Source organism: Sinocyclocheilus anshuiensis, unplaced genomic scaffold (genome assembly GCF_001515605.1).
Source record: "Sinocyclocheilus anshuiensis isolate Anshui unplaced genomic scaffold, SAMN03320099.WGS_v1.1 scaffold1154, whole genome shotgun sequence".
Taxonomy (NCBI): domain Eukaryota; kingdom Metazoa; phylum Chordata; class Actinopteri; order Cypriniformes; family Cyprinidae; genus Sinocyclocheilus; species Sinocyclocheilus anshuiensis.
This window is the reverse complement of record NW_015542345.1, coordinates 2,533,762-2,595,134: the sequence shown is the minus strand read 5'-3', so window position 1 is coordinate 2,595,134 and position 61,373 is coordinate 2,533,762. Positions and strand designations below refer to the sequence as shown.

Here is a 61,373-nt window from a genome sequence, read left to right as displayed (position 1 = left end):
TATATACACATACATACATACATACATATATATATATTTCAAATAGGCCTTATGGCAAATAGAATACAATAAAGGTAAATGTCCATTAACAAAACTATGATCCTAGCCTAAGATATTTAATTTTGAAACGATTTACATTTCCCTCATAATGAGACATTTGATATTTCCAGTGTCATAGCATTTCCATAAACAATGCAATACAGTTAAACAATGTGGGTATTTACATAAGACACAATGATTTAGTGATTACAGTGGGCTACAAAATAGTATATTTTGAAAGTGACTCGTCTATATAACAGCATAGCAAATGGTCCCTGACATCATAATTGTCGGGTGTAATGGCCTCTGCAGATGTCTGTCAACTCACTCTCTGGTGTAAAATGGTAAGGAATTCGAGTGGAGTGGCTGTTTTGTTCTCTGCTGATGTTCCTAAGAGCCATGACCATGTGAAAAGCAGAAAGTCCACTCCGAATCTGCCTGTCACGGCCGACTGCTTCTGTGTCCTATCTGCTACCACTTACTCAAACATGCAACAAATTTGCTTTTAATTGCAGGGATTCTGCTCTGCTTGTAAATAGTTTTGCTTTGACAGTTCATTTATTTCTGTGTGATTGTTACCATCTATTTATAGTTTTAATTCAGAGGGAATGCATTGCATATGAATTCCTTGTGTCATCTATGCCCTGCTCAAAGACAAAAACGCATGAATTATTATTGCCTGGTGGGGAAGTGTTTATTTATTCATAGACCCCAAAATTGTGCTTCATCCACGCTTGGCAAAACAGATGGCATTTCCTAAGGACGGATTTAACAAATTAAATGGTGGAGTGTAATTACTGTGAATTACTGCATACCCAGACTAAATTTCAGAACTCCTAATTCTGCATTCTGTTTGGGTTTTATTAAATAAAGCATTTTCCCAAAGATATATTTTTTTTTTTTTTTTTTGACTATTGTGAATTATAGACATAAATGTATAATTTCAGCAACACAGAAACAATTAAAAAAAAAAACATTTGAACACATTCAGGATATATAGTTGATTAAATACTATATTTAATCAACTACATCAACAATATATTTAATGCAGATTTGAACAAAAAGTTTAAAATATTTTTCAGAATTTCATAAACGTCTTTATAAGTTAGGTATGATTTTATATAAGTTACTACTTCTGTTGACCAAAATTGGTCTTTTTTCGTGTTGCCTTTTACATTTTAGCTGCTTCATAAATTGTTTGATAAAGTTTTGCTGAAAAGTTCAGGATTTTAATAGTAACCTCATTTCTACTGTGACAACTTACCCCCAATAGTGCAAGTGTCCCGCTAAAGCAGAAATCATCTTTTTTTACACGGTGGAAAAGCTCAATAGCTTTCTGCAGTCAAGACTCTAAAGAATGTATCTATACATAAACTATTAAAAAAAATAAACCTACCTTGGGAAATATTTACTGGAGTAAAAAGTGACAACTAGCCCCCGGGTTCCCATAATGTTCAGAGCGCAGTGTTTGTGAGAGCGCATTGGCCGCCACAGAATTGCCGTAACAGCAGCTTATTTACTGGGCACTAGAGGGCAGGTGTTCCGCGGTATTCCTACAGGTGTTGTCATCCAGTTTGACCACCGCAGACGGTAATTAGCGGCTCAGCCCTTCACGCTGAGCGCGATAGCATCAATTGGTGACGATGCGCCCTTATCCAGTTTCCCGCCATCAGCAGTCACGGTCCATTTCCGCTGCACAAACGCCCGCGGATGTTTTCCCGATTAAAGCGGCAGATAGAGAGCGTGTGGGCGGGATGAGCCGAGTCAAGTGCAGCCTGTCACTGAGGATGCGGGGTAAGCGCTGAAATGATATTTACACTGCAAAACAGAATGGATTTGTATCCAGTTTACCAGAGCCGAATACTTTACTGAAATAAATACATAAATAAATAATGCAGACGACATCATATTTAAGTATTAAAAAGGAATTTCCCCTCAAGCCAGGTGACGTACTAAATTAAGACAAATTGTTGTTTACGTGTTTTCTTACGTTTTATGTTTCAGATTTTCAAAACTTTTAATAATTCTATATTTGTCTTATTAAAAATAGTCGTTTAGAAATGTATTACTTAGCCTACCTAAACTATGTAGGCTAAATGATTTTAAACGAATGCTGTTGTTACAATCTACCTCATTACAAGATTCGGTTACACTAATAGAAACAGTTGTGCATGTGGTAATCTAATTTCTTTGTTCATTTATTCCATCCTCCATCACCTCAACTAGTTTTATTTTTAATATTTAAATTCAGAATAGTATATATGGGGCACACATTATTTAAAAAAAATCAAATGCAGCTGGAAACAAATGCAAAAGTACATAAAACATAGCTACTCTAATAAATTGTTGTTATTAGATGAGATATCATTTTAAACAAGATAACCTTCTTATTCAGCCATTTAACATCCATAAACATGATCACAAATCAAATTATAATTCATATACAATTTTATTTTGATTTTATTCAAATTAGGATGTCATATCCCAATATCAGCTTAATTTACCAAGTGTTTATTTAAACATATAATTATGGCTGAATTACAATGTACTGGACTGGTGACATGTTATTCTCACCACAGAATCAGCCCTTTAAAAGCACCTTCAGTGTCTGTTAATTTTTTTTATTATTAATTTATTTTGCACAAACATTTAAATATGATGATAAGTAAATTGTTCTCTTAAATCTGTCTAATCAAGCAGTTCAAATACATTTTAAGTCTCTCTGGATATTGCCTCTATTGAATGTAAAATCCGTAAAGAATAAGATGTGTAATTTTGGCTTTGTGTGACGTTGTGAAAGTACCCGAGCCAGACACAAGAGGCTAAACCAGCTGCTGTTTCCGCTAACTCTCCAATTTTGTTTAAAGAAAAAACTCAACAATTATTTACACTTCAAAAAGCCAAAGGTCAGGCAAGAGAGTTTGGAAAATGAGCACCTTGCATGTGCTGCATGCTCAAAGGTGGAGAATGTGACATGAGTGATTTTTGCCATACACCCTTTTGGTGTTAATTGAGATCTGACCTGGGCAAGGGTTCACTATTAGCTGCAAAATCAGATATGCAACACACACAGACCTTGGTTGTTCGGATTAGCAACATTTCTATTTTATATTAATAACTTTTGAGGCTTTTTTTTGTTGTTGTTGTTGTCATCCAGCATTGGTGTAATTGCAGTAAAATTCCACTGATAAATAAAAATCAGATCTCTCAGACAGAATCAAATTCCTCTAAAACAGATGCCTGTCTTCTTGTAAGAACTTCAAAACTCATCTGAAACAGAACGCCTGTCAGAGCTCTGATAATTATTTAGATATGCTGCATATTTGTGGTAAGCAGGCTGAAATGCTCCCTTTTAAACACTCCACTTTAAACTGACCAAAATTGAGCAAAGAATAATCCCTGTCAGTTGTAGTGGTCTGCCTCACATCAGCTTGGAAAAGCTTTAATACGACCGTGCCACATTCATTTCTGTAACATAAACGAACTCGATTCATTCTCCCATAGCCTGAAAGTGCAACTTCACCGAATTTAACTGAGGCATTACAGCCGGCGGGCATGTGACCACATAATTTCTCCCTAAAATGCCCCACACTTCCTCTCTGTGTTATCATTATGCCTCTCAATGAGACACGTGAAAGCCTTGGCCGTTCTGAGGCCAGAGCGCTGAACTCTGGAGCTGTTTGCACTGATTGGGCTTTTTTCAAATGAGGCCATGGTCTATATCAGGCCCGTTTGACGACTTAACAAGCCTGTTAATATTCGAAGGAAATGCTGGGGGTCACAGAGCTCGCAGCCGTTTGACCTTCAGGGTTCAGAGGGCAGAGAACCAAGGGGTGGCACATGGCAGAAAGAGCACCCTAATGATTTAGATATCTGTTACACACTCAGCAGAAAGCCAATCTCCTCTTATTAACTGTCTGGCCTGAGAGAGTGGAGCGTCTGTCCGCTTAATAATAAACCAACTTTGTGGAGAGCGGGGCCAATTTTAAAAAGTGCATCTGAATCGGCATCACCAAAATGACGGATAATGAAAGACAGTTGACCACCATCGGTGTGTGGTACTGTGACTATTCATATTCATTCTCTTTTAAGGCCTATAGTTGGTATACAGTAGGTGGTGGAGGGAATGTCAAATATTATGGAAGATTATAGGACACGTTTGTTTATTTGCCTTGCGCTCAAAGCACTCTTGCACTTCAGAGTTAAGGAGGGTGCTCAGCCTTTGTGGCTTCTGACAATGAGGGCTGTCATAGAAGCCTCTCTGTTCAGCTGGATTAAGTGAGCATTTGCTAAAGTTTGTCTTAAAACGGCCCATCTTACTTGCTGATGCATGGAGTGGTGCTCAGTTTCATCTAAATAATTTTGTGCACATGAGTACAAAACCGTGTCCTTGGAAAACACTTTCAAAAGCAATTTCCATCTTTATACTACTGCATGTAAACAGAGTAATTGTATTTGGGGAAACTCCCAGCGCCATCTGAACACAATCCTTGCACAACGTTTTTTTTCTCTCCAATTTTTGCGGGGGCAGAATGGGATTACAGTTTTAATTTCATGTATGATTATGATATGTGTTTTATTAGATCTTGGGACAGACGGTGAAGTAACATCATTGCGTTGAAAATATAAATATGATGCTATGGACTTTTTTGATAAGTGGAAATGTACGATCCACTAAATACTAGCTTTTTAAATTAACTCGAGGGTCAAACCGTTGTTATTTGGGGACGCTGACGCTACTCTTAAGTTACAGCCCAAGTGTTTCCTTATGGTCATTGGGGTTGCTTACATAGAAAATGTCTGGTTTCATATGTATGGTAAAAGACCAGATGTTTGCATTTGCGAGCCTCAACCCTAAATTTGTTGCATCTGGCGCTGGGTTTCTCTGTTTATGCCGAACTGAAAGGTTGCGATTATAGATGTTTATTCACGTCACAAGGATTTGATCACACTACAGTGTGAAACACTTCACAACCGCTCATGTGAATGGGGGTCACAGAGAGTTTAAAGACCTGATGGGAAAAGCTTTTTGGCTAATGGAGGCATAGATATGCCCATTCATAAAGTTCTGGCACAAAGTCTGCAACATTTTCAACCTTTTTTTCAAGTATCTTTTGCAGGTGGAATATTCCACTCTGTGTGACCCACTTATTTAATCAGTTCTGGTACCCACACTTATGACCTCATAGCTAGTCCAACAGCTTTAAAACATCTCGGTATGTCAGCTCATTTAGTTTTGTGTCATCAGTGGTTATTGTACAGCAAGGGTCTTCAACCTTTTTCAAGCCAAAGTTTCTTAGTCACTTGTTGGATACAGAGACAGAGCAGGGAATACCTATACGTATTTCATAAAACCGAGTGTTGCAGTTTAATCCTGACCTATAAAAACACGCATATAATCACACACACACACACACAGGTTTGTTTTTGTGAAAAGTGGGGACATCCCATAGGCGTAATGGTTTTTATACTGTACAGACCGTATATTCTATTGCCCTACACCAACCCTACCCCTAAACGTACCCCTTACAGGAAACTTTGTGCTATTTCAGATTTTCAATACACTCCATTCTGTGTGATTTATAAGCGTTTTGAAAAGTGGGGACATGGGGTAATGTCCTGAAAAGTCACCTTCTCCTTGTAATACCTATGTCATACCTTTGTCATTATACAAATTTATGTCCTCATTTGTCACAAAAACGCGCACACACACACACACACACACACACATAGTTCAAAAGTTTGGGGTTAGTATGTTTTTTTTTTTTTAATGCTAACGTACTCATGAAGGTTGCACTATTAAACGGCAATATTGTGAAACATATTGCAATTTAAAATAAATATTTTAAAATATTAAAAAATTTAACTTATTCCTGAGATGGCACAGCTGAATTTTCCAATCTTTAGTATCACATAATCCTTAGAAATCATTCTAATATGCTTATTTGTTCCTCGAAGGGATATAACGATTCACTCAATACACGATGCAATATGATTCATGATACTGATTTTACGATACAATTTTCTCACAATTTTTTTTTTTACAAAATGACATTTAAGACAAATTCTAAATAAAAAGGTGTCCTTTTATTATTGCTCGGCCAAAATGCTGCACATTTCTGTGTGAAATTGAAATATGTCAAATAAATAAACTTAATTGAAATTTTAAAACAAACCCCAAATTAAATAAATAAAAAAAATCTCTTCATATAAACAAACTAAGGCCATACCTGTGCTGTTTCCATTTAAAATTAGAGACAACCACTGCATTTTAATCACATTCCACATGCAGCATGAGCAGTTTTGAATCTAAATTAGATTGTATAATTTTGAAATTGAAAGCAAAAACAGAATGGACTGACTTTAGTTTTGTGAAACTATACTACATAAAACATCTCTGCACAAAACAAAAACAGCAGACGAGCTGAATGAGAATGCAAAATCACTTTCTGACAGCAGGTGGCGCTTATGGAACAGCATCAATATACTGTTTCCTTGGTTGCCGCTGTAAACAAAGCAGCTCTTCCCTTTTGAACACTACATTAATATGCATTATACAAAGGCAAGATGAAAAGAAAATACCATTTAAGCTTTTCTGAAGACACTCAGATTCGCTAAACCGCCTAGTGTGCGTCTAAACATCACGCCCCTCACCTCAGGGGCATGTGCTCCGGTTGTATTGTAAACAATGGCGTCGTCAATATTGCTTATCAATTTGAGCCCGAATGAGATGCAGAGGATATTAGTAAAGAAGATTGTGCAGAACCTGTGAAAGTTCGGCTCTTAATGGTATGTTTTTTGTTTGTTGTTGTCTCATACTTTTAGATACGCTGTTATTTGTAAATGCTAACTTACTGCTTATGTTAACTTTTAATATACGGTTTTATCCTAATTAAAGCTTTAATAGAGCACGGCAACCGCATGCGCGTCCATCTTTAACGCTTCTCATAGCTATGTGAAAAATATCTGTCTGTCTATACTAGGGGTCGAGCAGACGTTGCTTAAGTTGCAATAAATCACAATCCACTAACGTTACACTGAAGTTGCAAAACACCTCAATATTATCTATGATTTCCGCGATGCGGAAAACGCGGACGAAATTGCGGAATCCAGTCATATAAATGGATTTTACTGTATGACGCGGAATGTCACGGAATTTGTCAAAGTTTGGATTTGTGGAATGGGGTTTGGCCGAGGAAAAATTTTCAGTCAAAATATTTTTTTTTTGCTTTAACCCCTGACTACTACAACAATTATTACAACTTTTGTTTAAAAGAATAATCACACAATACGCTATTTCTTCCATGTTTTAATTTTAATGGTAAACCCTTTGTTTGCCAAAAAATAAAGAGTTTAACTCTTTAAAATAAAGAGTTTACTGTGGGAGTACTACACTCAACCAACACCAGGGAAGGCAGTTTTTGTCAGAGCCCTTGTTATTCTTAATTTTGACATAAATTTTCATTTTTACACCAGACATATATATCGGTTCAAAATATCGGTTATCGGTCTACTTGATCTGTAATAATCGGTATCGGCATCGGAAAACACATATCGGTCGACCCCTAGTCTATACACATAAACTGTATAATTGTAACAGTTTATTGGAGCTGCTGATGAGCTGATGATCGGGGGCTTTATTTATAAAGCGTGAGTATGCTCAGATTTGATCTTTCAGTGTGCGTACGCTTAAATCCACGGCAACATTCATTTGCGCGCAAGTTCAAGATAATTTGCGATTCATAGATTTCATATCTGAAAGAGACGCGTACGTGCGTTTTCTGTGCGTATGTTCATTTTATGAATCACATGTACGCATATTTGAGAGATGATCGTAAGATCAATTTTAGGATGGTTTCTGCGCAACATTTTATAAATGAGGCCCCGGGTGAGAGAGAGATGCAGAGCAGAGCGTGTGCAGAGCAGGGGATGGGAGGAACAGGATTAAGAACCTCTGCTTTAGAACATTGTTTTTTGAAACTTGTGAATCCATGAATATGAATAGATTTTTCATGCACCCCTAGTTTTGACGGCATGGCAACAACTCTTCCTCTTCTCTAAGCTAAGCAACCTTGCCCCTTTGTTGCAAGTTCCTGGGGGCGGGGTTTATCAGGGTTTATGACGTCACAAACCCGGGAAGCAGGGGTGTGGACTCGAGTCACATGACTCGAGACTTGACTCGGACTCGAGTCGACATAATTAAAGAAGACTTGAGACTCGACTTAGACTTTGACAGCCCGTTTGATCGCCGCCCGGCAGGGACGCGGAGTGGGCATGAGAATTTGAAACGAAAGGCGCGGCCGCGATCACTTCACTGGTGCTGGCCTCATCATCACCGTGACCGCTGCTGTTAAATATTCCTCACTTCTTCTGTTTGTCCGACACCGAGGTGCACCATGAGTGACGGATCCGCATCCCGCCACGACCCTCGCACTCTGCCAACTCGATGTGCTTTAATTTTCATTTTTATTTGTAATAAACACCTCTGAGACCTGTTTTTGTCAGATCTCCACTGTTTTTGTTAGATCAGTTACATATTTTAATTGCATGTGCATTTTATCTTATTTAAACCTCCATTAAGTTTAAAGTTAATCCATAATCGAGATTTAAATCTGAGTTTAAAGTTATGGTGCAACAGGATTAATGTTAATCTTAAATATAACTTAAATCCAGGATCAAAATGATGGGTTAAAATGTAAACCTGCTTATTTTAGGTTTAAAGTTTGGTGCAACAGAATTATTAGATAAACCTTGATTTAATCTAGATTTAAAATGAATCACTGCAAACCATTTAGCTATAATTTGAAGAAGAAAAATGCACATTAGGCCTAATGTCTGAAGTGGGCAAGCGGCAATAGGCCTAATGATCATTTAAAATATAATTTGAAGAAGTGTTTCTTTCACAAAATGAGTATTGTATATATAACTATAAAGGCTACTCATCTTTTCTCCCTCTTCACCAGGCACTCATGTCACTTCCATTTCTTTCTGGATAAATTAATGAATTCACGTGTTGTAAATCAATCTGTAGGCCTATAGCGCACATAGCCCCTAAACTTAGCGATCAACTATGCATATTATAAACTTAGCATTTAACGTACAACATTTTTTTTTTATATATTCTTATGCACACATGCAAAGTATGTTGCAGTTGTTATTTCTCTGAAATTAAGTATCTTTGCTATTCTGTTACTAATAAAATAGTTTATTATACTGCTTGTCCTATTTTGGCACAATCCCTAAATTGAACTTGAGTAGTTTTACTAAGGGCACCCATCTCACATGAAATGTAACTATGTCAAACATATTCTACCTGCCTTCCTGAAATAAATTACTATGAATTTGATTTGGTAATTAATACCGAGACACTAATTTGGGCAAAGAGCACTAATGACTTGTTTAAGACTTGAGTCTTAAAGTTGAGGTCTTGCAACTCGACTTGGACTTGCCTGTCTTGACTCGGGACTTGACTCGAGACTTGAATGCAAAGACTCGAGACTTACTTGTGACTTGCAAAACAATGACTTGGTCCCACCTCTGCCGGGAAGTAGCTCGTTGTAGTCCCTACGAGCCGTTTTTGCAGGCATTAAACTGCCATCATTTTAAAAGACATATCTCCGTTGCATTCAACTTTCAGCATCGTAAATTTGCAGATATTGTTTATGCTCAAACAGCAACATTACACACTAACGTTAAAAAAGTGAAATCGCAATCAACCACCCCTTTAACAATGTTGAAAACAGCTTAATTTTTTATTTTTTGTAGAAACCACAATACATTTTTTGAGGATTCTTTGGTGAAAGGTAAAAGGTTCAAAAGGACAATATTTATTTTAAATTAAAATCTTTTGTAACATTATAAATGTCTTTCCTGTCACTTTTAATCAATATAATGCGTCCTTGCTGAATGTAAGAATTAATCTCTTTTTAAACAATTCTTACTGAATGGTATATTCTGTATTATCATCATAGACACATGCACATAGAACAGAAAGTCCCTAAAGGATTTCTTCAGGGGCATCAATGGGATCTTGCTCCCCTCTGTACAATCTTCTTGAACCATGAGGAATGTAACTGAGGCTGAAGACCACCAATAATCTAAATCCACAGCAGTGCCTGCATCACTGTTAGGCCACACAAAGACATGAATTACTCAAACATTCCAATGCAATTAAAGCATCTTCTGCATGGCACGTTTCACTGAACCACTGGGGGCTTGTTAATAAGACCGCAGGGCTTTTACTGAAATCATAGTGAGAGGCGGGCGGCTGTTCACATCTGTGACCGCTACGCCGCATATGATCACCATGAGATAAGCTCAAATATGACACTCAGCAGATTCCACCTGGACTCCCCTGACACTGCAATTATGAAACCACTTGCCCTCCTTAAAGGCACCTATAATTAATTCCTAACGGACTCAGAAATGATTAAGTCCAGTGACAGTGCTGTAAAACAGGTACAGAAAGGGAAAATGCTATATAAAATAAAAGGACAAAAAGACGGTCTCCTAAGTGTTATGAGGTTTGTACCTAAATAAGCACAAAAAAATCATATAAATAGCATCAAATAATAATATATCAAATGATAGCATCAAATAATTATTTGATTACCTGTACTGTTTCATCAGAATCATTACAATATTAACTGACAAAGCAATGAATTTAGATTTGTTTCTTTTTCTCAATGCAGCCAACATGCCTGTTCGAGTGTTTTTTCTCTGGGGTTTTTTGGCGAGGGGAATGTCCTGCATTGCTTAAGCCATCTGCTGTCCACAAGCTGAACAATAACACACATTCTGAGGACATCGGACAGATGTCTCTGTGGATGAAGAATACATTTTAAATGTAAGTATTGCCTTCTTCATATTTGCAAATCTAACAAGGCTGCATTTCCCAAAAGCTTCGTAAGCCTAAGAAGTTCGTAAAAACGATCATACGACTGATCTTAATATTACGGTCTGTTTCCCAAAAGCATCGTAACTTAAGTAGCACTTGAAAAACGTCGTAGAACTACGAGTGCTCTGGAGTAATCGTAAAGCCCTAAGTGCATCGTAAGAAGACAGATTTATGCGGTCACCTGCAGGACAATTGGCAGATTACACCTTTAACTTTATTCAAGTGCAATGTGATTATAATATAAAGTTTTGATTGTACTTTATTCTACACTTTATTACTATATTGGGCTACTTTTTTTTTTTTGTTATGAATTTATAAATTAAACAATTAAAAAGGGCAGAAAAAAATTGAAATACACATCTAAACTGAATGACTGAACCAACAAAAAAAAAGAATAAAAGAAGTAATGTAGGAAATATGCTTCAAAGACTGGTGGGGAAAATCTCTCAATGACTTACTGACGTGCATGTGCCAACCAATGTATTGGACCCGGAAATAACGTCTCTGTATAGATATTATATACTATAATATATATTTTTGTATAAAGTATATTGTAGCCTATATTTTTATGTAAAGTATAATATTATACGTATAAATATAATATAATATAATATAATATAATATATAATTGTTATTATATCCGTTGCATTAGGTTAACATTTCAATAAACGAGCATTTAGTACAATTACGAGCCATTCTATAAGGTGACATTTCAGCACTTGACAAACGGATAGCGAATCCTAAATAGAATTTAAAGCACGGCTACGTGCGATTGCGTTAAGTGCATTTTTGGGAAACGCACGTGAAACAATAATGAACGATCGTAAAATGAAAACGCTCTTAAGTCCTAAGATCAATCGTTATCGAGAAACGCAGCCCAGGACATTTGGAAATACTACAAGCCAAATGTTTGAACACAATTCATTCATGTTTTCTATGATTACAAGTTAGTTTTGTAAAAATAATAATGGTAATTAAATATGTGAATTTATTTACAAGTAAAATTTTATTTAGTTGCAATTTTATCAAGTTGGACCAGATATTGAAGAAAAAATTCTGTAATCTATGCAAAGTTTCATAACTGGATGAATTTACTACTATTCTAAAATGTTAATAGTAGTAGTAATAAAAACAAAAACATAAAAAACAAATAAAAAATTAACAAGTATGCTTGTCCAAACTTTTGACTGTCAATGTAAGATTTATTGAAATAATATATTTCTAATATTTATTGGTAAATAAATCACTGCTTATTTATTAATCGGTTTAAACAGTATTGATATAAACAGTATAAAGATATTTGGCCACAGAACCCATGAATGAAAATGTAAGGGTTCGCTGTTAATGTTCTATTTTATATAATGTATATTCAGTTATTTTTTGAATATTATATTAAAGAGCTTAACCACCCGTGTTCTTCCAAATCAGTCATACTAAATCTTTCTGAAAGGGCACTGCTTTTTCTGATGTTAACTAGCTGCTAAAACAATGTTTGCTAAACACTGCTGTGCACAGACAAACAAACTGGTGGCAGGAACAAGTTAGGCCTGATATACGGGCTTCTTCTGCAATTCCTCTCAGAGATAAACATCATTAATACGCTACAAAGTACTTAGGGGGGCCATGGGTGCTACTTTGCTGGGGGGTTTGGTTTACCGTGAAGCAATGAGCTGTGGCGTTTTCTGCGCTCCGTGTGATACGTGGCAGATGTCGATGACAAAATCGGCATTTTCATGTTGAGAGTGGAACCCTGGCACGTACTCCAACAATAACAAATACCTACTCAAATATGGTTTTATCCTAAATTATTTGAAATGTATGTCATGCCGTTAAGATTTATGTGGGTTCGTGTGTAACGTTGAAGACCAAAGGAAAGAAATAAAGGAAAAAGTAAACATAAAAAATTTGAAATTGGTTGAGGCCACATTTTTACAGTAATCGTTTGCTTATGGACAATTGTTTTTGAACTAGGCTAATATTTTTCTGTATTTCCTCTCCAAATGAGCTCAAAAAAGACCCATCAATGACAAACCTGTCGTTTGTTTATACAGCAATTATCTATCATAAACTCACAGCAATTACATTTATTTTGATCTGTAAAAATCCTAACTGATGTCAGAAGTCGAGCAGATGTACCTGCCAACCCTTTCCGCAACAGACTTATTTTCTGGGACATCTATCTCCACCTGGTGGCTCTCTGCATGTTCACCTCCAATCCTTGTAAATCAGGGCAAGACGAGAGCTATGTTGAAAACGAGAACTATTGGAAGCCACTAAGAAATAAAGAAAAAAACACAGATAGACAATTTACACACAGAGCTAAAGGTATCATGAGTGCAATATTATTCTACACACGTAGGCCTGTCGCAATAATCAATATATCGACTTATCGCGCAATATATGTATATGACCTCAATAATTTTTTGTGACGCAATATATCGCCCATTTACTTAAAAATGAATGTCACCATGTTTTGTACATTCCGCTTGCGCCTGTGTCTTTTGCAGCTTCTCGTACATAATGTGGTGTAGTCACGAGGTGCTAGTTCAAATTTAAAAAATGCTTCTACAAAAAAAGTTTCATCTGCAGATATGGCCTTGTTTAGGGATCTGTGCCTTTGTGCATACGGACTGCTAAGTAGTGTTTGTGTGTGTTTCAGCAATAGTGTGCACCCTTAATTTACAGAGAAAAGAAGGTCAGGGAAAATCTGTAGATTGAAAAATCTCCATACAAGCTCTTTGTGCATTTTTCTTTTTTTTCTACTTGTTACTTTGCACTTTTTGTTAGAAATTGTTTATTTACTATTTATTCAGGTTTTTTAAGGTATCTAATATTTTGATACTTAATTTCCATGATCTAAATATTCTTAAAAATTAAAAGTTTGTTGTCATTTGGGTCTTTAAAATGACAATAATATCGCTTATCGCAATTATTTCTGGGGCAATATATCGCACAACAAAAAGTTACCGTGACAGGCCTATACACACGTCCTCTTACACATATGCACTGTTTTAAATAAATATATTAGAACTACACGACAGAGTCCGGCAACACGAATAGAGTATTAACAGTGTTGAACTCGGCTTGGTTCATGGTAATGATTTGGCCGGAGCCGCCGGCTGGACACGCCGACTGGTGTTTTGGCTTTAGCTGTGTATTAATGAACAAATGAATGCAAAAAGTGCAGCTTGGCTCCCAGTGGACAATGTGGTTCTAAATGGGGGGATTGTGTGCGAGTCGAGAGTTTCTCCAGGGCATCAGACCTGAATGGTACAGTAGCATGAGCCCATTTAAAAGTAATTACCACAGCATGTTCCAGAGAACGTGTGGAGCCCTGCCATTCCATATGAATGGTGGAAGAACATGTTACCAAAACTGACTTTTGTGTGCCGTTATGGAATGGGAACAGACTTAAATACATAACGAGTGACTCGTCGCATTTAGAAAAACAAATTATGCATGGGACAATGAAGCCTTATACAAAAGGTTAAAAATAAACAGCAAGAAAGGAAGACATTTGTGAAAACACATGACATAGATAGACGATAATTTAAAACGCATCTTTGTGAGTCAGAAAAACAAAGTGCACTACTACAAATGTATCATTCACTGCCATGAAACAGTGGATGCATTTAATCGTTTGAACATATAAAAATAAACCACAACAAAGCAACACACATTTTGTACAAATAAAAACCTGAAATAGTTCCATTGACAAAGATTCTGAGTGTTTCGAATCGGAAAGGTGGATACAAGATTTACATCAGTAACTAAAACTGCAATTTATGAACACTCTATTACCAAAATAAAACATGAAAATAGCTGCTTAATAATAATAACAATAGTAATGTAACATTTTGTATTGATGAGCAGTTGCACTTGATTTGATGAAAACAATAAAGACGTTGTTTTGCTAAGACGAAAAAAAAGGAACTACTGCCTAATGTTAATGATAAAAGTGTCCTAAGGGGCTCACAAACTGATAAAATATTTAAAACAAAACCTCTTAAGAATTATACAAGTATAAAAGGCTACAAACATGAATAAATTACATCACTGACACAGAAAACACTTCACAAGGTGCTAGTAAAATAACTTTAAAATCCATCAGGGGTATTTTAGCTCAAATGTCAGGCTGGTCGTAGACACTTTGTTGATTTTTTTTTTCCTTCTCCCCCATAATAAATGAATCATAATACACATGGTTTTCTGCATGTAAGGCCATATGAGAATAAATGTTACACTGTTTTTGTTCTCCAGGCAACACCTTTTGTCTGATATAACAGAATGAAATGAAAACAAAACAATGGTTAAAAAAAGTTCAGCTATTGTGTATCTAACAAAAAAAAATTAAAAGGTAATAACTATTTCTATATCTTTATATATATATTTGTCTGTAATTAGCAAAAACTAGTAAAAATGTATAATGAAGTATTAAGGAAAAAAGGATACAAAAAAGTCATTTAAAAAGCTATATACAGGCTACATTCTACATACTGTACTGTGAACAATATAAATGCATATTTCATTCTAGGGTAATTGGTGCTGCCTGTGAAACAAAGGGAAGAGAGAAAGTATCCCCATGTAGTGAAATGTCATGGATGAGGCTTATCATCAGTGCTAGAGATCCCATTCATGTAGTGTTTCGTTGTTTTTGCCGAGTGTTCTGTAACCGTATTAAGAGCTACGTTGTCAAACAATAAAAAAACAGTATGACATAAAACTGATTGTAGTATCAATGTCTAAAAACAACAGAAATATATAAATAACATTTGAAAAGACGTGCTAACAATTCATTTTATTTCATGTGATACGATGATTTGCTAAACCAACGGGGAAAATAAGATATTTCAACCATGTTATTTAGTGAAAATATGGTTTGTTATCGATATGCATGTTTAACAATTTGACAGTTTTTCCCCACAAAAACACATTTTTTCCCTATATTTGTAAAAAAAAAAAAAAAAAAAAAAATTTTTTTTTTTTTTTTTTAAAGCTGTCATTATAATAGCTGTGAAGATATACAATGTTACTAAAAATAAGAGTTCATATTTGTGCTTCACTGAAGTTTTGTAAGTGCCTTAGGGCTTCAAACTACCTAGGACATTTACAATTATATTCGGTCAATAAATATTATCTGCGATAGTGCTTAGCAAACAGAAAAGTACTTTTTCAGTTGTCCCGTGTAGGTAATGCGTATAAAAATGCTTTTTTTGCTTAAGGATTAAGGAAAGTAAATTCCAAATGGGGGATATTAAAATCACCCACCAGTTACTGTGAAAATCGTCATGTCTTCAGTAATACTTGTTAAAAAATAAAAAAGACAATGATAAGCCACATCCAATAAGCAAAAATTAAATTCTTGTTTGCAACCTTCCACCAACCCTTTCCCCTCATCAAAACAATGCATGCAACTGGAATACATGCAAGGGATACTTTCTTTATCTTGGAATGACTGCTATGTACTGTATCTTATAATATATTAGCAACCCCTGATAAACTGATAGCTGTAGTAAAACAAGACAAATTCTTCTTACAAAATATTAATAGCAGGTATTCTGTACATTTTTAATATCTGAAAGTTATAAAGTAAAAGAAGAGGCAAAAACCTATCTGAGCTATGTTCTTCTTAGAAATTGAAAACTTGTGGGATCCTGTTCACGTTCCTGTCCGTTTCAGTCCTTATGCTCTCATCCCGGCTTGTCGAGGGAGGGAGGGATCAGTCCACGGGTCCATAAACGTCAGGAGAAAGTCACCCATTGTCCATGTTACAGCAGAAGCTTGCCGTTACGATGAATCTTTAAGATTTTTCCAAGTCTCTGTTTGGCCGTTGCCATTCCTTTCTTTAGCCGCTTGGCTGTGGGTGAGACAAAGCAAAATGGTTAGCATATGCAACAACAACTTTGCAACTCTGTGATCACGGCAATACATTATTAAGCCACAGCTGTGTCAATAAATTATTAAAGATCGCGAAATTGCAACTCTCATATTGGCCAGTGCAGCATAAACAAACCTTTAAACATGAATCGATATTCATCACAGAAGATCTTATTTATGTTTTGGCCAAAATCACCTTTGGCGTCTGTCGAGTTCCCACGTTCGACTTTTGCTGGCGGGACAGATGAAGTGTTCTGAGATGACGATGATGATGAAGGCCGTCTCTGGCTGAGGAAGACTCCGGGGGCCATGGGTTGCGAGCTGCCGGCGGTCTTGCTCGTTCCAGTGCTGTACTCATGGTCGCCCAGGTTGGTCTCAGAGTCCGGGGTGGGTTCTGGAGAGCTGCTGTCCTGAGAGAGTTTGTGAGGCTCCTCTACAGCTACGGGCTTCTTTTTGGTACTCTTTTTCTTCTTCTTGATCTTCTGCTCCTCCTGTAGCAAGAATTAGTTAGTAGGGCCATTTAGCTAAATCAGTCTTAAGATGTTTCTATTAAAAAAATGGAAGCTATTAGAAAGGATTCAGAATTTCTTGGTATTCATCTCTTTTACTTTAATGACACTCGAGCTGCATGAACTCCACAAGTGTGTGTAAAACCTGAAGATCATGTTCTTCACAAGCTTGTCTTGTGCTTTAAGACACAAAGGAGTTCACATGGTCAATGCCACAAATTTGTGACCATAGACAGTGCAAGATGTTAAATATCTCTTCATTGTACATCAAAATCCAAAATCTAATCTTTCAAAATTATACAAACTATATGTCCAGGATAAAATGTTCATGTGGTCTCAGGCATTTGGACTGTAAATGAATGGCATGGTGCAATGCAATGATTCCAAATGCAACATCCACAAAATTGTAAATAAATTAATTGTTTTACACAGTATTTACTAGGCCTATACGATTGGGGGAAAAATGCTAATGCTATTTCTCTGGCAGTTTTAATTAGACTAGGTTTGCTGTGCTTGTTTGTAGGCCAAACTTTTGTGGTTACCAATATTATTACAAAATAATATTAATAATAATACAAATTATTATTATTATTATTTTAGTCTGATTATTATATTACTGTTATTACTAACTAACATTCTTAAAATCCAAATTAATACTATTGTAATATTTCACTGTAAATGTAAAAAAATGAGTATTTCAGAAAAATATAATAATTTTATTTTACAGTACAACTGTAAAATTACAATACTAATACTAGCTGTCTTTCTTCATTTTCAAATTTTAATCCAATTCAGCTTTTATTTTGGTGGAAAACCACAGCTTCTCATTTGCTGGTAACAGTAAGTGTATATAAATGCGTTTTATTACAACCTTGAGAAGGTGGTTGATATATATTCCCAAATACATGTTATAAGCGAACCAAGCTCAGAGCAGATGCAGAAATGGAGTTTGTGTAGTGCAGTATGAACTTTGAACGGAGCTGCTCCAAGACACTGAAAACAGTGGATTATGAGCTGTATGCATGGAAATGAACACTTTGAAACACGCACCACATGTATTTATGTAATGAATTAAATCACACTAAGCCATATTGCGATTTTAGCTTTATATACAGTATATTCATTGTGTGCATCCCTAGAATTTACTTAATTTAAAAATAGAAACATAATAAAATGTCAAATGTAATAAAGCATTAACCTGATGAGACAATTTAGCCGCCGCAGCTGCCAATCCTGTCTCTATGGACGCCACACGTGCTCCCTCCCGAGCTGGTCTCTCCTGTCGTGGTACAGTGGGCCCAACTCGTGCTGCAACAGTATGAATATAATCCCATGTGATTCAATTTACATTATAGTCAGATTCCCACCTGAAACTGTAAACTTTGCACTACCTGTTGGACTATATGGAGTGTCATCTGTATTTTTCCTTTTTTTCGATCTCGATTTGAAAATGGGACTGTCCTCCTCAGATTCCAGAGATGGATAAACTGGAAAAAACAAAAACAGACAAACAAAAACACATCATTTTCATTTAATGCCATATCAGCATCTAAGGCTATACATTCATGGCAATTAATATAGAGTAATAAGAGTAATACATTTAAAATAATCATAATAACAACAATACTTCACTAGTTTAACAATATTATCTTTATAAGCAAACAAAACAAACAAAAATAAATAAATGAAAATGCATGGTTACAAAAAGCAAAAGTTAGCTAATTCTACAGATGCCACCATTTTCATTCCTTTTGGAACGTCTTCTCTTTTTGAAACGCCATATGCATGGTTTAAAGTCGCTAGAGAAAGTGTAAATGTGCATTGTCGAAGCACATTAGTTTTAAACATATAGCTTTACATGAGAAAGCACGCTGTTTTTGCACTCCATAAACTACAGTGCTAAGTATTTTCTCATTGGACAGGATGTTTAGCGTGACACAGATGCACGGCAGCTGTTCCTTGCCCTGCCTCAGCCTGCATGCACCTAGCTTCTTTGAACTCAACTACTCAGGAACACGCAATTTTCAACAATTAAATTATCAAGACAAAGAAAAAAAAATGTTTACAGAAAGGAGGAATGCCTGTGTGTTTGATAAAACTCTCTCTTAGTGTGAGTCCGAACAGGAATGTGCGTGCTAGTAATGACTAATTAGGGTATCAGATCAAAAAGCATTTAAAACAACAGTTTAAAACTCATGCTAATGGATTATTAACAGGCTACTAATGGTCTTGCTGTTCTTGGAATGGGTTCACAAAAGCTATAAAAGAGACCACTCAGAAGGGGGGTTGAAAAGTTCTAGCTGAGAGTAAACACGCCTGTCACTTTGCCGTGAATGAGAACCCTTAAGTCAAAATCAAACTCTAATCAGAACATTGATAGAGCAGATTTACACTGTTTGGCTTTGCTCTAAGGGCACCTGGGCAATTCCAAGCCATCATGAAACATCCTTGACAAATTGTCTCAGAGGAACTAATTGGTCTTGATAATAGTGCAAACAAGCTATCCAAGATGAAGGTATGAGAGAATTGCAATCTGTTCTCCAAATGGGTTCTTAAAGGGATAGTTCAGCCATTCCAAACCCTTTTTTCTTCTGAATCTTGGGGTCCAAGCAACATTACACAACTTAATTGTATGGACAACAAAACTATGGACTTTTTTCGAACTATCTTTTGGGTTCCTCAGAAGAAAGAAAGTCAACTTTGTGTGAACTGTCGCTGTAAGCACAGTAAAAGTATAAGTTTGAAGAACTTACCGTAATCAGAATCCCTAAAGCAAGCTTCCAGGTGGTCCTGGTCATCATCGAACATGTCCAAACTGTCCACGCTGCTGCTCTTTTGCGTCTTCTTGGGCAAGCGTTTGGCCGGTCGCTTGCTGTTACTCCCTGCTCCGGCCACGCTGCTCTGCTTCTTGCTGGCTGTGCTGCTGTGCGAGTTGTTCTTTGCTTGGCTATTGCTCCAGGACGTTTGCAGGCAAGAGTCTGATGACTGCAGGTTAGCCATGGACAACATGCCCTGGATGGCCTCCTGTGTGCTGGGGGATGCAGGTGGCTGACTGTAAGTCCATCAATGAGAAATACACAACACACACGTACATTACTCCGAGTGTCAGTGGCAATGAGAAGCGATTCGAATTTTAGGTAGTGAGTTGGGTGATGGAAAGCAATGAGGTTGGAGATGCACACTTAAAGGTGAAGTGTGTAATTTCTGCACCACTAGTGAGTCAGACAGATTTCCCAGACAAATGGTCCCAAACAGACAGCATTGGCTGGGTTGGTGGTCAAGATGCTTTTATTTACAACTAAAAATCGAAATCACAAAAAGCTATTTGTGAATAAAGCAGTATATCCAGGCCAAATTATAAAAACCACATGAATAATGAATTCATCATGAAGAAAATGTGTTTCCACTGTAGTTACGGTTCACGTCTTCAATCACTCAATAAACGCAAAAATGTGCATTATTAAATTTCTGTTTGCATCTTGATATAAATTAAATTAAATTAAATACAAAGCACATAAAATTACTAAAACTTAAACTTAAATTAAAAGTGAAAATATAAAAGCTTATTCAAAAAATTCATACATACTATAATAATATATAACTAATACTAAAATAACACTGGTGATATCCCAAAAATGTGGAAAAAAAACAAAACTAATTTTGCACTTTCAGGGAAAAACAAATAGTTTACATATAGTCAAAACAGTAAAAAACAACAAATAATTGTATCAAATATTGAAATATTATACATATTATAGTATAATATTTTAATATTGAAAACATTACACACATCACCTTTAAACCACCATAAAAATGTTTGATGTCATTTCCACTGCAGCGGAGGTACGGCATTGTTGTCTGGACTTGAATCTAAAGCAACCGTTTCGTTGGTAATTACATTTAATGGGTGGGCCTGGCAAACTAACATGAAAATCCAAGTTAAGATTCAACACAAGGTATGCCTGCATTATCTATAATGTATCTAGTCCCATTTATACTGAACCGTCATTCAACCAAAACTGAAAGCACAAGCCAGAACTGACTTGTTCTCTTACAATCACATCCGCTAAACTAATAAACCACCAATCTGCACATCTCACTTGCTTTTCTAACTTACCTGTCACTAAATGTTCATTTCCTGTTAATCATCATATAAATCTCTTCATATACCGTAAATCTTTTCGTGTCAGAAGAAGATTCTGCCGTGTGATCTGAGAAGACTATTGTGTCCACATCTGCTTTTGAGCTTGAGGTAACCAGCAGAAAATACAGATTTAGCCTGTGCAGATTACCACCTATTAAGTGATTAACCAGTGAAGTGGAACAATGAGTCAAAAGCTTGTTTAATGTGGTCGCAACTGACTGGAGGCATTTCCTCCCCACAATCCTGCACTCATATCTCAGGTTTAAAAGCACAAAAAATTATTTGAGAAATTAACATATTTTAGCCATGTTTTTGTTCTCTTTTTTTGTGTTGAGCTGATTTGCAGCTTTCAGCTCAGTGGAAATAGACCATCAAAAATGTGCCCAAAACAGCAAACAGTAAAACGAAGAGGAATGGCCTGAAGCTTTTGCAGTATTTGACAAATGAATAGTGCAGAGGGATTAAACAAATAATGCCAGCACATGTAAACCGCTTATAAAGAACCGTGCAAACTATTACTTTCGTCATCGTTCGACAGATGAAGAAATGCCTGTGCTCGATGTGTTTACAACCAGTGTGAAGTGTAAGAACTAACAGTTAAGCTAGAAATATGACGTGTTTCAGTTCAGACATGCTTCATCATAAATTGTATGTTCCCTATGGCCCTCTGCCAAAGACAAAACATATCCATACTCTGTCACATTAACTAAGGATGTGCAAAACTGACCAATCGATGGATTGTCTAAACAACTAATCGCTTAAGGAAGCCTTGCATAATCACACTAGTTTAGGGTCAGATACTAGTCATGATTTTTCACACAAGACACATTCTTGTGTTCAAAAACAGTTGGATGGAGCAAAACAGCATGGAACAGAATGCCATTTATTTTTAAACTGTTTTAACTTGAAACAAACACAGTTGGGTGCAGCGCAAGGGCTAAAGATGTCCATCTGCATGTGTATATGCATTTAAAACAATTTAAAAAATATAAGCTTAAATGCGAAATTGACAGAAGTTCAAATCAATAAATATATGGGCTAAATTTTTAGAACACTTTATTGCACAAAATCTACACAATCACTGAAGGCTATGGATTATGAAATGTCATATTGAAGGCAATGCTGTACTAGAGGGAAGGAATTTCTCAGAAACCGTTTGCCATTCTGATAGTGTCAGCATGCCAAAGTATACCAAGCTAAAATTCACAGAAGTGACACTCTTTACTCTTTAAAGTTCTGCTGCTAAAAATACCAAAGCAAATCTAAAATAACATTAAATAAGTAAATAACCTATTAAGATCTATTAATAAAGCCTTTCACGCACATATGGAAAACAGTCATGTGTTTACCTGTTGTTGCTGTAGTCAATGCCACCCACTTGTTTGCTGGCCTGCAGGAGATCCAGAATCCCAGCTGAACTGCCTCCTTTATTCTTAGAGACCTTGGAGTTACGACCTTTGACCTCTGTCTTGGCCTCTGTGTCTATGTGGAGAGATTCCTCATCTGATGAATCTGGACTCTGAAATAACAAAAGTATAAACACACTCCATTTCACATAAGCTGGTAAATGTTTTGCCTTAGCAAAATACTAATATACCCTGACCTGAGCACACATATGTGCATAGACATTATCAAAAGTAGACATGATTTTTCTTAGGTTTGTGGTTTTTTATTGGTATATCCTGTAACCTTCTGTAACCCCTAAAATAGTTTGCCTGTGGGCCTGTCGTGATTAACTTTCTCACTCTCATTTGATTCAGTCCACAGCTATTTCCTTCATCACTTTTGAGGTGATATTTGGCTCCGTCTTGCAGCTTGCTCTCTTTGATTTGTGCCGTATGTTGGTTTAAGTCAGAACATAATGGGTGAATTATTACAAGCCGAGAACATCAGCGCTATGATGTTTTAAATGCATCCAGAAGGATTTAATCAGCTACTTCATGAAATAAAGATTGGAGATTTAGATTTTGTCTTAATTTCTTCCTGTTTACTGTCAATCGGCCTTTTAATGTTATTACCACTGTCTGATTAAAGAGAAATATTATTGATGTTCTGTTAAATAACACTGGACCGGCTATCTAAATAGAGTTTATGCTCACCTTCATGTCCGACTGTTGTAGCTTTGGCTTTTTCGCTGGCTGAATGGGCTCTTTGATGTTTGATAAAACTGTAAATAACATTAGATGTTCAGCATTATTCTCACATAGCATGAGATGAAAGTTAAAAGACAAGTGTATCTCTTATAGGCAGGCCAACATGGAATCGGTGGTAGAGGATTTCCACGTAATATGAATGGCTGTCACTCACAAATTTCTACATATGCATCAGCCAGGGAGCAAAAGTAACACTGCCAAATACAAGCAAAAACTGTCATTAAATTAAATGCACAGGACAGTAACTGCAACTTTATCTTGAAATTTACCATCTAAGGTTTAACTAGGATTTTCTTTTTACTACATGTTGTAACACATGTGAAATAATCATAATCTACTAATGCAAGAAAAAGAAATCAAAAAGCAAAATAATTCAGTTATTAGGACAACATATTACTTCTTAAAAACCTATTACATTTGTAATATTTAATATATTATTAAAATAATGAAAAACAGATCATTGCCCATAAGAATTATTCATGACCAGTCAAATTTGACTTAATTCACTCGTCATTGGCAGATTTAATTTTGGGCCCTTGCTCCGCCCCTTTTGTGTTTGTTTATTAAATATTTTTTATTATACTTTCAGATACCAATAAGACTATAGTACTGTTTAACACTCATTTCTGTAGTCTTTCGCCTAAAATCAGTTTAAAAAATGCAACAGAAGTCTGCAGATTCCATCTGGGCCTGATTATAAAGTCTATAATCATTTTTGCTCTTAAATGATGTTTTATTTAATCAGAAAATCACCCTGACCCAGATCGCATATCATGAAACCTTACAGGAAAAGTCTCTCTTGACTGCGTTCTTTTTCCTCCTGATTGGGAATTCGTCAATCTTAAGCTCCCCCTCATCAGAGACATACTCATACTCGTCTCTCACAGGCTTGGGTTTTTCTTCCTTTATGTTCTGTATTGAGCCAAAAACACTCGAATTGGTCTGGGTCTTGAGCATCTTTGATCTGAGAAAGCCAGATGATGGAAAAGAACATTAGTTGGATTGTCAGAAGAGACAATCTGGTGCAAAAACACAGACTTGCTCAAAATTAGGGCTGTCAACTGAATTAAAATATTTCTAAATGATTAGTATAATGACATAATTTGTATTAAAATCAATAAATGTATGAAATGTCAGAATTAAGTTCAATACAACTGCACTTACCCCAACAACTTCTTATTCGACAAAGAAAATGAAAATTTATTGTCTTTATGGCTGAGTAGACTTTTGTCAAATTTGTGCTCTTCTTCCATTTTCAATAACGAATCGGGTTTGCTATTCTGAAAGATGAAAAGAAACACCAAACGACAATCAGTGCTTTGAAACTCTTCCCGTCTCACACATTTCACAGGTCTTCGCTGTCAGCTTCTATCTGTCAGTCACGTCCACTGTGATCAGACGTCAAAGACTGAAGCCATTGCGGCTGATGACCTTGAAGACCATCTAGCAGAGGCTCCTCTCCATCTGCAAATGTTTGGCAAGCGGCAAAGGAGCACTCAGATCAGGAGACTTTGAGCAACTACAAACATTCCTGGGCTGTCTGGCATTGAATTTTCCTCCTTGAACGAAAGCCCTGTAATGCCTTCCGTTCACCAGAATTAAGCTTTTCCTACAAAAGCCATCCCATGTTATCCAACAATAATGACACAACACTCATTTTTAGAGCAGAAAGGACAGCATATGTAAATACTTAGCTGGCATGTCGGGGATATGACATAGCATTATAGCATTAGGTAAACTCTGAGCCTGGGTAAAGGGTTCTGCTGATTTGATGAGCCCAGAACAGAGAGAGTGACTGAGCCGCAGAGTTATTTCTGCTGATTGCTTTGATCTGAAACGTGTAAATCACTTCTGGAGGATCGCAAAGCCCTATGTGCTACTTTTCAACTTGTCGGGGTTTGATATCACTTGCATGGATTTTCAAAGCTTCACTCTAGCACTGATCTATGTTGCAGTGGAGGAAATCATTACGCTTGTGTTACACCACGACCCAGAGTTATTCATTACAGTTGTTTCCTTATATTGTAAATCTAACAAACTTACCTTATATTTCCATTTGGCCTCCGTCTTGTTCTTATTATGCTCTCGAATCATCTTAAACTTATCAACGTCATTCGGTTTACTCATCTCCCTCTCCATGATACTCATCCCAGTCTTTACCAGCTGTGTAATGTGAGAGACAAGAAAAGTTGGACATTATAAATGGATTAAAGTGCATACCGACATTACCGAGAGTTCTAAAGATATTCACCATATATTCACAATGATTCTGCTAGTGCAGCATCATTATATATTGTTCATGTTCAGTTTATTTCAGTAAACCGATTCAAAACTGTTACTGGAAGTTAGACATTTCTAACGTTACAGAAGATTTATACTTAAAATAATCCTATTCATCAAAGAATCCTAAAAACTATATCAGTTTTCAAAATTAATGATAATAAGATGTTTCTTGAGCACCAAATGAACATATTAGAATGATTTCTGAAGGATCATTTGACTTTGAAGACTGGAGTAATGATAGGATCACAGAAATATAAAACTATAAGATATAATTTAAATATAAAAGTTATTTTAAATTGAAATTATATTTCACAATTTCACTGTTTTACTGTGATCAAATAATGCAAATAACCTTTGAACAGTAGTTTTTTTTTTTAAACAAAATTTTTACTGCATTTTACTTATTGCATTAAGTATTTTGTTAAAATACACCCTTTCAAGTAATTTCAAATACATAAATATATATGGAATATCATAAGGCTGAAAAAACGTTACTTTTTTGGGCTGGTCCATCTTGTTCAGGATGTCCTTTGCATGGGATTCAAGAGCTGCCAGACTGGAGGGCTTTTTCTCAGGTAAAATACTTTCTTTCGCTTTCTTTTTGCCACCTTCTTTTATTTTGGGTTCCTTCGGTGGTTTGGGTGCCTTGGGCATTTTGGGTGGCTTTGTGGCTTTCTTCCTGGTTGGCTTATCTCTTGGAGGGGTGGAGATGTGGGCAGGGGACATGGGCTCTTCTGGTTCTGATGGAGCAGACGGGGGTTCCTCTGCTGGGGGCTTCGAGTTGCTGGGTTCATTCTTTATGGCTTTTGTTGCGTTCTGAGTCAAAGACACAGTGGAGAAGTTGTCAACCATTACTGATTCTGACAATAGTTGATTCAACACGTACAAAGACATTCTACATAATAAAAATCAAGATCATATCTGAATAAATGAGAGTAAAGACAAGTCTCCAACGACTTTGCAACGTCTCACCTCTGAAATCCGAATCTCTTTGGCAAGGTCTTTAATGAGCTGTGGTGGCTTCATGTTTTCTGGAAGCTCGTCCTCATGTTCTAAAAGAGCCTTTGGAAAAAGACAAAAGCAAGAGTCACGGTCAACTTACATTATTTAAATCAGCAAAACTAGTACAGAATATCGAAAATAATACAATTTGTAGCAAGATGTACCTGTTTTTTAGTCCACGATCTGAATGCTCCGTTGACAATTTTGGCACCGTGTACCAAGTATGGAGGTGGCTGTTTGTTTGCCTTATGTAAACCTGCAACATGATCAGGAAATTTTGCATCAGAGTCCATTATTCCCATCTGGATCCAAACACTCGTCTAGTGCCGTATAAGTAACATAGAAAGGGCTGTTTTCTAAATAGGCGAATTGGTGAAAGGTCCAACTTTCCTTAAATCATTAGCAGCAATGCATAAGACCGTGGTCGCCCTGTCAGAAACGCTCAGAGCATGAAACTCACTGAAAGAAGTGGGGAAACATTACACCAGAAATAAAAATGGACTACATTTTCAACCGAACCCATTACTGTTCAATAACAAAGGCCATTCATATATCAAACTGATTACTTCAATCCAGAGCGGCCCAAAAACAGTCATGCGCCTTTTTGGAGCACCGGCTTCAACATTGATTACATTGGACTGGATACACAGCCACTACAGGAAATATATTCCACACTGCATTTAAATTAATAACATGAACATAAAGTGAAAGCTGAAACACTGAAATGAGAAGAGAAGCAATAGAGCTGGCAGTGGCCCAGTCGCCCTGCTGGGCCAGGGGCCAAGGACTTTTTTTCCCTCTACCTGAAGTCACACACGAGAGTTGAACCCTTGAAAAGATGACCTTGAAAGCCGATTCCCCCCTCTGAACATCAGATAGCTCGGAGACCAACTGCGGTCCTTTTTGCAATGTGCGCTCTACAGCAATCTGGCAAAATTAAGTAACGTGACGGGGTAAAATGGTGGAAATATAAACACACAGTCCAAGGCCAGATGAGGAGAGTTTAAACACCAGGTTGTAATGGAGCAAGTGATTCTGCCTTTTGAAGCTAATCATCTGTGAACTCCACGATGCACCGATCTAATGACTGCAATAATATACCGCTATCCAGACCCTCCTCATCTGCTCAGCAGACCCCTTCCAGGATCACGCACGAAGCGAGCGAGAAGGAAGCCATTTGAGTCTACCTTACGACATTAGATCTTTTTATTTCCAGTCCCAAAGTTCACTGTTATGGATTAATCTTGTGCTGTGTAGGATGGAAAGGCAATTTTTGAAAGCAAAACCTTTGAAGCCACTTCAGGGGAGTCACACGTGGGAGCTTTGCTGTGAATGATTTAAGTTTGCAATAACGTAAATGGTTGCCGTGAAGTTGACACTTTGCACTTTTTTACTTTTAGTTTGGTAAAACTACAAAACGAACTAAAAATATATATATATTTTTTTCATTTATTTTTAATACTTTTTATTAATTGCTCACCTTTAAACCTCTCCAGGTAGTATTTCCCCACATACCAACATGCTGTTTCGAAGTTTGGAAATGGAGTGAGGCTGGCAACTTTGAGTCTTTTTTCCACCTCATATGCCCTGAGTGGAGAAGCAAAGAGAGGATTACTGAAAAGTGTGCCTTGAGAGGAAATCGTGGTCTCACACATGTGAAAAATGCACTTCAGAAGGCAAAAGCATATGCTCTTGACTTCCCCTCTCTTTTTTTCCTTGCTACAGAGGCTTGGAAGTGCTAAGAATAGAACAGGGAATGTTTGATGCTTGAGCGCTTCAATTGCATCACCGTCCACCAGTTGTCATTGCATTGCAAACTGCATGGAATAACTTTCAAATGGCAAACATTAGGCCTTTATAATTCCACATAATAATCCCAGTACGCATCCACCCCACTATACTTAATATATTTACAGTTCTATGTATGTATGCATAGTTTAAACAACAACCTGATACTGAGATCTAACAATGCATCAAATGCAACATTACTCTCACTTTGACGCATTGTCTTGAGCAGATTACTTTGAGCAGATCACTGACCTCATTTGCATCTCCACACTCAGACTGTGGACAAAATGTCCAGAGAAGGCTAAGCAGTCTACAGGAGTCAGTATTGCATTAATCCAACCTGCCATTAAATACAAAACAAGGCAATGTTGTTATCTAAGAACTTCATGAAGTCATTTAAAAGTAAAAATGATTAAAAAATAATCTCACCTGATGGAATGAAAAGAGTTTGCCCTTGTTTCAGTGTGCACTTGTAACACTTGTCCACTTGGTCAGCAAAAAACATCTCGCTGTGGTTGGAGGAGGACCTCCAGCGCTCGTATAGAGAAAGGTTGGCAGAAGTGGGCTTGATCAGAAAGAAGATTTTCTCTCCCTTTGCAACACACAGATGAAATACAAAGTTCAACACCCACTATGCAACAGTATTCAAATGGCTGAATGCAGTGCTTGGTCAATTCAAATCAAGTATTCAAGAGAACAATGTAATAAAGTCAATCTTATATACTAAATTGACTAGTTAATTACTGACTACAATATAAATTAGTTACTCACACAAATTACTTTTGTTTTACTTTACACCATATTAATAACTGATGAATTAATTAATCAATAAATTACATACTTTAAAATCATTTAAAAATACAACACTTCCTTAAAGGGTTAGTTCACCCAAAAATGAAAATTAGGCTACATTAAAGTGATTATTACGTTTTGAATATGGATATTTTTCTTACAAAAACGCATCGATTCGCTACAGGAGGCCTTTGTTCACCCCCCGGAGCCGTGTGAGACACTTTTTTTTATGGATGGGCGATTTTTATTTAAGTTCTTTTGGACTGAAGCAATGCAACACCTGCTGAGTGGCATTAAACAGCTTGAAAGATCAAAGACTATTTTTAATACAACTCCGACTGGATTCGTCTGAAAGAAGAAAGTCATATACACCTAGGATGCCTCGGGGGTGAGTAAAACGCAGCCTAATTTTCATTTTTTGGTGAACTAACCCTTTAAGTAAAATCATGGTAAGCGTTAAGAATAATGAATTTGAAATACTTTTCATTTTAGCAATAACATTGAGATATAACATGCAGGAGTCACCTTAAGTACATGATACCACACAGAGGCACCTCCACACTCAATGTGGAAGTCTGTGTAGCTGTCTTTCACACATATGAGACAGTATTTGGACACTTTGGGCTTCCCCAACAATGCATCGTCAGGCCAGTAATTTTCCACCCAGGATAACTTCCGAACTATTTGCGGACTCTCAACAATATCGGCCATTCTAGAGACATAAAAGGAAGAATAGTAAATACTCCTATTACCAAATGAAATGACACACATTAATATACTGACATCTGGAGTGTGTATTGTACTTAATATTGTTGCTTTGTTGTTACATGTATCTGCTGTAAAATGTGAACATTTACATTTTTCATTATTACTTAGAAAAAAAAACTGAAGCAATGTTTAACTGAGAAAGAAAAAAGGCTAAATGCCTTTTAATTTTCTAATATTTATGTTAATAATAATGACCTTTGAAATATATAAAGGAGTGTGCGTTAGTGCATTTGCTGTATCAAAATTGCTACCAAAAATGTGAAATTTCACTGGCATTTGTATAGACCATCTTCACAACCCTATCTGACTTTGTATAGGACTGCTTACCTTGTGTCTGAAAACTCTAGGTTGATCACATTTAATACTTTTTTTCTGTTTGTGCTGTAGTAAAAATCAACAAATTCTTTCAACTTCATCTGGCTTTGTGTCTGTTTGGTCACATCGACAACATCCACAAGAACATCAGGTCCTTTGAACGAGAAAAGTTAGAAATCAATTAGAACATAAACATATTGCACATACAGATATACTTCCATACTGATCATCAAAAAAGAGGAACATTGGTTTTATCATACCTCATAAAACACTTACCAACATAGTTTTCCACATCACTGACGTAGAACGTGGGTGCAGGCATAGCCATCCCCAGCCCATCTTTCTTCTGGATGAGAATTGGCTCATTGAATCCATTCTCCTCAAGGTAGTCCAACGTCATCTGACTTCCAGACAGCTTGACCACCACATCTTCTGCACTGCAGTGGAAAACAAACCATCAGCATGTTACCTACACAATTTCTCCAAGACATCATACTGGAATCTTCATCAGTTCGCATGTCTGGTGGAAAAGTTCAGAGCCTGAGCAAAGCTGATCATGGTGCGCCATCTACTGGACACTAAATGAACTGAAGGACTTGGACTTTATCAGGAGCACTGGCCCTTTAAATTCTTCACTGGCATGATCTTCACAAAGGTGTACTTGTACCTGGGGAATGTCCTGCTGCTCAGCTCTTTTATGAACACCTGACTGCCGTTTTGAACCGGTCTGACGTCTCCACTTTGCCCCGTGTCATGCTTATTCCAGCTCTTTTTCTTTTTCACTGTTAAAATTGTAAACAGATGAAACCAGCCAAATCAAGATCAGACACCATGAACACAATATGCTTAAGTCTTTTTCATTGACAACAGTTACTTTATGAAGCAAAAAAAAAAAAAAAAACGTTTGCAAGCTGCAGAACCAAAAGCATAAGTGTATGAGTGTGTACAGAAGATAAGAACATTTTAAACATCAACATAATGGTTTGGTTTGTAACCAAAACTCATTTTAAAGTGAATTATTTTCATAAATCTAAATTCGGTGTGAGGTCTTTAATGGGATAAGTCTACTTTAGTTGTAAATCAATTTTATCACTTTTCTAAAGCTTGTTTTCATTTATTAAAGTGTTGGATTGATACAACAAATAAAGACCCTCATCTTTTTTTTGTACAAAAATATAATACTGAAAATGATGATTAATTAAAATATAAATTAAATCCAAACAAAGAGAGAAATAAAATACAATAAACCAGTAACATTTTAGAACATTATTTATTATAACATTATATGTTTTATATTTTAATATATTTTAAAATGTAATTTACTCCTGCAATAGCAAAGCTGAATTTTTAAGCATCATTACTCCAGTATTCAGTGTCACATGATCCTTCAGAAATCATTCTAATATGTTGAATTGGTGATCAAGGAACATATTATTATCAATGTTAAAAACATTTGTGCTGCTTAATATTACATATATTTATGGTAGTGTGTGTGTATACAGTGGTGGCCAAAATGATTAGAACACTATTATTTTCACCAGATAATAAAAGTCGTTTTTTTTATATCTTTTGCTGTAGTGTGTCAGTAGGAAATATCATTCATTCATTTTGCCATTAATTGTAATAATCCAGTGAGATTTTTTTTTGCACATGGAGTCTGAAAACAGCCAGTGCTACACACAGAGATCTGATCTCATCTTCATCCAGAACAAACTGAGACAGACTAAATCCAGAAGAACTGTGGCAACGTCTCCAAGACGCTTCAAGAGACCTATATATGAATAATAAATTATATATAAACAATGAATTAACTTGAGCTGAATAGCAACACTTTTGCCTTTTATAGAGCTGCTTATAGCTGAACTGAACACATTTAATAATTGATGAATCAACACTGAGCTGAATAATAACCCCATTGTTGTTTAAAATTGAACTTTGTCTCATTTGACTGTTATTTTCTTGTTTATTACTGTAAAGCTGCTTTGAAACGATCCGTATTGCATAAAGCGCTATATAAATAAAGGTGACTTGACTTACGTAACACCTAATTCATTCACAGTATAAATGAAAGATACTTGCAGGTGGATTTGCCGTGGGTCTTTTCACAGTTAGGACAGTGATAGATGTCAATATCTGGTGCTTCATCTTCATCCACTCCCACACAGCTGTAACATAACAAACAGCATATCAGCACTGAGTTAACGGCAAATAAAATCTGGTTAATCATGGTTCTGTAAAACATATATACTGTGCCTACACAAGTAAGATCTGGTTCTAATAGAATCATACTTCACTGACAGCCATTCAAAATCAGCCATGGATTCTGATGAAATATTCCGAATGGGAATGTTAACAGATGGCTTTCTTCAATCATTATCTACCCACTGCTATTTTCCAGGCCATGGCTGCCCCTTAGAGAAGCCCTAGTGGTCTGCTTTGTTTAGCAGGCTCAGGCTACATGTCCTGAGGTTTTGGAGGTCCGAGGCCCCAGGGAACCGTCCTGGTCCATAAGCCAGTCCTGCACGGTGGGGATGGTGCGTTTCCGATGATGCATAGTGTTCAATATAATAATAATTTCAAACATTTATATAGCGCTTTTCTGGGTACTCAAAGCGCTTTACATGGAAGGGGGGGGATCTCCTCAAACACCACCACTGTGCAGCATCCACCTGGATGATGCGACGGAAGCCATAGTGTGCCAGAACGCCCACCACACACCAGTTTATTGGTGGAGAGGAGACGAAGCCAATCAGTAGATATGGGGATGGTCAGAGGCCAATGGGCAAATTTGGCCAGGATGCACAGAGAGTCAGGACCTCGGTTTAACGTCTCATACAAAGGACGATGCTTTTTTTACAGTATAGTGTGCCCGTCACTATACTGGGGCGTTAGGACCCACACAGACTGCAGGGTGAGCACCCCCTGCTGGCTTCACTAACACCTCTTCCAGCAGCAACCTAGTTTTCCCAGGAAGTCTCCCATCCAGGTACTGACCAGGCTCAACCCTGCTTAGCTTCAGTGGGCAACCAGTCTTGGGCTACAGGGTGATATATGCTGCTGGTAAATGCCAAATATGGCATTTAGTCTGATGGCCAACAAGCTCAACCTTCTTCCAGCTGGCTTCAGAGTCTACCACATGCCTTCTGGCAAAACTACAACTGAGATGTCATGTGACATTTTTAACAGTGGCTTTCTCTTCACCACTGTCCCATTAAGCTGTTGAAGCACCCAAGCAACAGTTGTTGTATCACAGTCACTTCAGAGTTGTCAGTAGTCACTTAGTGGCCCTTGACGTCACACAAGTGATCTTCGTTTAACTATTTGTGTCTTGAAAACCCAACTGAGTGCACTAGCGTGTCATATAAGAGGGACAGTCCACCCAACAATGAAAATTCTGTCATCATTTACTCACCCTCATGTTGTTCCAAACCTATTCTTTCTCCTGTGTAACACTAAAGAAGATATTGTGAAGAACTAAAAAGTTTTGGTTCCCATTCAACTCCATTGTATTATCAAAAAAATACAATGGAAGTCAATAGGAACCAAAACAAACCAACATTCTTTAAAATATCTTATTTTGTGTTCCACGGAAAAAAGAAAGTCATATAGGTTTGGAACAGAATGAGGGTGAGAAAGTGAGGAAACGAGAATTTTAATTTTCTCTAATTTTCATATTTTTAATTATTTCACATCTGTTTTATATTGACATTACAAGTCTGATCAGTAGCAAAAATAAAAACAAAAACATTTCAATGGTGTAAATGAAGCAAACATGAAAAACCTCCCAGAAGCTCAAAACTTTTTATAGGCACTGTATGCATTTTTGTCACCCCATCTGCAGAGCAAATGTTCTCCCTATAATAATATAAACCCTATAACACATTCCTGCCATTAGGAGGAGCTGTTCACGGGTCATGAGTAAATACTGAATTGGGAGTGTCCACTATGGCTCTCCTCCAGTGGTATAATTACTACGTGCAGTGGTATGAATATCACACATGCTGTCCACTCAGATGGTGGGTGGTGTCAGCACCCTTGAATCATAGTAAAAGTGAAAGAAGCCAAGTCTCACTGAGTCTCAGTACAACAAAGAGTGCATGTGGGTGTGAAGGGTCAAACTGCCCTCTCATGCATCAGGATTAGCAGTGAAATACACTCTTCAACTTTCCTCAGCTAATCCTTATCATGAGCATCTGCATGCTGCCATTAAGAGGCCAATCCCTTTTCAAATTAAAGGAGCAGTTTACCCAAAATGTAATATTGTTCAGTTATTTATTCACCATTATGTAATTCCAAACCCTTAAAAAAAATCTAATTTTGTACTCCACATTAAAAAAAAAATCATTTAATGTACATATGTAACATGTTTTTGATAGTAGTCTCAATGTTTGTATATAAAAAAAAAAATAAAAAATAAAAAATTCATTTAAAATTAAATAAAAAACACAGTAAAAGCATAATATTTTGAAATATGATTACAATGAAAAAAAAACTGTTTTCTACTTTAATATAGTTTAAAATGGCATACTCCTGTGATGGCAAAATGTGATGGTAACGCTGAATTTGCCATGTTTACTGTTAGAGAACACAAAAGTAGATTTTTTTGAAGAATGTTCATGCAACAATAATTTATAACAACCACAGTGGTCAAGATCCAAAAAGCACCAAAAACATTAGAAAATAATATGTATGTGCTATATTACTTGTGAAGTACACTGTGAAGGTTCTTCAAAAAATCTCTACTGGAAAAAGGGTTAAACAACAGAAAGGTGAGTAAATAATAAGAGAATATTAATTTTTGTGTGAACAGTTGCTTTAAGACTGAATAGACAAAGCTTTCTCTCTGTCAAATGACATTCAATACAACATGTCTCATTGTGCAACCACCTGCGATGGATCCGCAGCAGAGCACGTGATGATGATGCTTATTTACAGGGCCATTTTGTATGTTAAGTGTCAACAGTCCTAGGAGAAAGTCTCAAAACCACTTTCCGGAAATAGTTGCGTCTTAGAAAGCATCTTCTTAAAAGCAGCAACGACACCTTCAGTACCTCAATGCAGTTCTTGTACTCTATTTCATGCCTGAATTACAAGAAAGTAGCATGATCAACAGTGTAATGACAACTAGACTCCTAGAGTCACATCGGTCAAAAGTCAAGAAAATTCAGAGGAAAAAAAATAACAACTGGAAGGCCATTCAACAAAATGAATCAGGCATGAGGCCGACGTCCCTGGAAGAACATGTGACTGGATTTTCACTCTGAGACGATGTAAATACGCACTGTCATGACAGACCAAAAAAAACAACAACAAGCCAAATACAAAGAAAAAACACCTTATATTAGAGTTTTGGTAATTTGCAGTACAATAGATTTGATCAGCAAATACAACAACAAAGCATTATGGAATGTACCATGATATTATGGCAACTCTAAATGATTCGCCATGTAAAGTCGTCCTCAAGGCAGGTGCAGTTAGTGTGTTATTATAACTTATTTAATAAACTTGCACAATAGTCCAAAGCTGCTCTGTCACAGACTAGCTATTATCGTTAATGGGACAAATTTCATTTAGGATCTGATGCGCCACTTGTAGCTGGCATCCTGCCCTGTGAAAGACGGGAATGATGTCATTCATTACCACCTGAGGAGTCGAGAGCACACACCCACAACCACAAACATCGGCATGTGTTTCAGTGTGTGTGTGTGTGTTGCAGACGGCAGTGTTAAAAAGCGTCTTCATTTCTGTTCGCCTGCCAGTAAGCTTGTAGAAATCATTATATCAACATGTTTACTCTTGATGGAAATTTATGCTGATCATAGAGGAACATTTTGGAACTGATTAAACATTTATAATATATTAAAGATTAAACATATATAACATGTATAAATACTAGGACTGTTATATGATTAATTCAGGCAACAACAGGAAGATGTAATATTGTGGAAGTGGAACTTCTTATTAATATCTTTGATGATGATGCTCATCTGTCATCTGATCAGTTTAAAAAAGTTGTTTCTAAGAGTAAAAAATTATGAAGTAGCCTTGTAGATAAGCTTTAGGTCCCATGGCTGCAAAGGGGTGAAAGTGAGGTAAAAAGTGTGGTTACAGAGTTCACATGCCGTGCAACCTTAAAGGGTTCCCACACTTTTTGACCTATACATTTCTATGGATTTTCTTTTAGCTTTCCAGTAATCTGTGGTAAGTATTTTTACAAACCATTTGGACTCATTGATTTGAAGATTCATGAAAAGAAGAAGATATAATTATGGCTTGTAAACATGTTTACTCTTCATAATTTAAACCCAAGCACTGAAATATAGCCATACACCCATTTAGCCAATGAAATATGGCGTAGAGCAAACTAGAAAAAAAATGTATATTCATTATATGAATTCCTTTTTTTTTTTCAGGCCTGGAAAACACAACTTTAACAAGCTCCAGATTTTCTGTAATTCTGGGAACCCTGCTCCTAAGTTACTTACAGGGGTTCTTCCTACACTACGGTGAAGTTCTGGCAACCACAGCTGCCGGTATTTTACCGTAAATGTCACAGATTTTTTTTTACAGTGTACAAATGGCCAGCTGGAAGTCACTTTGAATGAAAGAACTGACAATTCAAAAATATTAGCCAGGCTAAAAAAATAAAAAGAAAAAAAGAAGAACTTATCAGTTGAATTCTGTGCAATGGATTTACAAGCAGTCAAGTGTGTTTAATGAAGCTGCACAATTAATAGAATTTCTAATCGCAATTACAATTATGGATGCCACAATTATGTAATCGTTCAAAGTGGCAATTAATCGTTCAAAGTCCACTTATGTTATTATTCTGCACGCTTAAGATATGTTTTTTTTTTCTTTCTACCTGTTATCTTAAGGGTTTTTCAATTGTTTTAGTTTTAGTATAACATTATAATACCATTCATATTTTTACTTTTTTTATCATTTAAAGAAGAAACCAATCCGATGTATATTTGACAATTGAGGCTTAATACTATAGAAAAGCACTAAAGGTTTTTCAGTTAGAGTGTTTTCAGCTTGTTTATTTTCATATAAAAATACGGCATGCAGTTGCATCAAACAATGGTATAAACATCATTCAATGTAAATTGTGATAATCGTAATTAATAATCACAGTTACAATTTAAAGGGAATAATCGACAATTATGATTTTTGTCATAATCGTGCAGCCCTAACTCCTATCATCATCAAATTAACCAAAAGATGTAATAAACATACACAAAGGGCGGGGGAAGTGTATGATTGTGAATGACAGGCGTTCCAGTTCTATGAAATCTGCTGAGCTTTCTGTGCATTTCTGCGGGCGCAGATTCTGTATGTCTATCGAGAAGTGATAAACACTGTGCATTTCGCAAGACAAAAAATATCTTTGATATATATGAATGCTGCAATCGAAACCTTTCGAAACGGTAAAATTAAACTTAAATATTCATATATATCTTTTAGAAGCGTGACCAGTTTAAATTCAAGATGTATGGAACATAAAGCTAATTCTTATAAACATCACTATATTTTCCATAGAGAAACTATAATAAAGCACATTAAGTTAGCTACATACCTAAATGCTATATAACATGATTTATTTTGAAGCAGTGTGATTATTTTAAAGCTAGCAAGCATAAAAAGAACCAAACTGACGGCATTGGCAGATATTGTACTAAATTATGAGATACTGCACACAAATGCTGCACTGGTGAATGCTTAGTAAAAAATAACCACTATCTTGAACATTCGACTGCACTATTGCAATGTCACAGTAACGTAGTAGAAACAAATGTTCTGATAAGACTGCTGTCATAAACAGCTTACTAACGAATTTTCTGTGTTAACATGAGCGTGTACACACTTTTAAGCCATACTTAGCCATAACTGGTTTCTCTCCTCATCTGAGCCATACCCTCTTGATAAAGGTCACAGAGGTTTAAAATCACTGAGCGGTAAAGCTCAGTCACTCCAACAGAAACAAACACATCAGTGTCAATTCCAACATTTTATACACATTTGAATATGCAGTTAACCGCATATTCGGTCTGACAACGAGACTGAATGTGCGTGTTAAACAGTCACTCTCTTGAGATCGTTAAACGATAATAGGCGTCATGTAGTTCGATTCTTGACTGGAACGTTTGAAGAGTAACAATCACTCGGCTCATTAAAGGGTTAAAATTAAACGCGCGTAAATGTATCAGTCAGTGAACTGGAACGCTTGTTCTTTGTTTACATTGAAGAAACTGAATTTTAAACCCTTTCTCGCGTAAGTTTCGCTCTCGCTCAGCAAACAAAACAATCAGCGGGGGAAATTTAAGATGAAGTCGGAAAATAACAAACTACAGATCGACTCCTATACTGTAATAAAGCAATTATTGCAATATTGGATCGAGCTAAACTCGTTTGCTCCGATACATGCTGCTGTCAGTGATGCTTCACAGCAATATAAATCTGAACTAACTGGTCTTGATTATGATGAATACAGTGTATGATAATGGTTAGATGTCATACGTGTTACAAATGTGCAGAGCAGCTCTGAATCTGCAATGTCTGGCTCATATGCAGTCTATTATTATATTCCAGCAGACACCAGAAAGGACAAGGACGGTTTTTATACAGTTCAAAGCCCCCTAAAGCACTGATGTAGGAGCAAATCTGGAAGAATAGGGCGCATAAAGGAAGGTAAAACGTGTAAAAGAAAAGCCATTCGTGTTCGCAGACACGCACGGCTCACTACTACGACAACGTCCAGTCTGAGACGCAACCAAAAAGTGCGATGCACACAGATCGAGCACACATCGTGGAAAATACATCGAAATGACTTTACGATTAAGCAAATCTTTTTGTACCGTTCACAAAAATGTGTCAACCGAGCCACCTAAATATAACTCCGCCTTCTTCTTCAAGCGGCCCTCGCTCTTCAGAGCAATACAAAATGTGCGCACGCGAGCAAAACGCTTCCATCCAAATCCACACTTAAATAGCTGAACAAAATATTGCGGTTACCTGCCGTGAAACCAGTCTTTGCAGGCGTCGCATTCGATCATAAACTGGGTTACGTCGTAAGGTGATCTGCAGATGCAATAGACGGGCACAGTCGCCATGTTAGATCAATTCACAACAACAGCCGGAGAGATGGATGGGGGCAGCAGGAACCTCCCGTAACACAAACTACAGCGATATGAAGAGCCGCGGAGCTGCTCCTACGTCCATTCGAACGTTCCCCCGATCCGACGTTACAATGTTACGATGTTAAAATGTTTCCCGCGGTGCATTGACGTGTGCATGCCCCCTGGTGACTATACGAGAGCCGAGACTTTCATAAAGCCCAAGAAAATGCATCCTTTCATTGTAATATTGTTACGTCAGTCTACAAGATGGGAAAAATCGCTTCGGTCATGCTGGTCCAGATGAATGGAGCTCATTAAACGCTGCGGCTGCTTCGCAGGGTTTCCCGGGACGATAGAAAGACGAAAATCCACCGCGAGGGATCTCCAGCCAACCGTCGAACCAGCTGCAGCAGAGTCTATGACACGTTAATAAGATCTCATGCAGTTATGGCACAGAAGTGAAAGGAATATAAGAACAGGGTTAGTTCAAATTTTGACAAGCTCCTCATTTTAAATTGCAGCTAATATATATATATATATACACACACACACACACACATACACACATACACAGTTGTGGTCAAAATTGTCTTTAAACTTTGCAGTATCTGCAAAATCTTAATTATTTTACCAAAATAAGAGGGATCATACAAAATGCATGCTATTGTTTATTTAGTACTGACCTGAATAAGATATTTCACATAAAATACGTTTACATAGTCCACAAAAGAAAATAATAGTTGAATTTATATAAATGACCCCATTCAAAAGTTTACATACACTTGATTTTTAATACTGTGTTGTTACCTGAATGATCCGCAGCTGTTTTTTTGTTTAGTGATAGTTGTTCATGAGTCCCTTATTTGCACTGAACAGTTAAACTGCCTGCTGTTCTTCAGAAAAATCCTTCAGGTCCCACAAATTCTTTGGTTTTTTTGTGCATTTGAACCCTTTCCGACAATGACTGTATGATTTTGAGATCCATCTTTTCACACTGAGGACAACTAAGGGACTCATATGCAACTATTACAGAAGGTTCGAATGTTCACTGATGCTCCAGAAGGAAAAACAATGCATTAAGAGAAAACTTTTGAACAGAATGAATGTGTAAATTTTTCTCATTTGGCCTAAATATCATATTTTTTTTTTCCATTTAGTCCTGCCCTTCAGAGGCTACAGAAGATAGTTACATGTTTCCCAGAAGACAAAATAAGTTAAATTTACCCTGATCTTCAAATTCAAAAGGTTTTCACCCCCCGGCTCTTAATGCATAGTTTTTCCTTTTGGAGCATCAGTGAGCATTTGAAACACCTTGATTCTGCAAGGTGTATGTACAATTTTGACTTCCAACTGTGTGTATGTATATATATATATATATATAGTTAGGTGAATATTAAAATCAAAATTGGTCAGCTGTGTTCACACAGTTCAGTTTCAACTTGAAACGTAAAAAGTAAATTTGACCTATTGGTGGTGCTAGATGGTCTGAGATAGAGATTTGCTGTGGTGTTCAGACTTCCACCTCTCAGTGTGCTAAATGTCACAACTTTGTATGGTTCTCAGGGCTGCCACAAAGTCAAACTCAGAAAAAGAGGAAGAAACCAAGTTAAAATAGCCATTTGGGTTGCAAAATACAAAATAGGTCAGTAATTATAATTTTTTTAATTATCAAAATATTTAATGTTTTATATTTATACTGGGTTTTTCCAGGTTTTGCAAAGGTAAGACTTGACCTTTTTTAAGACTCTTTAAGACCAAGTAAAGACAATTTAACACAATACATCAATATGATCTCTAAATGTAAATGTCCTGTATTAGCAATGCTTCAAAGTTTGAAAATACAACTTCCAACAAAATGTGATCACACTGCAAAGTATTTTATGGAGCCCCGCACATGGCATGCAGGAAAAAAATAGTAGGCTAAATCGTGTGCACGATTTACTATTTCGTTCCCTCGATTTATAAATTGTGCGCACGATTTACTAATTCGTTCCCTCGATTTGCTTAATCGTGCACACGATTTATAAATCGAGAGAACGAATTAGTAAATTGTGCGCACGATTGAGGGAACGAAATCCGATCTGTGTGCACGTTTTAGTACATCGAGGGAACGAATTAGTAAATCGTGCGCACAATTTATTTATATTTTCTTGCATGTCATGTGAGAGGCTCCGTAGTATTTTTGTTTTCTAGTGCAAATGTCTAAAGATTCTTAAATCAAGAATCTTGTTTTATGAGAAACTGATCAAAAAGTGAGTTTATAATTACAACAACAAATATCTGCCAGTGGGCTCAGATAAATCAACTTAATTCAAAGGGAAAACAAGTTTTCATACCCCATTGATAGATGTTTGTTCTTGTTTTAAGCATAAGCTCACATAATTGTTTTCAGTCTCTCCAAACCAAGACATCAGATGTTCAATTTGCATCTGAAGTAAATGTATCTTGATTTAAGGACGCTAATATATCTGTACAGGAAAAGAAAAAAGAAAAACAATAACACTGTTTTGCATGCAAAAAAGTAATGCACTGAATTTATGAATTTAGGCCTTCATTTATGGAAGGGCAAATAAAGTGAAGTGACATGTGGCCAAGTATGGTGACCCATACTTGGAATTAGTGCTCTTTATTTATCCCATCCAAAGTGTACACACACAGCAGTGAACACACACACACCGTGAACACACACCCGGAGCGGTGGGCAGCCATTTTTTTGCTGCGGCACCCGGGGAGCAGTTGGGGGTTCGGTGCCTTGCTCAAGGGCACCTCAGTCGTGGTATTGAAGGTGGGAGAGAGCGCTGTACATTCACTCCTCTTTAAGACCATTTTGAAACCTGCAGAAACCCTGTTATCGAACATTGCTGTTTTCATGGAGCTTTTACTAAAGATCATGACATGACAGTTTATTCTCCAGCAGGGGGCCGAAAACATCCCCATGCTGTAGCAAAGCTGTAATACTGTGATAGCATGGAAAAAGGCATGTGCAACCTATAGTAGAAATTGAGGAAAGTTTGAGATGACAAGCCATCAACCCTTAAAAACACACATATACAAAACAAATTATTCTAAAAGAATAAAGACTTTTATTAAGCATTGTAAGCTGCATTCTTTTTCTTTCAAATACATCACACCACAAACCATCAACAGTCACTCAAACCCAACAGTAGTTCATTCTTTTACAAGCCATAAGTTAGGAAGAAACTCCGATCAACTTACATCAAGGTAACCTACTTAGACTTGCGGCAGGGGACTGAGGGGAATATACACCATATTTCTGATCACTAATGTGCAATGAAAAGCATCAGGATTAGATGGAGAAGTAATGATTCTCATTTAGAAGTACGTTTATAAATTCTGAAAACACTAAAGTAAACATCAAAATGATTACAAGTGTACTTGCTTAGGCTAAATTCTCAAATGGGAGGGTCAAACGTTTCGCAAAACTTGTTCTGAGCTAAGAAAAGGGGGGAGAATTTAAGATCGAAGCCATTTTTTTAACGATTTTTTTATCTAGTATGAATACGGAAAACAGCAACAGAGAACAATAATGTATACAGTGATGAGTACACCAGGATTAACAATATTTAAAGTGGCTAGATAATGCTGGAGTAAATACAACAGAGGTCAATAAATCACAGAAATAATAAACTTAAGGTTAGCGCAAATCAGTTACTGACTAATCATTAACACCTTTTATAGGACTATTACTGATTATCAGCTTTTTAAAATTTTGCAGATGGGCACGGTATTTGTAATGAAGGAAGAAATAGGACAACATGCATTATAACTACACACCATTTTGTTTGTTTGTTTTTTCTTTTAATCGTGAGCCATGCAGAAAGTTTAGCTGAGACAGTTGTACTAATGTGCTACGTTTGATTCAACAAACCACTGATGCATGGCATTTTCTGGCACGGAAAGAGACATTGGTGTTTTTCAAGAGCTAATTTGCAACTCGTGAGATCTGTCTAACCATTTCTTGACATTACCTATAATCGCTGATGTATGGCATATTAAAATCATCAGAACTTAAGATGCAGCAGTAATACTAGTTACTCAATGTCAAAACAACCGCACATTTAAAACACAAGTAAACTCACAGTGACAACACGTGAGAGATGCGTTCTTGGTTTTGTCTTTCAAATCGTGAGTTTTACGTTTATAAACAATAAAAAAGCATTTACTGTGACAATACAAACTCAATTACAATGGCAAATATATATATATGGTCCTTGAATCTCAACTTACTAAAACTAAAAGACTGGCAAATGAAAATCGGTATTTCGATTTCTGCATTTCATCGAGAAAGTAAAATCATTTCATGTAACCAGTTTTGAAACACGTAATATCATTGACGAGGGAGAACACCGTCTTTCATCATTAAACTGGTACGATTCTCTATATGACTTGTATATCTATGTTTTACCGAGAGGTTTCCTCATCATTACTTTGTGGTTTTAACTCGCTGATGTCGAAGAGGGATTTCAAAAATTCATAAGTCCTCATTTATCGCTTTCGGAGAGGAAAAAATGTACACCAACTGTAGGTCTTCCATCCTTCCAGATATTCCTTAACACGTAACCTTCCATCAACCTTCAACCCTCTCTATAAAAATAGGTTTACTCTTCTGTTTTTAAGACAGCGGCACCCAGAGCTTCATCTCTGCAGCCCTCGCCATCTTCATTTAGTGCATTTAAATGAGGATTAGTATTGCACATTTTAGATTCGTTGCTAAAGGCACTTTCAGGTTGGTTTGTAGCCCTACTTTCCCCTTCGTTCCCATTGAGCTGGTCTGCCTCTTTACCCTCCACCAAGCCGTTCTCTGCTGCTGTGGACCCTTCTAAGGGCAGATGCGGTGTTTTGGTCACCAACTTCGGCTCCATTCTGTCTTTTATCACTTCATTGGTTGAGGCAGCATATGCAGGCTTGCTCTGTTAAAATTAATTTTGCAACATTTTTTACTGTCAGTATCCATAAATCCGATCAAAAATTATGCCATCACTGATTTTTGAAGAATAACCACACACTGCATTTTAATAACGTAATCATACAACCCAGGACATGTGACCACTGGAACTGATAAACTATGATTCAAAAGTTTGTGATCCGTAAGATTTTTTTAAATGGTTTTGAAACAAGTCTCTTATGCTGCATTACCAAGGCTGCATTTATCTGATCAAAAATACAGTAATACTATGAAACAATTTAAAATAACTGATTTCTATTTTAGTATCTTTTAAAACAATTTATTTCTGTGATGGCTTATACTGATTTTTTTTAGCAGCCATTATTCCAAACATTTGAACATCAGCATATGTATTCTTGTTATTTTAAAATGTAGGAAACAATAAGATTCACCTGGTATGTTCCCTGACTCTTGAACCCTCTATTGTGGTATTTGGTTCCTCGACCAAAGGTCCTTATAACAGGAGTAGAAATCACACCTCTTGGTGGAAAATAATGTGTTTTTTTAACCTTAAACCGCATAAACACATTTCATTACACCAAATACACAAAATAATGTTCTTTTTAGCAACATCATATGACCCCTTTAATTAATTTTTACATTTTATGGGCATTTTTACCTTTATAACGCCATTTGTTTTTCTAAAAGTGCATTATCTTTTGAATCAAATTCTTACATTTAATCAGTGAATTAGAATAATAAGACATTTGGGCTGTTACCAAGCAAATGAAATCAGTATCAACAAAATTAACCTTTGCAATGCAGAGGAAACACAGTCAGAATCTGCATCTGAAGTGGCATGTAGATGTATTTACACACTGTTTGATGCAGGACATTAATGTTTTAACCTGCAGTCACAAATGCATAAATAATGTTTTGATAAATAAAACATAAAACATTGAATACTGATATTTGAAATTATTTTAAAAATGAAAAGACACTTTAAATGTGAAATTAAAACTGCCAGTAGGTGGCAGCAAGTCACTGTTAATAAGCGAGTCATTGCAATTGAACCGAAACGGTTGATTAATTCAGGAACGAAACACTTTAATGTTGCACAGAGACACAAAACAGTGCTGTGACTGTGTTTGGAATTATTTTTGTTGGCGAAATAGAGCAAAAACAGGCAATATGGTGTCTAAAACGTAAGTCTCTTAATTAACTTCTTGTTTATTGAATTGTAAAAAATCAAATCACATTTGTAATTATGGTAATTTTTGGAGAAAAAAAAAACGGCACTCATGTAAAATTGATTAACTATATGAAGTGGTATAAATATATACATTTTCTGCCCCCATATCTTGAATTTGTGATCATTCTAAATGTAGTTTTATAGACTGAATCATGCAGTGAAAGAACTCACTCTAAACGCGCACAAGTCTAGACTTCACGTAATGCGTGAAATGCACTCTTTGGGTGTTTTAAAGTGCCCCTATTATGGGTAATGAAAGGTTCATATTTTTGGTTTTGGGAGTCTCCAACAACAGGTTGACATGCATGCAAGGTCAAAAAACACTTTCATTGTCTTATAATATGCATTTATTTTTACCTTACTTGCTCAACGACTCCCAGACAATTCACTCAACGATTAATTCTTCCAAACCCCTCCTTTGCGTGACGCTAATCTGCAATGATTGGTCCGATTGGTCTCATTTTCATTTCATCTTGCCTTAGTGATGTTATGTTCGTGAATGAATCGTTCTTTTTGAACGAATCTTTTAGGTGAACGAATCGTTCTCGTTCACGTACTCCATTGACTCATATTTCTCGTTCACTGAAATTCCACCCTCCAGAGCAGCATGGTGCTATTAGCAGTGCATGTGCAGCTCAGTGAACCAGGTAGCTCTGTGGACTGTTTCATCCTGTCAAATAATGATTAAACCTCGAGCCAATAGCCTTCGAGTATGAGATGTGACGGAGCATGTGATTTGTTGAATGTAGTGAACGAATACGCCCTTCACTGAATGAGTTTCTTTTGACGAGAGAGATCTTCTCGTTCGTGAACGAGTTGAATGAACTGGTACATGTCGTTCGTGAACGAGCTGAATGAACTGGTACATCTTGTTCGTGAATTAAATGACTGAACTGGTACACATCTCGTTCGTGAACGAAATGAATGTGTACCGGGTCAGTCGGCCATTTAGCATGTGAGTCAATCTCGATCAGATTTATTTAATGAGTAGATTATGCACACATTTTAATAAAGCCAAATCAGTTTTTTGTAACAAGTAAATACGTTTGTTTACTTAAGACATAACACATAAGACACTCTGTTTCGCCACCTGCTGGCATATTTATGTAACTTGAAGAAATGGTCACTGAACGAATCAGTGAACGAATCATTTTGGTGAACGAACTGAAAATGAACGAATCTCTTCAAAGAATCACAATTTCCACCACTATCTTGCCTGTAATGCCTGATAAAGCAGCGTTTGTGAGCGCAGTGCTGCTTTGTGTACAGCGTTACCGGGGAAACCTCTATTTTTACCGCTCCAAAAGCGGCACCTAGTGGCAAAGAATGAATTTGCATTTTTCATTCAGACCAACGCGAAAAGACCTACAAGTGGGTGGGCAATATACTAATGTTTCATGTTGACGTCAACATGAAACGGCTTGGGATTTGTTTTAAAAACAACTAGTTTCAATGACTCAAGAGTCTCTTTCTTTTGAGAGACAATAACTTTATACACGGTGCACTTTCAGATTTAAAACTTTGCAGGATGTTTTCATTCACTTAGAGCTGTGTTACACACTGCATGAAAGGTCATTTTCAAAAATCCATAATAGGGGCATGGTTTTTGCAAAATACTCGATAATGTCAAATCGCACATCATTAAAACAACAATTAAGACATTATCGCAGATGATATATATCGCACACCCCTAGCAAAGAATCGATTGACCAAGTTCACAAAACCACTCAGTCATTGTTTCTCACTTTTACAACCTAGTAGTAAACATGGTATTAACATGTTACTTCTAAAAGAGTATTATTTTTGTTTAAATGTTTTCACAACTAAACTCAAATCAATAATGAATTACTATAATCAATTAATAATCAATTACTAACGAAAAGCTGTTTGGTATTTTGCTTAAGTTTGCCAATTAGTCTAACAATCATTCTTACCAGGCATGCCCCTGCTTCTACCCTGCAGTGGGGGCAGAGGAGGTGGAGGGTAGAAGGTGCTGTTGGGGGGGTAGAAAGGCATTGCGTGTGGAGGTGGAGGGGGGAATACGATCGGCTGGGGTGGCCGAGAGAAGTTCAGACCTTCCAGGATACTCTGACGCATCTTCTCCACCTTGGAAACTAGTTCAGTCTGGGGATCACAAGGAGATACATGTAAATTTTATCTCAGTTAGATTGCCAACCCAGATTTAAAAGTACAATTTCTATCTTATATATAAAGCTATCAACAAATTCAACACTGGGGATTAATGGTTAACATGGTTAACAGTTGAGTAAATATTACTGTACATATTGGACAAAGCAATAAAATACAGTTACAGCACCATAAACGAAAGTGCACTAAAGACTGAAAGCTCAACAAGTAGCATTTCACCTGCAAATACATCTTTGTTAAACATTTAAAAGCAGAAAATGTATATTTGTTATTTGCTAAACTAATTAATTATTAATTATTGTAGGTTTCTTTTGGATTCTGTTTTTGCAAAAATAAAATATGTGAGAGCACCTCTTGTCAAGGTCTTTTAATATATAATATGCATAATATAGCTGTATTGTATACAATTATATTTACAAAGTAGTATAAATGAATGTATTTTATATATACACTACAGTTCAAATGTTTGGGGTTGGTAAGATTTAATGTTTTTGAAAGAAGTCTCTTATGCTTACTATGGCTGTATTTATTTGATCAAAGAAACCGTAAAAAGTAATATTGTGAAATATTATTACAATTTAAAATAACGGTTTTCTATTTTAATATTTTTAAAATGTACTATTTTCCTGTGATGAATTTTCAGCAGTCATTTATAAATTAAATCTTTACTGTCACTTTTGATTAATTTAATGTGTCCTTGCTGAATAAAAGTATTAATTTCTTGACCTTAAACATTTGAACAGTAGTACTAGTAATAGTAGTAGTAATATGATTTGCCAAAAACAAAATTTACAGAGTTTGCTTTTACCCTTTAAAAAGACACTAAATGCATGAAAATGTTACAAAAAAATATATATAATAATAATAATAATAATCATTATTATTGACCTGGAATTACTAAATCTATTGACAGCCCTGCTTGAATTTCTTCAGCCACCCAAGATTGTTTATTTGTTGCCTCAGGTATCAGTATCAATAATGAAGTACCAAAGTCTGTAATATTGTGAAATATTATTACAATTTAAAATAACGGTTTTCTATTTTAATATTTTTAAAATGTACTATTTTCCTGTGATGAATTTTCAGCAGTCATTACTCCAGTCTTCAATGTAACATGATTGTTACATGCGGATTTGGTGCTCAATTAACATCTCTTATTATTATCGGTGTTAAAATCATTTGCCCTGTTTAATATTTTTGTGGAAACCATGATACATATTTTTCAGGATCCTAAAGAACAGCATTCATAAAAAAAAAATAAAAAAAAATAATAATAATATAATATAATATATATATATATATATATATATATGGTCTAAATCTAAAAAAAAAAAAGGACCAGAGGCTGGTAGTGTACTGAAGCCATAATTGGTTTCAATCCATCCCTATCACACAGTTCTATCATCAATCTTTCCTGCTGTAGTACTTCAATCTGGTGTGTCAGTTTGAGGTCGGTGTTAAATCATTCTGTAATGGCTTTGAGACTCTTATGCACATAAATAAACACAGTGGTGCTGTGCCGATTGTACCTGACCATCGCAGAGGTCAATAAGTGGGGCCTTGTCCCTGCTGGCCCGGATGAGTTTACTCTGTAGCAGCTTGCCGTCAAAATACATCCACGGACAGCAGTGTTCCCAGGGAATGGGCTGCCCACACACGTCATTGGCAAACAGCGCCATATCCACGCCGCTCATAAAAAGAGCAGCCAGCTGAACGCCGCGTGGATCCAGGTTATCAATCTGGTGGCGACAGATGCAGTGACAGTCAAACAAAGCTCTTACGGTTAAATAAGCAGCTACATGTTAAACCACCCAGTAGATTACAACCCCTTCCCCCTCAGCCAAAGCACAAAGCAAGCATGAACAAATCTATCCATACATGTAGACTAATGCACGAACCACTCCAGCCAATTCAGCCATTGAGAGCAACCAGCAATGGCAGCAGCAAAGCAAATGACAGAATGACAGAACTGACAGACACGGACAGCCACGACACAGCACAACCTGCTGTGTGGATGGTTTACATGTTTTTATGAGCTCACAGCCACACTGACTGAAATGAGCAGAAAAAAGCCGCTCAGCTAGCTAAGTAAACCATCTACACAAAAAGACTACATTCCTAGCACTCAGGTTGCTCAAATGCCATGTCTTTTCCCGCAAAGCCGACTATCAGATGAAAACATGCTTTTACAAAGCATTAAGGCCAATCAGCCTGGCAAGCATTCTTACAAAGTAAGAATTATCCAGAAAAATACCTAAAACCCCACTTTTTGAAACAAGAGGCTTATTGCTTTAAATACATTAAAATACAAACATATCTTTACCAGATTGTTAAATAAACTGGAAAGAAATGTAGGCTATTCACACCAAATCTGAATGTGAAACACCATACACAAGCTTTAAAACAAATATTTTATCTATTAACTCCTTAACAGAATATTTATTTAATAATTTAATGTCATATTTTAAATGAAATAAAATCTTCAGAGGCTAAAAACATTTTTAGTTTGGATACCAAAAAATTAATTCAGGTCTCCGAACTTAAAACAATTATATAATGTCATTCTGATTATAGTAAACTTTACTTTCGTTACCGTTATCATACTGGCCAAATAGCTTTGCATACTAACAACTGTTTGCAGATATTTAGAATTTTCATGTTTCATGTTCATTTGACAAAATGTAGGTATTATTATTCTTTTTTTAGAGAATGACAAATTTGTCGGCAGATTCTGTTCGAGTAGTTTTGCGCTCAACTTTTTGCGAGTATTTTTGTTCATGATGTTTAGTCACATATGCCTTGATGTGAACGGGAATGTGGGTTTGTGGGTATTCTCTGGACACTCCTCATGCATCATTCTCCACATAAATCACCTTCAGGTCCTGCAGCTGGTAAGGCTCATAAAGTTTAGGAGAAAGTGCTTGAGCTAGGAAAGCGTCAAGTTCATTACGACGCAAAATTCTTACTCCTGGCCATTGTAACATAAACCTGAAGTAAAACACAAAGGAGTGAAAAAACAAGAGCTGAAGAGCTGATACTGAAGGCCCTTTCTGCAATGGATTAAACCATTTGTAATTCTAGGAAAGCATTTAACAATATTCCACAATGTTTTTTATGTCTTACAAAATTGTTTCGATTCTCACCGTAGCACGCAACACAGCACTATAAGAGGTGTGGGGACATTGGCAGGGTTCAGCATAGCTGGAGTGTCCGACCTCATGCAGGCCAAGAAAGCCCTCATCCTCCGGTTCTTGTCCTCCACTGCCTTGCCCAGCCAGAGTTTCTTCAGGTTTGGGCAGGTCCACTCCCGGAAGGGAAGAGCTTCCACCAGTTCAGGGGTGTGTGGAGATTTGCCTTTGTAAGCAGCCCATTCTTTTATAATCACTGTTGGATCTACAAAGACAGATCAAAAAAGCTTAACTGGGGAATTTGCCAAAGACATTTAAAAAAACATTCCCTCATTAAAATATCAAAGTTGATATTATAATACAAATAGTTTTCTGGAAATATCCAAATATTCAGATTGGTGGATCATGGGTAGTCAAGTTTTTTTTCCACTGTGAATTTGGCAATTAATCTTTTTTGCCTAGTCATGTAGTAATAGTATAATGTTGCTTAACTCCCAAGCTCATGGCAGATCTGCCTTGAAAGGTTCAACTAAAATTTCTTTAATGAAAAAAAAAAAGAATGGAATGTTTAATTCTGAATAACAGTGTTTAGCTCTTCTATTTTCATATCTTGTATTCTAATTTAATTTAAAAAAAAAGAATGTCAGCATTAACAGCTAATATTAGTTTTTGAATGATGCTAATTATTGAAATTAATTTGCCCAGTTACAGCCTAGAATACCAAGCTAATGTCAACACTCAAGTGCACTCTCTGAATTATTAAATCTCAATTTTAAAAAAAGTTGGAAAATGAGAACAGATTCCAAGTATGTCAAAATAACTTTAACAATTCTGAAACATGCAGGAATCAAATAATTGTAACATTTATCAGCTTATTTAGACCTACTGTTCTTGAAAAATTCAGAACAGTCTATATATTATGACTATACAAGCTAGTCTTTTTTACTAATTTAAATGCAGATTTATCCCAGGTGTGAGTAGCTATTTTTCTACTCATTTTTTTTTTTAACTCCATATCTGCATCAAAGGCTATATTCATGGCAAAAAATATTAATAGTAATAATACATTCATAATTTTTAAAATATTTTAATGCATTTGGCAAAAAATGTATACAATTATACAATATAATTAAACATTTTTTAACTTTAACATTTCAATAACAACTTCATGAAATCGTTTAATATAATAGTAGACAAATTAAAAATTTGGACAACCTATAATTGAAATTTCTGAATAATACCATTAGGGAAGATGCAAAATCCTGTGATGCTGCTTCAATACTTCATGTAGATAGATTTATTCTGAAATATCTTCAAAATGTTGGCGTTTTTGTAAATTTGGTAAAGGTCTAGCTCATGAATATTAATTACATTAAACAGATGGTCACTCCATGAAGGTTATGTAACAATGTTGCAATTCATAAATTGGCCAAATTGCCAATAGCTTACCAAATTGCATTGGTACTTCGAAAACACAAAAACTGGTGGTTCCAAAGCATTTGATCAAAAACACAGAGAAGTGTTACAGTTTTCCTTATTAGTGATACTTATGATTGTTTCAAAAGTTGGATTGTTCAATTTAGCTGGGTACTCACAATCGGGGAAGTGATTTCTCCACATGGCGAGTCTCTCTGCCTTCTTTTTGGCCTCGGCCAGGCTGAAGAGCACCCCGTAAACATATTGACGTACTGGTCGGTACAGCTGCACCGCAGAGGGCAGGTCTTTGTTAGCTTCATCCTCTATGGTGACAGATAACTTAATCTCACCCTGCAAAAAATAACCATCAAACATTGTCAACCATAACAGTTTAACAAGGAGTAGTTTCAAAGTTACAGCTGAGTTGCTAGTAACTAAAAGCTGACCTTGGTAAGCACATGGTAAATATATGGGTACATGAGGCCCTTTTTGTGTCTGTGCTCAGCGACTCGTAGCACCTCTGGTGCCACCACTGGTAAAGGGGGAGTGGTAATATCCATGTGATTTCTTGTTGGCATAGAAAGGAGGGATGGAATTTGGGCATTGACCCCTACGCGACCTTTCCCCTCTGGGCCTTGGTTTACAGGGGAGGTCACAGAAGGATCAGACTGAAAAAGAAATGAAAGAATTCAAATGGATATAACATTATTGTATCAAGCTTGTCTATCAAGTTATCTTTTAACAAGCATATAATATTTTAACACAGAGCTAAAAAGTCGACCCACTTTATTTTGGTCCCCATGGTCTCCTTCTGGGATGTTGTCCATCTGGTTTCTCTGTTTGTCCCATCCCTTATGGTCACTTACGTGGCTACATTTCAGAATGAAATGGATGCACCAATATTAAAATTCAGCCAGAGACCAATAACCCTTATTTCCATATTTTGCCCAATAACAGATTACAGGGATTAAATCACACAAGAGGTACTGGAGAAAAAATAACAAAAAAAAAAAAAAAAAAACCTGAGCCTGAACTTTTTTCCGGGGGGCGGGGCAGGGGGGGCAGCACATGCAAACATGCAATGACTGTGGCAACTTTAACATTTGAAAGTATACTATGGCAAAGTTATCGCTTTCCTTATTCAAACTGATTTTTTTTTCATGAATATATGGTTGACCTGAAGAATCACAGCTATATCATACACTTGTAAAATTATGAGCTATATCACCGCTTCTCGACACTAGGGGTGTGACAATACACTTAGCTCACGAGATGAGACAAAATACAGATACTTGGTTCACTAGAACGAGATGATATTTTAATACTATTTTTAAGAATTTAAATGGATTTTTTCATTGACAAAATAGTTTTTTGTCTTTTAATCGAAAAAGTAAAACAATGCAGTTGTATTTTGAAATATTTTAACTAATCTAGGGCTGTAACTCATGATTATTTTGGTATCTGATACTTTTTAGTAACACAAATAGACCTAAGTGAAAACCATGCATTAGTATGACTATTTATATATAAACTAACGATGAGGCAATAATAATAACAACACTGTTAAAATACATGTAATATGCATATACACAGGGGGGCACATAAGTGGTCTGCAGGTCCGCATGCGCGACCAAAACAAAAAATGCGCTGTGTAAATACGTTCCGACAGCGCACAATCACCATTTTAGATCGACAAACTGTACTGTATAAGATTTCTATTCAAACTGAAAGCATAAATCTAGGCTATCCGCTGACGTTTTTTCAAAGCACAATGCAAAACTGTGACATTTCATTCACTGACGTTCTTCAATCGGCAGCTCCAAACCTGTTAGCGCATATACTTACTTTGCCGGCAACCCGCCAAAATAAAAGCCTGCTGATTTTAAGTTCAAAGATTATGAAAATTACAAAAAAAGTAGTAAATATTAACATTTTATTTTTAAGTTTACTATAAAGTAATTGTATTTAATACTTCCCTTTAATTTTAAAATATAACAGTATTATCACACTTTATTATTTAGTTTATTCATTTTACTTAAATAAAACTAAATAAATAAAGTGCAATATTATTATCAGTCTTATTAAAACATTTTTTTAATAGTTATATTTAATGGGTAACAGTATATGCAGTGTGAGGACCAAACCAAATCTCCAGGTTCTCATATGAGAACCAGGCTGAAAAACTTATGTGCACCCCTGCCTATACATAATATGAACATAACCAACTTAAGTACATTATGTATTATAACAAATACCTGCAGAGGGCGCCAACGGCCTGGTGACGTTTCACTTCACAGCGTGATTAAACATTTACATTTAGTCATTTAGCAGACACTTTTATCCAAAGCGACTTACAAATGAGGACAATGGAGGCAATCAAAATCAACAAAAGAACTATGATATGCAAGTGCTATAACAAGTCTCAGTTAGCTTAACGCAGTACACGTAGTAGGGGTGTCGCGATATACCAGTATTGACGATAACCGTGATATTCAAATCATGAAATATCGACATTATGTTAATTTAGGGTGTGACGATATATCGGTATTGGCGATAACCACAATATTTAAACTGAACAGGACACTTAACACGACACGCAAATAACCTACTCCAGCACCAGTACCTGTTTGACCTCCCAGGCGGCAGTATTGCGCCTTAACGCTGACACCAGTCAAACAAGAAGAAGACTCCGAGAAGAACCATGTTCAATATTATACAGACAGTAAGTTGCCATTATTTTACTAGTCATGGAATGGGAAACGTTACATTAACCTGTTAACAGCGGTTTCCTGTGTTCATATATTTAAATAAAGGGGTGATTTTTTTAAGGAATATCGCATTTTCTTTACTCATCTAATTTTTGTATTTGTATTTGCAATCAAGTCATGGCCAATACATGTGCGTAGCACTTGATTTCGTTGTTCAAATCTATTACATGATTAAAACAAATCTAGAAAAACTCAGCGACCACATTGCTATATTAAACTCTGTAAAATGTTAAGTTGGTCGCAGTGCCATGCACTTAATGCCTCATTTGCAGCCATTCTAGACGCAAATTAATACTGAATTAGAAGCGCGTTAACTGCATGACTTCATTAGCGCCGGAGCAAATATAGGTTAAAGAGATTAAAATACGGGTACGCAAGTTAACAGGTTAAAGTATCAGTTTTGATGTTAATATTTATTCATCATACTGTTGAACTTGACAGTATTTTCTCTCTTGTTATTTCATAGGGAGCTTCAAAGAAGACAGAGAAAGCCAGAGTCTCAGGTCAGCTGTGACCTGAAGAAGAAGCAGCGAAAATGCTTGTGCCCTGTGTTTATCAGTATCCTTATGTTCATTGAGTAAAAAAAAAACTAAATAAAGTAAAAATTAATTTGGCTGATTCCCCAAGGTTTCTATAGATATCGCGATATATCGATATTGTGAATTCTTTTGGCCACAATAAACGTGGTGTGAAAATCTATTATCGTGACAGCCCTAACACGTAGCAATAAATTATATAATAAATAAAAAGAAAACAGATAGAATAGAAAAAGAATAGAGCAAGCTAGACGTTTAAATCCATTTAATTGTAATATTTGGCCACATGCAAACTCAGAAACTTTTATTTTGTAATCGCAATGTACAATAAATGGCATATTTAGAAATAGGTTGAAGTATTCTCCTGTGTTGGCAAAGGTTTATAAATTATTTATGTTACAAATCTAGTGAGATAATGCACACTGTTTTCCCAGATGAACGTTAAGCAATTAAAATTCACAGCATATGCAGAGGAAGAGTTTAGCCCCTTTCACAGTCTTCACTGGTAAATTACCGGTAAGTTACCATTAAGAGATCATGTGTGAACAGGACCGGCTTTTCAAAAATCCTGGTAAATTTGTTCTGGCAATCATATCGTTCTTATGGTGATGACGTGATTACTTTGTATAGTTGTTTACAAAGCTCCGCTGCTTTTTAATTCGTTTTTCTATGTAAATATGCGCTAGATGGACATCTTTGACCATTGCGCCTCACATCTTTTTGTCACGCTTCTCCATTCATCAGGGCTGCGACTCTGAAAAAAATTCACAAAAAATTCTGATTGGCTAGTAATGTTAGTTTGGTTGAGAGTGAAATCTGTGCTGCTCTCATACCATTATTAGGCGAACTCATGGACTTGAATGTGATATCAAGTTTTTTTTTTTTTAAATGTAGGACTATTTTTTTCTGCAGCCAAATGCTGCACGCCGGAGATCCGGTGTTGTGCCGAATTCTGACCCCCCTAGTATGGGTAGGTTTAGGGTTAGGTGTGGGGGAGGGGTTAGGATTAGGGGTGGGGTTAGGATTAGGCAATTAGATAGCGATTTCAACGAGAGGGGTAATAATTTGGCATGGGGTCGAAAATGGGCACAACACCGGCACCGTGTCGGAGAAATATAAGATTTAAAAAAAATTAAGACCTGAGATTATATTATATATGTTAGTATTTTGTCTGAATAAATTAAAAATTAAACACTAAAAATTGTAATAAATAATTGTAAATGCTTCAAGTGAATTTAGGCATCACAACATTATAATGTACAATATAAAAATGGATATTGATTTTGTAATTTAATTTGATCAAAAATACAGTAAAACAGTAACAGTGTCAAATATTATTACAATTTAAAATAATATTTTACACATTTTATTCCTGTGATGGCAAAGCTGGATTTTCAGCAGCCATTACTCCAGTCTTCAGTAATGGATTTCTGAAGGATCTGACATGATCCTTCAGAAATCATTCTAACATGCTGATTTTGTGTTTAAGAAACATTTCTTATGATCAATATTGAAAACAATCGTGCTGCTCCATATTTTTGTAAAAACCATGATAGGTTTCTCAGGATTGTTTGATGAATAGAAAGTTCAAATGAACAGTATTTATTTTAAACAAATCTTTCGTGATGTAAACGTCTTTACTTGATCAATTTAATATGTTTATCCATATATTTTATTTATTGTACATCCCTAACTAATATGAAAAATATGTATCAGAGTTTAATGTCTATGTCTGCAGAGATTGGTTAGGCAAACTTGTATAAATGTATTTATGACCTTGTAGAACATCTCAGTCAGTACAGCAAACAACACTTTCTGCAGCAAAAACCAGTGGCAGTAAGCATCAAAACAATAACTCTATCCACAAAACTGTCTGTACACACAAAACCTGGGTTAAATTTATGACTAGAAGAAAGCCTTTTTGGAAAGACAACATATCCCACATACATTCCCTTGTTCTCGGTTACTCACTTGGCAGTGGAGCCTGTGTTTTCTTCATTCTCGGAGGACGAGGATGTGGACGAGGTGATGAAGAAGGCTGGGTCTGTGTGGTTGGAGTGGCCGCCGTGAGCTTGGTTGATGGGGGACAACCTCTCGTAGAGCGGCATGTGCTGCTTCCCGTCATTAGGAATGTTGCTGTAGCTGTTCTGTTCTAGGAGCCCTTTAGCTGACGGGTCCGCCTCATGGACAGGCTCGGCCAACGGAGGGCCGGAATAGCCATGCTGGACCTGGGAGAATGAACAGAAACATGTATGTGTCAGTCTGATGGGTAAGCGTGAGTCATTCAGGATGGACCATAATGGTGAAATGGTACTCACCCCAGGTTTGCCTGGAATGTTAAGCATCTGCGGTGCTGCTGGCAATCCCATCTGATTTGGTCTGACTGTGGGCATACAAATGTAAAAAAGAATCTGGTTCAATCTCTGGAGCAAAAACTGAAAATAATGTAGAGAAACTTAGAAAGAAAAACAACCATTCCCAGAAAAGATATATATTTTTTATTGCTAAAAAAGCCCTAACTGAGATTCTTGTTATACCGCATGTCCACCCACCTTGGAAACTGACCTTGATGCATTCAAAATGTGTGTAGGCACAGAGTCGCAGTGAGGTATATGAGAAACAGCCCGCATTCATACCATTCTAACAACACCAGAACATTTAAAATCATGCAAAATGTCAGTCTGTCTGAATTCGATTAAAGACTATTATAGTTCTACAAGACAACCACTATAATTTGTCAAACATGCTCTCACTGATTGGAAGATGCCGAATTTAATTATTCTCTCATCCCATAATGTTCAACTGACACCCTTTCAATGAACCTGCTGAAAGTTTTCAGCTCTCTTGAGTGAGAGTCCTTTCTAAAGAAGCCCATTTGTATGCACAGCGGCCATTCCAAGTGCACACAAGGTCTGAGGCAAGTGGAAAAATTTCTCACATTACTGTGAGGGCTGAGACCGAGAGACGTTTAAGAAAGAGACAGAGTGTGCCTCTAAAACCTGGCCTCAAACACAGACAGGAAAACACAACACCAGGCGAGCATTAGTACACTTGTCCTGCTCCAAGAATTTAACCAGAATGAACCAACAGGAACGGATGTCATTCTGTCAGAGAGGGAAAATCAAAAACATTGACAATCTTACCTAAATAAGGGGGAAAGTGAGGGGGCTTGCTGGCGGTGACGTAATACTCCACTGCTTTTTTGAAACGGACAACTTTGTCATCAGTTCGAGACTAGAATGCAAAGCCACAGAATTAGCACATATTGTCCACAATTCTTGGTAGTTGATAGTTCCCCCCCAAAAATGAACATTTTGTCATCCTTTACTCACCCAAATGTTGGTCTAAATGTATATGACTTTATTTTGTGGAACACAAAAGTGTATTTAGTGTATTTTGCCCATACACTAAAAGTCAATGGTGTCCAATTTGTTGTTTTGGACCCCATTGACTTTTATTGTTTGGACAAATTAGCTGAATCATTCTTCTATTGCGTCCTGTACAAGAAAAAGAAAGTCATGAAAATGATGACATGAAGGTAGGGCTGCACAATTTGGGGGAAAAATAGATATTTGAAGGGAAAAAAAATAAATTATTTTTTTCTATTAAAATTTGTGACTGTGGTTTAATATATATTTTTTTTATATTTTAAAGCTCCATGTTTGCTTTGCTTGTTCGTAGAGCTGCACAATCTTGTTTTGCAGTTATAGAGCAATATAATTGCAAAATAAATAATAATAACAAAATAATAATAGTATACAAAATAAGAAATATTATTATATTGATATTTAAGACAAATGTAAAAATAAAAAAAACCTAATACATTTTATTTTACAGTACAACTGTAAAATTACAACACTAATATTTATGGTACCCTAAAGCATCTCTTTAGCTGACAACTAGGGGTGCTCTGATCAGGGTTTTTGAGGGTGATCACCGATCACTGATAACAGAAAGCAGTATCTGCCGATACGATCACCGATACCAATTTTTTTAAAGCCTTCTTTTTATCATGTAGAATTATTTATAGTGATGATCCAATCAAGATTTTTAGACATTTATTCAGGGCCTGAATTTCATTTTTGAAAATGAATTCCCCTCTGAGGTGACTCACTTTTTTAATTTGAGGGGAGGAGGGGGGCATTTTTTAGACATTTTTCAAAAATACATATTTATCTCACCTAAATGTTTGATCATGCAGTGCATTTTTGTTTTTACAATCTTGCAATTGTTGCACAATAGCTTACACACAGCACAAGCCTGATTTCGTGAGCTGTATGCGAGGCAGTATTACACCAGGTTCACACATACTCTGTTTGCAGTGCGTATGCAGTCCGTGTGCAGTACATAGGCGGTGCAGAAGCAGCAGGTGCTCACTGCGCTTTGTGAGTCCACTAGTCTGATCCATGGATTTTGATTTCAAATCCAAACACTGTTACTGAAAATGCTTTTTCAGCATTGTGATTCTTTTTTTTAAATTTTTTTACACAAAGTAATACAATCTTTCATAGACGTGTTTAAATGCAATAAATATAAGAAACACATTATTCAATGCTTTTTACTTTTGCATTTACTTCTAGATTTATATATAAAGTTGCTCAAGCAAGTGGCAAAACATTTAAACTACTTTTCTTACAGAAGCGCATGGCGGAACTCGTGAGAGATGCTCTGGATGAAAGCACATTCACTCTCTGACAGCACATGTCGCTAAACATAATGCAGCTGTTACCCCAGAAACCCCGTAAACAAAACAGCTTTTTGTTTCGGAAAGTGTTTAAATGATTTAAATACCCATTCAGATTTTTGTATTGGCTATGGTGTTCATCACAGTGCCAAATATGTAAATATTTAGACTTAATAGGCTATTTATTTTCAAACATGCCCTAGATATTGTTTGAAAGTGTTTTGATTCTTTATTGTTCGGTCAAACTTTACATTAGGGCTTCATTAGTTAACATTAGTTAACATAAACTGCCAATGAAAAATTATTCTAAACATTCATTAATCTTAGGTAATTCCAATATTTAATAACACATTGTTAAAATCAAACGTTGCAACTGTGTTATTTAATGAGCTAACATGAACTAAGGGTTGTATTTTTTTTAACAAAGTTTAATAACTTCTGTAGCAAATGTAACTATTGCTCATTGTGAAGGTTAATGCAAATTGGTTTTTATAATTATTTTGCACTTTAATCTGTGTAAAATTTGTAACTTTATACATTTTTTGTGTATTGCTTTATTGTATTTAAAAGTTCAGTTATTTTTGTTACAAGAAAAAAGTTATTAAACCTGTTATACTGTATTATGACAGCACTTTTTTGCAACTAAATTTCAATATCGCGATAATACCGTATACCGTGATAAAAGCATGATCAATTAATCGCAACATGAAAATTCAGATATTTTCATTATCTCCATTATGGCCATGCCCCCCGAGTGCTCGTTTTTGAAATTATTGATGATCGAAATGAGAAATTGCCAAAAATGCCCATCCCTCATTTCAATCATCGAAAGGATAGGTTTTAAAAATG

The 61,373-nt window shown here is 36.3% G+C and overlaps 2 protein-coding genes across 3 annotated transcripts in view; both read right to left on the bottom strand.

Moving 5' to 3' along the window:
* Window positions 1-15,940: 15,940 nt before the first annotated feature.
* LOC107691335 (lysine-specific demethylase phf2-like) lies at window positions 15,941-40,103 on the bottom strand. 2 transcript variants are annotated; one of them, XM_016489888.1, is made up of 22 exons: window positions 39,583-40,103; window positions 32,647-32,732; window positions 31,235-31,349; window positions 30,844-31,004; window positions 30,580-30,721; window positions 30,010-30,196; window positions 29,122-29,284; window positions 28,945-29,032; window positions 28,385-28,491; window positions 27,069-27,160; window positions 26,875-26,964; window positions 26,398-26,718; window positions 25,663-25,782; window positions 24,784-24,899; window positions 24,405-24,583; window positions 23,566-23,633; window positions 22,816-22,985; window positions 20,076-20,374; window positions 18,714-18,809; window positions 18,521-18,630; window positions 17,010-17,304; window positions 15,941-16,793 (listed from the first exon to the last, which is right to left on the bottom strand). In XM_016489888.1, the coding sequence occupies exons 1-22, from the start codon at window positions 39,678-39,680 to the stop codon at window positions 16,705-16,707; spliced, it is 3,192 nt and encodes a 1,063-aa protein (XP_016345374.1). In that variant the 5' UTR covers window positions 39,681-40,103; the 3' UTR covers window positions 15,941-16,704. The 2 variants fall into 2 exon arrangements, with proteins under 2 accessions (XP_016345374.1, XP_016345375.1); XM_016489889.1 differs by having other exon boundaries at window positions 20,076-20,353.
* A 7,658-nt stretch (window positions 40,104-47,761) lies between these two features.
* LOC107691381 (constitutive coactivator of PPAR-gamma-like protein 1) overlaps window positions 47,762-61,373 on the bottom strand; it is a 20,845-nt gene continuing 7,233 nt past the window's right edge. Inside the window, exons 5-14 of the mRNA XM_016489950.1 lie at window positions 58,984-59,074; window positions 58,159-58,223; window positions 57,812-58,068; window positions 53,322-53,406; window positions 52,983-53,204; window positions 52,716-52,887; window positions 51,136-51,385; window positions 50,866-50,980; window positions 49,522-49,731; window positions 47,762-47,968 (exon numbers count right to left, since the gene is read on the bottom strand). Of these exons, the coding sequence (XP_016345436.1) occupies window positions 47,762-47,968; window positions 49,522-49,731; window positions 50,866-50,980; window positions 51,136-51,385; window positions 52,716-52,887; window positions 52,983-53,204; window positions 53,322-53,406; window positions 57,812-58,068; window positions 58,159-58,223; window positions 58,984-59,074 (1,674 nt within the window). The remainder of the gene's footprint in view (window positions 47,969-49,521; window positions 49,732-50,865; window positions 50,981-51,135; window positions 51,386-52,715; window positions 52,888-52,982; window positions 53,205-53,321; window positions 53,407-57,811; window positions 58,069-58,158; window positions 58,224-58,983; window positions 59,075-61,373) is intronic.

What these genes read in the sequence shown, in the direction of transcription:
- LOC107691335 (XM_016489888.1), bottom strand. Translation starts at nt 39,680, where the DNA reads ATGGCGACTGTGCCCGTCTATTGCATCTGCAGATCACCTTACGACGTA. An exon ending in AGCAGCAGGACATTCCCCAG is followed by an intron (nt 31,005 to 31,234) that starts GTACAAGTACAC and finishes TTTCCACTGCAG; the next exon opens with TGCAGAAGATGTGGTGGTCA. An exon ending in CTAGAGTTTTCAGACACAAG is followed by an intron (nt 30,197 to 30,579) that starts GTAAGCAGTCCT and finishes TTATGTCTCTAG; the next exon opens with AATGGCCGATATTGTTGAGA.